Genomic DNA, 72,089 nt, shown 5'->3' with positions numbered 1-72,089 from the left:
GAAGCTTAACATAGACATTAATTGGCAAAATAGGGCTGCAGGTGCACTTTTGGTTTCTAATTTAGTATAGCAATTTCTTCTTATCTATAATAAAGTATATTTATCAAATGTTAGCCACCTGTAGGAATGTGGAAGTCACCTGGAAGACTCAAATTAAAGTGTGGCCTTTTTAAGTCTAAGAGTTTATTTGTAACCAGTTTTTAATATATTGGCAAAATGTCCAGTAACCCTGGTAACAGCCATTGGGGCAAGCATCTGCTAAGTGCTTAGTTATTCCCATTTTGTAGATGAGGTGATCAATGATCTTTTCAGCAGATTTCCTCAGTAAGAGGAAAGCTCTGTTCATGACTCACTGCCTTACATGAAATACCTCAGCTCACTAAGCCTGATGTTGGTCTTAATGAATGTGTTTTCTTGAGGATATAGATAAATAAGGAGAATGGTGATTAAAAAAATCCCTCTGGGTTATGTGAGCTATTCCTAATCATTCTCTCATCACATAAGCCTGCTGAGAACCACTACAAGGGAAACTTTATGCTACAACAGTTCGCTCCTGTGCCTAAATGACAAGGTCAATGCCTGGTCTTGTTTTCCCAGTGCCTGTGAATCTTTTACACAATTATATTTAAGGGAGTCCTCTAAAGAAAATGAAGCTCTTTAGTGTTAGTCCCACTTGTTCAATCCTGTCCACTTTGATCAAGGCAAGATATTATTCCTAAATGCCTGGATGAAAAACCAAGAGGATTTGGGTAGGCAAAAAATGAAAATAAACATTTTTAAACACTTATTTAAATCAATATTTAGTGCCTCTGTCCTGAGCTCTGTGCCAGGTGTTTTCCTGATAGCATCTCAATTAAACCTATACTGATTTCTCTAAGAATTTTCCTTATTCCTGCCTTACAATGAGGACAATCAGACCCAGAGAAGTAAATCCCTGAAAGACGGCTGAGAGATAGTAAGCAGCTGAGTCAGAATCCATGAGGAGGTGTGTCTGAAGACACAGCTCATTACAATATGTTCTTGGAGATCCCAAATTAATTCAGGGCTTGTCTGAGACTAGAACCAAGCTCCAATCTTCATGACCTACTTTCCTTGCACTAGACTATGCTGCACCATGACGTGGCCACAGATTTATCAACTAAGGGAGAGATTGTCTTCTAAACATGGGCTCTTTACTAATAAAGTATCTTAGGTGAAAGGTCCTGAGCTCTCCAATGAGAGGCTCGTCATTCAATGAGTCATCCTACTACATATTTGTGACACAGCAATCAGAGGTCTGAGTCAATCAAAATCAAATCTGCCTCCATAACTACAACCAAATGTTGCCATCCAGGAAGAAACTTGGCTTCATTGATTAACAAGTAGCCATGATAGCTGATTGAGAACTGAGCAAAGCAGTCTTGCTTACTCTATAAATGGGGCCTTTCCATTGTGGTCATAGTCTGAGAGTCTTCAGAACTTATAGTCAGGACTACTAAGCTCAACCTGCTCTGTCTTGATTCTTCAGTGCAAAATTGTTCTAAGCTATAACTACTTACAAAAACCTAGAATAGCTCTTGTCTAGCTTTCCCTTCTCTAAACAGTGCTGTTGATTCTCTACTCCATGATAACCATTGCTTTCTAGATCAGGATAGATGCCAAAGAAATCATTAAAATTCTCAAAGCCAGTTAAATACAATGAATATCAACTACCTGCTGCATGACAGGCATAGTCTAAGCGCCTAAGGAGGTTACATAAACGAATGCATAGTCCATCAAAGGAGAAAGACAAGTACACAAATAACTCTAATGTAAATTGTGCTGTGCTTGAAAATAGAGGTGCGTGATAGAGGTGGCTACCTCTTACTAGGAGAAACAGCAATATATCAAAGAAGAGGAAACACTGGATCCTGGTGTGGAAGACAAAGAGTATTTTAACAGAGAAGGTACTTGGATGACAGGGAGGAGAAAAGCAAGAACGTTACACACAGGGGAGACAGCACAAACAAAAGTACATTGGTATGAATACGTATCACTAGAATAATACAAGTAGCACCACAGTGAGAGATGAACAGGGAAGAGATGGTTGAGATTCAAGGGGCAGATCAATCTGGAAATTCTTGGGAAGCAAGCAAGATTGCTGAGCAATACCAAGAAGTTGTAATTTCATTTGGTAGGAAATAGGAAACCTTTATGAATTTATAAGTAGAGCAGAGGAAGGAATATTGCTTAGGACATATAGCAATTTTTTTTATTTTATTATACTTTAAGTTTTAGGGTACATGTGCAGGTTTGTTACATATGTATACATGTGCCATGTTGGTGTGCTGCACCCATTAACTCCTCATTTAACATTAGGTATATCTCCTAATGCTATCCCTCCCTCCTTCCCCCACCCCACAACAGGCCCCGGTGTGTGATGTTCCCCTTCCTGTGTCCACGTGTTCTCATTGTTCAATTCCCACCTATGAGTGAGAACATGCGGTGTTTGGTTTTTTGTCCTTGCGATAGTTTGCTGAGAATGATGGTTTCCAGCTTCATCCATGTCCCTACAAAGGACATGAACTCATCATTTTTTATGGCTGCATAGTATTCCATGGTGTATATGTGCCACATTTTCTTAATCCAGTTTATCGTTGTTGGACATTTGGGTTGGTTCCAAGTCTTTGCTATTGTGAATAGTGCCGCAATAAACATACGTGTGCATGTGTCTTTATAGCAGCATGATTTATAGTCCTTTGGGTATATACCCAGTAATGGGATGGCTGGGAAAAATGGCATTTCTAGTTCTAGATCCCTGAGGAATCACCACACTGACTTCCACAATGGTTGAACTAGTTTACAGTCCCAGCAACAGTGTAAAAGTGTTCCTATTTCTCCAGATCCTCCCCAGCACCTGTTGTTTCCCAACTTTTTAATGATTGCCATTCTAACTGGTGTGAGATGGTATCTCATTGTGGTTTTGATTTGCATTTCTCTGATGGCCAGTGATGATGAGCATTTTTTCATGTGTCTTTTGGCTGCATAAATGTCTTCTTTTGAGAAGTGTCTGTTCATGTCCTTTGCCCATTTTTTGATGGGGTTGTTTGTTTTTTTCCTGTAAATTTGTTTGAGTTCATTGTAGATTCTGGATATTAGCCCTTTGTCAGATGAGTAGATTGCAAAAATTTTCTCCCATTCTGTAGGTTGCCTGTTTACTCTGATGGTAGTTTCTTTGCTGTGCAGAAGCTCTTTAGTTTAATTAGATTCCATTTGTCAATTATGGCTTTTGTTGCCATTGCTTTTGGTGTTTTAGACATGAAGTACTTGCCCATGTCTATGTCCTGAATGGTATTGCCTAGGTTTTCTTCTAGGGTTTTTATGGTTTTAGGTCTAACATTTAAGTCTTTAATCCATCTTGAATTAATTTTTGTATAAGATGTAAGGAAGGGATCCATTTTCAGCTTTCTACATATGGCTAGCCAGTTTTCCCAGCACCATTTATTAAATAGGGAATCATTTCCCCATTTCTTGTTTTTGTCAGGTTTGTCAAAGATCAGATAGTTGTAGATATGTGGCATTATTTCTGAGGGCTCTGTTCTGTTCCATTGGTCTATATCTCTGTTTTGGTACCAGTACCATGCTGTTTTGGTTACTGTAGCCTTGTAGTATAGTTTGAAGTCAGGTAGCACGATGCCTCCAGTTTTGTTCTTTTGGCTTAGGATTGACTTGGCATGGGGGCTCTTTTATGGTTCCATATGAAGTTTAAAGTAGTTTTTTCCAATTCTGTGAAGAAAGTCATTGGTAGCTTGATGGGGATGGCATTGAATCTATAAATTACCTTGGGTAGTATGGCCATTTTCATGATATTGATTCTTCCTACCCATGAGCATGGAATGTTCCTCCATTTGTTTGTATCCTCTTATTTCATTGAGCAGTGGTTTGTAGTTCTCCTTGAAGAGGTCCTTCACGTCCCTGGTAAGTTGGATTCCTAGGTATTTTATTCTCTTTGAAGCAATTGTGAATGGGAGTTCACTCATGATTTGGCTGTCTGTCTGTTGTTGGTGTGTAAGAATGCTTGTGATTTTTGCACATTGATGTTGTATCCTGAGACTTTGCTGAAGTTGCTTATCAGCTTAAGGAGATTTTGGGCTGAGACAATGGGGTTTTCTAGATATACAATCATGTCATCTGCAAACACGGACAATTTGACTTCCTCTTTTCCTAATTGAATACCCTTTATTTCCTTCTCCTGCCTGATTGCCCTGGCCAGAACTTCCAACACTGTTGAATAGGAGTGGTGAAAGAGGGCATCCCTGTCTTGTGCCAGTTTTCAAAGGGAATGCTTCCAGTTTTTGCCCATTCAGTATGATATTGGCTGTGGGTTTGTCATACATAGCTCTTATTATTTTGAGATACGTCCCATCAATACCTAATTTATTGAGCGTTTTTAGCATGAAGGGTTGTTGAATTTTGTCAAAGGCCTTTTCTGCATCTATTGAGATGATCTTGTGGTTTTTGTTGTTGGTTCTGTCCATATGCTGAATTACGTTTACTGATTTGCGTATGTTGAAGCAGCCTTGCATCCCAGGGATGAAGCCCACTTGATCATGGTGGATAAGCTTTTTGATGTGCTGCTGGATTCGGTTTGCCAGTATTTTATTGAGGATTCTTGCATCGATGTTCATTAGGGATATTGGTCTAAAATTCTCTTTTTTTGTTGTGTCTCTGCCAGGCTTTGGTACCAGGATGATGCTGGCCTCATAAAATGAGTTAGGGAGGAGTCCCTCTTTTTCTATTGATTGGAATAGTTTCAGAAGGAATGGTACCGGCTCCTCCTTGTACATCTGGTAGATTTTGGCTGTGAATCCACCTGGTCCTGGACTTTTTTTGGTTGGTAAGCTATTAATTATTGCCTCAATTTCAGAGCCTGTTATTGGTCTATTCAGAGAATCAACTTCTTCCTGGTTTAGTCTTGGGAGGGTGTATGTGTCGAGGAATTTATTCATTCTAGATTTTCTAGTTTTTTTGCGTAGAGGTGTTTATAGTATTCTCTGATGGTAGTTTGTATTTCTGTGGGATCAGCAGTGATGTCCCCTTTATCATTTTTTATTGTGTCGATTTGATTCTTCTCTCTTTTCTTCTTTATTAGTCTTGCTAGCGGTCTATCACTTTTGTTGATCTTTTCAAAAAACTGGCTCCTGGATTCATTGATTTTTTGAAGGGTTTTTTGTGTCTCTATCTCCTTCAGTTCTGCTCTGATCTTAGTTATTTCTTGTCTTCTGCTAGCTTTTGAATGTGTTTGCTCTTGCTTCTCCAGTTCTTTTAATTGTGATGTTGGGATGTCAATTTTAGATATGTCCTCCTTTCTCTTGTGGGCATTTAGTGCTATAAATTTCCCTCTACACACTGCTTTAAATGTGTCCCAGAGATTCTGGTATGTTGTGTCTTTGTTCTTGTTGTTTTCAAAGAACATCTTTATTTCTGCCTTCATTTCATTATGTACCCAGCAGTCATGCAGGAGCAGGTTGTTCAGTTTCCATTTTGTTGAGCAGTTTTGAGTGAGTTTCTTAATCCTGAGTTCTAGTTTGATTGCACTGTGGTCTCAGAGACAGTTTGTTATAATTTCTGTTCTTTTACATTTGCTGGGGAGTGCTTTACTTCCAACTGTGTGGTCAGTTTTGGAATAGGTGTGGTGTGGTGCTGAGAAGAATGTATATTCTGTTGATTTGGCGTGGAGAGTTCTGTAGATGTCTATTAGGTCTGCTTGGTCCAGAGCTGAGTTCAATTCCTGGATATCCTTGTTAACTTTCTGTCTCATTGATCTGTCTAATATTGACAGTGGGGTATTAACGTCTCCCATTATTATTGTGTGGGAGTCTAAGTCTCTTTCTAGGTCACTCAGGACTTGCTTTATGAATCTGGGTGCTCCTGTATTGGGTGCATATATATTTAGGATAGTTAGCTCTTCTTGTTGAATTGATCCCTTTACCATTATGTAATGGCCTTCTTTGTCTCTTTTGATCTTTGTTGGTTTAAAGTCTGTTTTATCAGAGACTAGGATTGCAACCCCTGCCTTTTTTTGTTTTCCATTTGCTTGGTAGATCTTCCTCCATCCCTTTATTTTGAGCCTATGTGTGTCTCTGCATGTGAGATGCATTTCCTGAATACAGCACACCGATGGGTCTTGACTCTTTATCCAATTTGCCAGTCTGTGTCTTCTAATTGGAACATTTAGCCCATTTACATTTAAGGTTAATATTGTTATGTGTGAATTTGATCCTGTCATTATGTTAGCTGGTTATTTTGCTCATTAGTTGATGCAGTTTCTTCCTAGCCTCGATGGTCTTTACATTTTGGCATGTTTTTGCAGCGGCTGGTACCGGTTGTTCCTTTCCATGTTTAGTGCTTCCTTCAGGAGCTCTTGTAGGGCAGACCTGGTGGTGACAAAATCTCAGCATTTGCTTGTCTGTAGAGTATTTTATTTCTCCTTCACCTATGAAGCTTAGTTTGGCTGGATATGAAATTCTGGGTTGAAAATTCTTTTCTTTAAGAATGTTGAATATTGGCCCCCACTCTCTTCTGGCTTGTAGAGTTTCTGCCGAGAGATCAGCTGTTACCCTGATGGGCTTCCCTTTGTGGGTAACCCGACCTTTCTCTCTGGCTGCCCTTAACATTTTTTCCTTCATTTCAACTTTGGTGAATCTGCCAATTATGTGTCTTGGAGTTGCTCTTCTCAAGGAGTATCTTTATGGTGTCATTTTCAAGGTGAGAAATGCCTATGAATCAGTTAGGAAATAGAAAGCAATTCTATCCACCTCAAAGCAATACTTAAGAAGGATGTAAATAAATTTCACCTAGATTCATATGACAGCGAGTCAGTTTCAACCTTGGATGTCAGTACTCCAGCTCACGATTTGAAATATACTCCAAGCTGAAGGTTTTTGAACTACAGGCTTCTGTTATGTAGCAAATGTCTGAGAAGGTTATTATCTGAATGCTTGCTGGGTAGAATAATACAATGAAGGCACCGTTTCTCTCGCACTAATAAAGATGGTGGAATAAGCATCTCAGCCATGCTGTTTGGAAATTATGGTCTCTTAGCATGAAAGGATTTGGTTTGGGAAGCATAATTCTAAAAACAGTAAGCATCAGGTGCAATTCTTAAACTTTCATGACTTTATGAATTACCAGTGCTATTAGAGGAGAATGATACCTTAGCCTTTGCTTCCCTTACTTTATAAACTTCAAGATTCTAGAGACTCATAGGTATGTAACAAGAAGATATTAGAGAACATGAACAGAAAAGGGTGAGAAAAAAATCAGTTCAGGTCTATTATTATTGTCTTTATGAGAAAAACAAGTTGATCATCTCATTCCTTTACCCCAATAATGGCCTCTTAATTTCAATTACATATATTTCCTAATGCAAATTTTCTGAGAATGTGCTGATTTTTCTCTGTCCACTATGATGTGGAAGTGTACCCACATTATCATAGGATGTATTTCCAATCCTTGTCTCTTCTATTTGTACATAGATTAATTAATTTTAATCCTTCCTTGGTGCTTTTAATGTCTCAAATGAGACTATAATGCCAACAGGCTGATTCTCACCCTTTTATTAACAAATGTGAAACATATGTAAGTAATAATCACCTGCTTGTTCTTAGCCCAGGGCAACCAGAAAGCCTTTTCAAGATATCTACTCTTCCCTTCCTAGGCACTCACCAAAAGGGAGTACAAGACTCGGCCATTTTAACCCTGTGAATCTGGTCCAGATTTAATTATTCAGGGTTTCTATTTCCTACATTCTGTCATAAATCCAGCCTGGAATTTATCTAATAGATATTTTAAGCTAAATGTTTAAATAAAAATGACCAACACTAATGAAGACTTCCAATGAGAGAGTAATGTTAGACTGAGTCAACAACTCAGTTTCAATGTTTGTTTAGAAAGAGGCATATTATACATAGATGCTCCCTGTTTTAATGAATTTTCTGCATTAAACGCTCTTCCAAACAGCCACAAATTTCTATAGTTGTAGACACTTATGTGAGTACATTGATTACAGATATGTGAATCCAAGATGCTTTTTCAGAATAAAACTAATAGTCCCCTTATCCAGCTAAACGATAGCACTGGCAGGCAGAAAAGAACAACTTAATTAAAATTCTCACAAGTAATAATTTATTCTTAGGATCATTGGTCACAGAGAACCATGAGAAATTTCTCAGTTGCTGATTCCATATCTAAGAATGTGTTGATAGTTAATATGGGTTTTCTTATTTAAGAATAATGATTTTAATTTGATAATGAATGAAAGCAACCTCCAAATTGTACTGATTTTTTTTATTACTGGTGATTGGGGTTGCTCTTCATACAGCCACCTTCTCCTTATCATCACATTGTGACCTGCTGAGACAGGTGCCCTAAACAACACAATTTTGAGGAGCCCTGTGACACTGTTGCTATTGCAGTATCATCTTTTTTTCATAGCAGTTATCACTATCATATATTTTCTTGTTTACGTATTTATATATTAATTTACTGTCTCTCTCCACTCTAGAATGTAAGCTCCATGAAAGCAGGAACATTGCTGTCTTGTTCACCACTGTATTCCCAGTAAGTAAATCTGTCTAGAATTAGCTGGGACCTCAATTAACATCAAGGTATGATTTTGATGCACTGGGACATATTGCTTCTAAAACTTAGAGAACATTTGTTTTATTTAATGGTATTAATTATTATCTGTCTTTTAGATATAAAATTTTAAAATCCCTTGGATGCAGGCATGTTCGTGTTAAAATGTTAAGAGTAAGAAAACATCTGTGTGTCTTGTTTGCATATATATTGTAACCATATTGTCATAGACTGAATTGTGTCTCCCCCCACAAAAAAAAAATTAATTTGTTGAAGCTGTAACTGCCAATATGGTAAGTTTTGAAGAAAGGACCTTTTAGAAGGTTTTATCGTAGTCCATTTTCTGTTGCCTATAACAGAATACCTGAAACTGAATAATTTATAATGAAAAGAAATTTATTTCTTACAATCATGGAGGCTGGGAAATCTAAGGTCAAGGGGGTGCATCTACTGAGAGCATTCTTGCTGCTGGGGACTCGCTATGGTGTTCTCTGGCAGTGCAGAGTATAACATGGTGAGGGGGCTAAGAGGGCTAAAATGTTAATATACTAGATGAGGTCTCTCTTCCACTTCTATAAAGCCACCAGTTTCCTTCCCATGATAACCCATTAATTTGTTAATCCATGAATGGATTAATCCATTCATGAGGGAAGGGCCCTCATGATCTAATCACCTCTTAGAAGTTCCACTGCTCAATAGTGCCGCATTGGGGATTAAATTTCAACATGTTTTGCAGGGGACATTCAAACCATAGCAGAAGGTAATTAAGTTTAAATAAAGTCGTAGGGGTGAGACCCTAGTGTGATAGGATTACTGCTTTTTGTCCTTATAATAAGAAACACCTAAAAGCTCCCCTTCCTACCCCTTGCCATGTGAGGACACAGGAAGAAGGTAGCCATCTCAAGCCAGGAAGTTCTCACCAGAAAGTGAATCTGCCTGCACCTTGATTTTGCACTTCCAACTCTCCAGAACTGTGAGAAAATGAATTTATGTTGTTTAATCCACCTGGTTTATAGTATTTTCTTCTGGCATCCTGAGCTAATACACATACTAATCAACATACAATTTTTAAAATGACTACATTAGAAATTTCTCTATTTTTCATGCTCCATTATTCAGGCCTTTTTATGCTTATGCTATCGATAGCATTTGAAAGCTGTGGTGATGGGGATGAATGGAGAAGGGAAAACACAGTTCTGTGAGATCAGAGCTGAAATTGCCACGATGTAAAGTTTTTTCCTCTACATGCTTCATCATTTATTATGTGCTATGTTCCAAAAATAGGTGGCATTGAATGTACAAGGGAAAGCATATTGGTTGTCATTATATGATCACTGCTTCAATTTTAGATTGGTCAAGGGGATAGACTTCAGGGAGGAGCTTAATCTTCAATTGGCACTAATATTCTCTTAGATCAAGAAAATGGATGGTGCAGTGTTTCACCACTCTTTGGACCTTAGAAAATCAGGTTAACACCAAAATCATGACCACAAATAATTCCCATGTTGCTCTGTGTTAACTCCGACTAAGTGCTTACATTGTTAAATAACTTAGTAACACCTCCAAATATTTGGGAACCTAAGTTTTATTTTATTTTGTTTTCAAGAAGTGAAAGCTACAGGAATTTATGAGCATGAAAAAAAGTCATTGTTGCCAAAGGTTCACCAAAATCATGATTATTTTTAAATGATGTTGGTCATTTTAAAATGCTCCATATACTAATCATCTAAATTAATGAATTAAGCAGGTGCTTACATTGTTTTAATTAACAACACCTGCATTATAGCAACATTGTAGGAGCTTTTTGTGACATCATGTATTAAGAACATGTTGCCAATGCATTTTATAATATGCATTATAAAAAGTTATTAAAAGATGTGACTACATCTTGGAATCCTTCAATAAATATTAATAAAGAATGTATGATTAGGCATTAAAAGTTCATTATCATTCAAACAGATGTTAGACATCAAGTGTCAATGAGCCATTCGATGGCATAAATAGTTCAGTAGTAGTTAGCAGTTTCCCTGAGTGTGTGTTAAATATCCTTCCCTTTATTATTTTGGAAATAGTCTCCATCTAAATGGTAGCTCCTGAGTCTCCTTGTGTGCTACCCAAATATTCATAGGAAAATAGACCAAACAAACCAAAAAACTTTAACTGTCTCAAATCTTACCTCTGAGTTTTAAACTATAGCTACATGTAACTCATGTATTAGATACTGATGATGGTTTAATTTTTCACGCCATGTATAACTATTATAGGAAATTGATTAATTTCCTTTAAATTCTCTTGATTACATTACCAAATATATTTATTGGAACAGAATAATTCTCTGAAGTCCTAGTGGGATTCCATAGCCCATTAATTGCTTTGAAATCTCATGAATCAGCTTGCAACTTGCTTTTGGTGTAGTTAGCAGTGCTGAATGGAATGGCTAAAAATGGAGCCACTTAGTTCATTAATCACTTGTTTTACCAAATATCAGTTTACAAAATAATGCTAAGGAATCTTCTGTAGATGAAAACGGCTAAAAATAGATATAGCATTTTTGGAATTACAGATTCTTGTGCAAATCAATAAAAAGTCCTGAAATGTGTTCTTTTTACAAGGTAGGAAATTCAAAGACTTTGTAAACTACAGCTATGATGATTAATAAGCTATGAAAGCAAACAAATTACAGAATTAACATTATTTCTCTCTCTGTGATATAGAATACAAAATTATGAATAACTAAAATTTAGCTACAATTCTTTTACTTTTATTAAATGGAATCCTAGAATATGATCTCTCCCCACCCCCAGCAAGCCTATTTGCAATGAAGTTTGGACTCATAGGCCAACCAAACAAGCACTATTGATACCACCTTTCATTGTGAGTAGATAAATCTCTTAAACTTTCTGGTTTTTCTCAGTTAAACTAGATTCATTATTTCTAGCGTAAATCCCTTAGCTTTTAAACTAAGACCGAGATTTACTACAGCTCCTTTTGTTTTTTTGTTTTGTTTTGTTTTGTTTGCCAAGAAATGCTTATTAACTTCTTTTTCTCATCTTAGGCAAACAAACCCAGAGGACAACCATGTTTCCTATCAAATAGATCCTGTTCTTAAAGCCTTCTTTCATACAAAAGAAGGCTAAATCCTCAAAGAACCAAAATCTTTAAACCTGTTTGGTTTGTACCATCTCAGGCAACATTTCATGGTGAGGAATATGCCATGGCGTGAGTTGACCTTGAAATTTTCTTATTTTAAAAACAGAAGTATATATATATATTATATAATATATATACATTTGTTTTTGCCCTTTTTTCTTTCCTCCCTTCCTCTCCCCATATATAGTCATATAGATATATATAGTTATACATATAGTTATATATATATAGTTATATATATAGTTATATATATAGTTCTATATATAGTTTATACAGTTTATATATGAGATAATATATATAATATGTTATATATAATATTATATTATATATAATATAATATATATTATATTATATATAATATAATATATAATATTATATATAATATAATATATATTATATTATTATATTAATATAATATATATTATATTATATATAATATAATATATATTATATATTATATAATATATCTATTATTATATAATATAATATAATATATATAGTTTATATATATAGTTATATATATCGTTATAGATATCGTTATATATATCGTTATAGATAGTTATATATAAATTTATATATATATTTATATATGTATATATATAAATATATAGTTATATATATTTATATATAAATATATAGTTATATATATTTATATATATAGTTATATATATATAAATATATACTTATATATATTTATATATATAGTTATATATATATAAATATATAGTTATATATATTTATATATATATAGTTATATATATAAATATATAGTTATATATATTTATATATATAAATATATAGTTATATATATATATAAATATATATTTATATATTTATATATAGTTATATATAGTTATATATATTTATATATAGTTATATATAGTTATATATATTTATATATAGTTATATATAGTTATATATATTTATATATAGTTATATATAGTTATATATATTTATATATAGTTATATATAGTTATATATATTTATATATAGTTATATATAGTTATATATATTTATATATAGTTATATATAGTTATATATATTTATATATATTTATATATAGTTATATATAGTTATATATATTTATATATGTTATATATATTTATATATATATAGTTATATATATATAAATATATAGTTATATATATATAGTTATATATATATAAATATATAGTTATATATATAAATATATAGTTATATATAGTTATATATATTTATATATAAATATATAAATATATAGCTATATATATAAATATATAGATATATATTTATATATATATATAACTATATATTTATATATAAATATATAGTTATATATATTTATATATAAATATATAGTTATATATATAAATATATAGTTATATATATTTATATATAAATATATAGTTATATATTTATTTATGTATATAAATATATAGTTATATATTTATTTATGTATATAAATATATAGTTATATATTTATTTATATATAAATATATAGTTATATATTTATTTATATATAAATATATAGTTATATATTTATTTATATATAAATATATAGTTATATATTTATTTATATATAAATATATAGTTATATATTTATTTATATATAAATATATAGTTATATATTTATATATATAAATATATAGTTATATATATATAAATATATAGTTATATATATAAATACATAGTTATATATATAACTATGTAGTTATATATATAGTTATATATATAACTATCTATTATATATATAGTTATATATATAACTATATATATAATATTTATTATATATATAACTATATATATAATAGATAGTTATATATATAACTATATATATAATAGATAGTTATATATATAACTATATAGTTATATATATTTATATATGATATATATAGTTATATATTTACTTATAGTTATATATAAATATATAGTTATATATTTACATATAGTTATATATAAATATATATAGTTATATATTCATATATAGTTATATATAAATATATATAGTTATATATAAATATATAGTTATATATTTATATAGTTATATATATAAATATATAGTTATATATTTTTATATAGTTATATATATAACTATATATAGTTACATATAAATATATATAGTTATATATATAACTATATATAGATATATATAACTATATATAGTTATATATAAATATATATAGATATATATAAATATATAGATATATATAAATATATATAGTTTTATATGTATAAATATATATATAGTTATATATATATGCTGCTTAAAAATATGGATTCCTAAAACTATATTTTTTAATCCAATAAAGTTATTACATATAATTATGGTTTACAGTTTTCCAAACCCAAGTAGCATTTTGCTCTTGATGCATAGAAAACATCATAGCTTGTAAAGTATATGTACATTGTATGCTTCATATTATAGAATTATTAGCTAATGATAATTGAGCAATTGTTATATTTGGTAGTGTTTCAAGTGCTTTATATTATAAATAATTTAATCCTATCAACCTGATAAGATAGACAGCAGTGTAGTTTCCACTTAATAGTTGAGGACACTGAGACACTAACTTGTTAAGTAACTCTTAAGGCTCATAGCTAATAAGTAAAGGAATCAAAATTTGAATCCAGGGTAGAGACAAAGCCAAAGCTTACAAGATATGCAATTGTGCCCTGAATTTCCAGGCTTGAATAAGTTCAAACCCATTTCTTGAGGCTTCTATGTGAAAAAAAAAAAAAAAAAAGAAAGAAAGAAAAAAAAGACTCAACACAGTGGATCGGTTTTACTTTACAAATTTATCTCAAATTTCACATGGGTTCTCAACATGGTCCAGGAATTCTGCAATTCTTGTATAATAAACTTCATCTCCTGCTTTCTGAGATGATGATTTCATAATTTTTCCTCTCTTTAAATGTTCTACATCAGCTTTTCTTTCCCAATTAGTTTTATTATTGCCTTTTTTTTCCTAAAAAAAAAAAAAAAAAAAAGGGAGGGAGGGAAATAGTAGAGTAGCACTTTCTCATTTCCCACCAACTCTGTGAACATTTATGCCTTTCTTCTCCTAATATAATTAAGCAAAAGTTTCTCTTTATTGCAAGAAAAGTTTCTCTGTGAGGGTGCTGGATTTGAGTCCTACCCACCAGCTTCGCCTAGCCCCCTCTCAGCTGAATTGGCAATATCTTCCTCTCTAATAGACCACCCTTGGTACCTTGCAACCTACTCTGGCCTTTTCATCCTAAAGATAATACAGACTTCCACAGAACCCCTTGTCTAGTCCATCTTCCATACCATTTCTCTGCTCCTCTTCACAGCAAATTACTCCTCTTGATTTCTCTACTTCCTCATATTTATTCTCTTATCATCCTAATTCACGGTGGCTCTGTTTCCGTCATGCAACAAAAATGGCTTCCGGCCATGATGCTAAATCCTCTGGACACCTTTCTGTCCCTGTCATATTCCACCTCTCAGCGATATTCCACATGGTTATTTACTCTTTTGAAAACTCATCTCTCTAGCATTTCATAATGCCACCTTTGTCTAGTTTTCCTCCTGCCTCTCTAAAGCATTTTCTTAATCTCCTTTACAGGTTCTGCTGTCTCAACCCAACTTATTATCTAAACAATGGCATTTCCCACAGTTTTTTCTGAATCTTTTTCCTCTATTCTCTCCTTACCCTCTTCTTAAGACCTTCAGCATATTAAACTGTCTTTACATGTTTGTGGTGGACTGAATAATGGCCCCTCCAAAAGGTATCTCTATCCTAATCCATGGAATCTGTGAATGATACCTTATATGGCAAAAAGGGAAGTTTCAGCTATGACTTAATTAAGAAACTTGAGATGGTGCAATTATACTGGATTCTCCATGTGGGGCCTAAATGCAATCCCACATATCCTTATGAAAGGAAAGCAGAGGAAGATTTAGGGCATACAGAAGGAGAGAATGTGATATGAGCACAGAGGCAGAGATTGGAGTCATGCAGCCACAAGCTAAGGAATACTGTAGCCCCAGGAAACTGGAAGAGGCAAGGAGCAGATTCTGTAGCAGAGGCTCCAGAGGGAGCATGGCCTTATTGACACCTTAATTCTTCCTTGATTTCAAGCTTCTGGTCTCCAGTACAGAGAGTAATGTCTGTACTGTGGTTCTAAATCTATTGTAATTTGTTACAGCAGCCACAGTAAACTATTGCAAAGCTAAAGGTTACTAACTTAAATATATAATCCAAATTTCTTCTCTGAGCTTTAGAATCATAAAGAAGTATCTTCTGGCCTTCACCATGTGAATACCTTAGAGTTATTTCATCTGTAACATGTCCACCATGGAATTCTTGTCGCTGTATCCCTTCCCCATGCTTGCTCCTTTCCCAATCTGCCTGTGTCAATCAATGGTATTGTCATCCACCCAACATCTCAGGCTAGAAATTGCATCCATCCCTTGATTCTTGTCATCTTCTTGCCTTAGAAATGCATGGAGGGATCCCCACATCTAATCCGTCAACACACCGTGGCACCTTTTTGGAATCTCAGGTACACTGAATTGGCTTAATCATGACAGTCTCTTATCATTTGTCCATGCATGGTTTATTTTTATTTATAAGCACACTTCATTTTATTGCACTTCACTTTATTATACCTCACAAATACTGATTTTTTACAAATTGAGGGGTTATGGCAACCCCTTAGTGAGGAAGCTGGTGGGTAGGACTAGAATCCAGCACCCTCACAGCATCCTGCATACGGTAAGTCTATTGGTTCCATTTTTCTAACAGAGTGTGCCTTCTTCATGTCCCATGGTCATATGTTGGTAAGTCGCACAATATTCCATACTTTTTCATGATTATTATATTTGTTTTTGGTGATCTATTATCTGTGATCTTCGATGTTACTGTTGGCATTGTTTAGGGATGCCACGAACCACACTCATCTAAGAGGGTGAACCTCATCATAAATATGTGCGTTCTGACTGTTCCACCACCTGTTGTTTCCTCCTTTCTCCCTCTCCTTGGGCCTCCCTATACCCTAAAACACAACAGTATTGAAATTAGGCCAATATATCACCCTTGGTTGCCTTTAAGTGTTCAAGTGAAAGGAAGAGTCACACATCTCTCACTTTAAATCAAAAGCTATAAACGATTAAGCTTAGTGAGGAAGATATGTCAAAAGCCAAGATATGCTGAAAGCTAAGCCTCTGGTGCTAGTTAGCCAAGTTGCAAATACAAAGGAAAAGTTTTTGAAATAAATTAATAGTGCTACTTCAGTGTACACATGAACGATAAAAAAGCAAAACAGTCTTATTGCTGATAATGGAGAACGTTTCAGTGGTCTGGATAGAAGATCAAACCAGCCAAAACTTTCCCTTATGTCAAAGCCTGATCCAGAGCAAGACCTTAAATCTGTTCAATTCTGTGAAGGTTGAGAGAGGTGAGGAAGCTGCAGAAGAAAAGTCCGAAACTAGCAAAAGTTAGGCCATGAGGTTTAAGAAAAGATGCCATCTCCACAACATAAAAGGGCAAGGTTAAGCAGCAAGTGCTGATGTAGAAGCTGCAGCAAGCTATCCAGAAAATCTACTTAAAATAACTGATTAAGGTGGTGGCATTAAAACAACAGATTTTTCACTGTAGAAGAAACAGCTTTCTATTGAAAGAAGATGCCAGCTAAGATTTTCATAGCTAGAGAGTAGAAAGTCAATGCTTGGCATCAAAGCTTCAAAAGACAGGCTGACTTTCTTGGTAGGGATTAATGCAGCTGGTGATTTTAAGTTGAAGTCAATGCTTGTTCCTCATTGTGAAAATCCTAGGGCCCTTAAGAATTATGCTAAACCTACTCTGCTCCTTCTCTATAAATAGAACAAGAAAGCCTAGATGAGAGCACATCTGTTTAGAGCATGGTTTATTGAATATTTTAAGCCCACTGTTGAGGCCTACTGCTCAGAAAAAAAATTACTTTCAAAATATTATTGCTTATTTACAATATGCATAGTCACCCAAGAGCTCTGGTGGAGATGTACAAGGAGATGAATGTTTTTATGCCTGCTATCAAAATATCAATTTTGCAGCCAAGGGATCAAGGAGTAATTTTGACTTTCAGGTCTTATTATTTTAAAAATATGTTTTATAAGTCTGTAGCTGCTGTAAATAGGAATTCCTCTGATAGATCTTGGCAAAGTAATTTGAAAATCCTCTAAATAAATTTTTACCATTTTAGAAGCTGTTAAGAACATTTGTGATTCATGGGATGAGGTTAAAATATCAATACCAAACAAGAATTTGGAAGAAGTTGATTCCAACCCTTGTGGATGACTTTGAGGGGTTCAAGACTTCAGTGAAGGAAGTAATTTCAAATGTGGTGTAAATAACAAGAGAGCTAGAATTAAAAGTGGAGCCTGAAGATGTGATTGAATTGCTCTAATCTGTTAAATGATAAAATTTTATCAGATAAGTTGATTTTTATCAATGGTGAAGAAAGTGGTTTCTTGAGATGGAACCTAGGCTGGGTGCGGTGGCTCACACCTGTAATTCCAGCACTTTGGGAGGCCGAGGGGGGCTGAATACTTGAGGTCAGGAGTTCGAGACCAGCCTGGCCAACATGGTGAAGCCCCATCTCTACTAAAAATACAAAATTAGCCAGGCATGGTGACACACACCTGTAATTCCAGCTACTTGGGAGGCTGAGGCAGGAGAATCACTTGAACCTGGGAGGTGGAGGCTGCAGTGAACTGAGATTGCACCACGGTACTCCAGCCTGAGCAACAAGAGCAAAACTCTATCTCAAAAAACAAACAAAGAAACAAACAAACAAGGAGATGGAATCTATGGCTGGTGAAGATGCTGTGAACTTTGTTAAAATGGCAACAAAGGATTTAAAATACTGCATAAACTTAGTTGATAAAGTCGTGGCAGGGTTAGGGAGGATTAATTCCAATTTTGGAAAAAAGTTCTACTATGGATAAAATGCTATCGAACAATATTACATGCCACAGAGAAATCTTTTACGAAAAGAAAAAGTCAATCTCTGTGGCAAACTTCATTGTTGTCTTATTTTAAGAAATTGCCACAGCCACCCTAATCTGCAGCAACCACCACCCTCACCAGTCAGCAGCCATAAACATTGAGTCAAGACCCTCCACAAGAAAAAAGATAATGACTTGCCGAAGGCTCAGATGCTGGTTAGCAAGTTTTAGCAATAAAGTATTTTTAAATTAAGATATGTACATTGTTTCTTAGACATAATGCTAATATGTCTTAAAATTATTATTACTTAAAATTAAATTTCTATTAAAATAGATTACTGTATAAAATAGATTACTATTTGCTGTATAAAATAGATTACTTTTTAAAAATTAATATAATATTGCTAAAATTTAAGCATATTTGTGTTGATATAGATTGTTTTTGCTATTGTCTAACTTCCATATGCACTGAGAAATCAGAAAATTTGTGTGACTTATTGTGATATTCACTTTATTGCAGTGGTCTGGAACTGAACACACAATATACCTGAAATATAGCTGTAGTTAGTTTTCAAGTTTGTGGTAATCTAATAAGCACCTGTGAACCCAAAACAAACATCTGTGAACTCAAAATAAAACTGAAGACCAGAAAATAACCTCCATCTAATGCTTTTCTCTCTCATTCCATAAGCCTGTCTCACTCAACCTGAGCTAAACTATCATCTTGGATGCCATGTCTATCATTTTCTTGCTTTCCTTTTTAAAAACAGTTTTTTTGCCTCTGCATGTACAGTATTCCAAAATAGCATATCTCATTATTTTAGTTATTTTAATTTTATTTTTAAAGTGGTTTCATGTAGCTAGGAGTTGGACTTACTTTTTTAAAAAATTAACATTATATTGCTAAAATTTAAGCATATTTGTGTTGATATAGATTTTTGTTTTTGCTATTGTCTAACTTTTCACTATGTGAGTGACTATGCCACAGTTTATTCATCAGCTCTTTTGATGATGGGCACCTCCGTTGTTTCCATATGTTCCTTTTGTAATTAATGCTGCTATAATCATTCTTATGCATGTCTACTATTGTATAGGTGCATACCTTTGGGCATTATATATTTAGTGCCAAAATTACTGAGTCATTTTCTCATAATTTTTGTTTCCTAAGCACCCCTTCTCTCCATCTGCACCACCCATTCATCTATATCTTCTTCATCTCCACCTAGTCTCCAACAGTCTCTTCCCTGGTATATTTTCTGGTTTCTCCTGGCAATTTAGGCTTCACAATGCAGCCAATGTAATATTCTTTATGAAGAGAATGAGATTATTTTTCCTCTCAAATTAAAACTCCTCACTCATTTCTTATTATTTTTCAACAAAATCTAAACTTCTTGCAAAGGCCAAGTGGCCCTTTCCTGCCCACTGTTCCAGCCTTCCAGCATACCTTCCCTGCTCTCTTTTTACATGCCAATCACACTGACGTCCTCTCAGCTGCGCAAAGACCCCAGGCTCTTTCCCACCTCAGTTACCTCATATGTGCATTTCTTTATACCTGAAATATTTCCTCTTGCTTCTAATGTGGCCAAGCCTTCTCTTCATTCAAGTCTTATCATAAAGCTCATCTTCCAGAAAATTGTTTCCTCACCACCTGTTCATTGTTAGATCCTTGTTTATTATCTTTTGCAGAATCCTTTCATTTCCTTCATAATATGTGCCGCAAGTTGTAATACTTATTTCTGCCTCCTTTTTTGCTATACTATAAAGTCTGAAAAGGCAAGGACTGGTTTTATCTTCTTATAATGGCCTAGCAAACTGTTTGCCATACACAGATCAAACGATATGAAATGACCAGTATATACTTCTTTCTTACTATAGAAAGGCAGTATCACATGATCATCTGGTTAAAACTAAGAATAGTTGGCATTCAATGAAAAATTCTTAAAGTCCTAGCTAAATGAAGGAGTGGATGGATACACACGCTATAGGGTAAGGATAGTGGCAGCACAGCTTACATTGAGAATTCTGGAAGAAAGGCACCTCGTGAGTTAGAATGCTGTTATGTTTTGACTCCACCTTTCAACACTCCACACAAGAATAATCCAGTTTGAGACAACTTGGTAAAGTAACAACTTCCACTTTTATTACCTGCTCTAACATCCTAGCACCTGAAGACACTTAGCCCAATTAACAATGTTGATCAATCTCCTCCACACAATGGAATCCAGTTCTGTAATTTTTTAATTTATCCATTGTAGCTTTATTTACTATCTTATTTCTTTTATTAATTTTAACTACATTCTTGGGTCCCGACCTGCCTCAAACAAGTTTCAATTGCCATAGCGATTCTTTAAACATATGGTATTTTTTTGATTCAGTTTATCCTGAGTCTAATAGTCAAAGTCTGCCCCCTGTTCTTACCAGCCCATACTTTTTCCTTTGGGCTTGTGTCCAGCTGTGGCAACTAGTGTTATTCTGTTTTGTTTTCCACAATACTTCATCTATTTCTCTCTCGCTTTTTTTTTTTAAGAGACAATATCTTACTCTGTCACCCAGGCTGGAGGCTAGAGTGCAGTGACACGATTCTAGCTCACTGCAGCCTCGAACTCCTGGGCTCAAGCAATCCTCCCACTTCAGCCTCTCAAGTAGCTAGGACTACAGGTGTGTGACATCATGCATGGCTATCTTTTTTATTTTTTGTAAAAACAAGGTCTTACCACATTGCCCAGGCTGGTCTCAAACTCCTGGCCTCAAGTGATCCTCTTGCCTGAGCCTCCCAAAGTGCTGGGATTACAGGCATGAGCCACTGTGCCTAGCCCCTTTTTATATAAGAATATCTCATCCTGGACATTCATATACTGTCTTTTTTTTTTGTATTTGTAGTTACAATGGCTAGAAATATATACCTTCTTTATCTGCAGTATTTACTTACTTCAGTGCTATTGACCAATTTTTTTTAATCCACTGAGATTCATTTTTGCTCTTGGGTTGTAATATAATTTGTCGCTGTGTTCCCACCCAAATCTCATCTCAAATTGTAATCCACGTAATTCCCACATGTTGCAGGCAGAACCAGTGAGAGGTGATTGCATCATGGAGGTGGTTCCCCCATGCTGTTCTTGTGATAGTGAGTGAGTTCTCAGGAGATCTGATGGTTTTGTAAGTGTTTGATAGTTCCTCCTTCACAAGCTCTCTCTCTGGCCTGCTACCATGTTAAGATGTGCCTGCTTCCCCTTCTGCCATGATTGTAAGTGTCCTGAGGCCTCCCAGCCATGCATAACTGACTCAATTAAATCTCTTTTTTAAATAAATTACCCAGTCTCAGGGAAAACCTTTATAGCAGTGTGAAAATGGACTGATACAGGCTGTGAATCAGATCTAACTTGTAAACAGTGAAAATGTTATTCTTGACCTTTAGACTTAAAAGCTTTTGGATACTATATACTAAATTGTATATAGTATATTGTACTATTTACAGTAGTCAAGACAAAGATTTTTTGTCATTATCAGAATATATCCCCATAGATATAACAGAGTGATAAGAACTTGCTGGTTCTCAAACCCATTCTCAGTCAGATCTTGCTCTGGAACACAGGGTGATGCAAAGTTTTCATAAAGTATGTTTACGGGATATTTTTGCCTAGATAGTCTATGTTTGGGAAAGTGGCTCATTATTTGCAGCTGATTCATTTTAAAGTTTTGCCAAAATACTATACAAGTAACAAAACTATTACATTATGTGTTAATATACTAATAATTATTCATCTATATTTAATGTTTTTAAAATACCAAAATGATGGCTTGAGCTTAAAAACAAATAAGAACAAAGAAAATCTCAAATATTATGAAATTATAAAAGTGTAAAAGTATCAAAAGCTTGCTTTTTCAAGATCTCTTTAAGGGATCTTTTCTCCACTCTTTTATACTCACGTTTGAAGCTGAAGGTGGGCATCTGGAAGAAGCATCTATCATAAACCATAAGAATGATTAATCCTCCGGGTCATATATCCCCCCATCATTTGCTCATGGCCAGATTCCTCTTGAGCTTAAAACTAATTCCATTCATGCTTTGGGCCTGGAGCACTGCACTCATTTGCATAATACATTTTGCACTCACTGGATGCCAAGTGTAGATTAATAATCTGATTTGGGGAATAGTGAACAATTGTTTGGGAAAGTTCAATTGTTACTGCTTTCGGGGTGCTTGAATTACAAATCTAGTGACAAGTAGCATATTGATCCAAACATGTTTATGTCATACAAATAAAAATCATAGAAATATCAATATTTGAATTTAAAATACGGCAGTCTTGCCCGACATTCACTGCCTTTTGGCAGGCAATTCAGTGAATCTGTGAATGTATTCATGCGAATAATTGTTCATGATCACACTAAATCTTTTGACTGCTATTGTTAGCTCAAACCACACAATGCCATAGCAGGGTTTTTGGAACTATTTTTGAATTTTTCTGAATGGAATACATACCCAGGGGCCCAGAGTGGGATTTTAACTGGGTTGCATTTATTTTTGGCTATCTGTCTGTTTGCTCATACCTCACAGCATTTCAATCCAAAGCACATTTTTAAAAAATGTAGAATTACTTGGTTCAGGTAAGCGTTATTTGAATGCTGCTTCCATGGTACCAAAGAGATAGTCAGAGAGTCAATTATTTTCCTATTTTCAGAGGCCATAACAATCCCAACACCACCTCTCAGTAATATTGACCAAGTGTATGGGTCTCCTTAATAATGTTTTTCTTTGTAAATGATCTTTTGGCCAGAGCCATGAGACCACAATCAGTCACTGGAAATCCCTGAGAAAGAAAACATTTTGGTGTAAAGGGTTTATGAAAAATGACACTTTGTCGCAGTTTTTCCAAGCAAATTATAACTGCCTGTCATGCAGACAAGGGTTGCCATGGTAAGCGGTTTTTTGAATAGGTAAACCAAATAAAAGTGAGATGGAGCATGTGTAAAGCTCGTGGGAAAGGGAAGTTCAGGTTGCCTGGAGCAAGAATAACCTCAGTATTTAAAGTCACGGAAGAACCCAACACCCTTTCCCCAAATGTAGTGCAGGCAAATGTCTGTTTTCTTTCTCAGACAGTTTCTTTCTGAAATGTTTAGCATAGAAATCACTAATGGTTTGTAGGAGAAATGGCTGAATCACAGTACTATTACTATTGTGATAGGGTTAATTGTTTATTGATTCTAAAAAAAAAATGAACCTCTCTTCTCTTCAACGTACATCGTTGTCATTGTGCCACATATAGAACAGTATTTCAGATACTTAGTCTTCAAACAGTAGCCAAAAGGCAGGGTAAAAGTTTCATAATTCTAACACATAAGCTTATTAAAATTATTTAGTAGGACACTGTCACTTCTAAGTAGCCCTAATTCAAGAACTCTTATGTTTATATTATGATTTCACTTGTCAAAATGTATCAATACATACCACATTATTGAACACACAGCTTTTAATACACTTTCTAGGATGCCGGCTCTCTCATGTAAGTGTCAAAAACTCCAGTCCAGTATTCCATTCTCCCATCCTCATATTTGTACCTACATGTGCCTACAAATATCTTTATTTGCATGTCTAACAGATAAATCCCTTCTTCAATATAGTGGGCTGAGCATGAGCTAAGTTGTCCCTCTCTACATAAAGTCTGTAAGAATGACATATATTAGCAATTAAACAAATAAATAAATTATGCATAGAAACTAAAAGTTAGAAAAGGGAATATACCAGCAGAAAATTTTTAGAAGACCGGGTATGGTGGCTCAAACCTATAATCTCAGCACTTTGGGAGGCCAAGGTTGGCAGATGGCTTCAGCACAGGAGCTACAGACCAATCTGGGCAACATGGTAAAACTCTGTCTCTACAAAAAATACATGCATCTGTGGTCTCAGTTATGTGGAAGGCTGAGGTGCAAGGATCACTTGAGCTCAGGAAGTTGAGGCTGCAGTGAGCCATGATGGAACCACTGCACTCCAGCCTGGGCAACAAAGTGAAGCCCTGTCTCAAAAAATAAATAAATAGATAAATAAGAAAACTCTTAAAAATTCTGGAGGATGGCAAGCAATAAGATTGAAGCAGTAGGATTGGAGTTGTTGGATACTGAAATTAGGAGGTAGCCTAGGAGGAATCATCAGAAGGCTAGAAAGCAAAAGCAGCCAAGTGAATCAGCACTGTTATAACATGAACCAAGCTGCTATGGCAGAGACTTTTGTCTCCAAGTAGTGGCAGGGGTGTGTGAGCTTGGGTCAGAAGACAGTGCCACATCCAGATGGCTAGCAAAGGCTGGGAGAAATAGCATACATGCCCAGAGGATGAGCTACCCAGGTATAGCACCAGAAAGTATGTACCACTCTTCCTCAGAGCTCGCTGAGAAATAGCCAACATAGCTTCTCAGCAGGCTCTCCTATCTCTCCCCTTAGCAGGCCTTAGGCCCATATAAATACTATTTAACAAGAAATCACCATTTCAAGGATGGACACACAATCAAGGCTCTCCAAGCACTGAGGAAAACCAAGAGCCTAAAGGCAAGACAATAGAATCAATAAATGAATTGCTTACACTGGAACAAACAAAAATAATAAAGCAAAGAGAAAAAATGTTAAAATGAATATAACTGATACCTGTATTGAGAAAAATAAAGGAAAATAGAATACTCATGAAAAAGGAACATGTTTTGTGCAAAAGAGCCAATTCAGAATCTCAGAAATGAAAAATACAATTGATAGTTAAAGAAAACGCAATGGATTCTCCCAGAGAGCCCCTTAGAAAAGCTATGATGTGGAGGATATACACAAAAATTCTAGCGTTAATTTTGTAGTAACTTCAGGTTTAGAGAAAATAAAAAATGAAAGGCAATATTTAAACGACTAAAGATAAGAAGCCCCCAGAAATTAAAAAAAAGGTTCATCAGTATTTACACTAAAAGTACACACAAGCCAAACATAATTTAAATCTAAAAACAGTCTCTATTTATAATATGCTGGTATAAAATTTCAGAAACTGAAGATAAAGAGAAAAATTATAAACATTACTAAAGGGATACAAAAGCAGATTATTAATACTGGAACAAGATTTAGATTAATATCAGTCTTCCCTAAAGCAACCCTAGAGAAGCAAGAAGATGATGGAGCAATATCTTGGAGGCAGTGATTAGGGAAAGTAGCTTTATCCTAGGATTCTACAGGCAAGCAGACATTCAAATGCAAGGGTAAAATTGAGACATGTTTTCATAGAAATTAAGACAGAAAGGCAGCCAAGACTCTAAAAGTTTACCAGTTGATCAGTTCCACAGATGTCTGAAAGAATATAGTAAAGTAAGAGGAATGTCTACTGGCCTGTGAAATGGACTACCAGCAAAATGGAGCTCCCGATTCCCCCTCCACAATTCTGTCTCTTTCCCAATCTTCTCCATCTTGGCCAATGGCATAATTGTTGACCATGACACTTGTGATTCATCTTTCACTCTTCCTCTTCATTTTTCGTCTTCCTCTACATTTAATTCATCGTATCCTATAGGTTCTATCTTCAGAATTATCTTGAATCTATTACTTTTCTCCAACTGTACTGCCATCACCCAAGCTCAAGCCACCTTCATCTTCTTCCCATACTGCTGCAATAACCTCTTCCTGGGACTTTTCTCATTTATTTTCCTCCTCAGAGTACTTGCATTTACTGTCCCCTCCATCAGTAATATTCTTCCACCACTCTTCATCTGGATTGTTCATTTCCATTTTTAGAGTCTTAGCTCAAATGTTGCTTCTTCCACCTTTTTTTTTGGTTGACATTTGCTTTATAACACCCTGTTTGTTTTCTGCGTGATACTTATCACAGCCTATAATCACTTTTTAAACTATTTTATTGTCTATCTTTTCCACTAACATGTAAGCTGAGGATAGTGGTCCCACTTGTATTGTTTATTAAGTTTTCTTCACCTCAAAGGGGCTCATTTTGTTCTGAGCCAATAACATACTTACTGACATGGAACATTTGGAAAACAGCTACCTTCACTGATTGAATGGACCCTAGGAGGTGCATGAGAAGTATCTTGAACCATATTAGGAATTGAGTTTCATAACATTCCCCTACAGCCATTCATACAAAGACAATTGTCCAGTAGACTAGAGGCAAGAAGGTGTGCAGGTGATAACCCTAACCAGGAACACAAATGGAGATGATGTGTCCCCTGTAATAAATTTACCACAGAAATGGGAGAAGTCTGAAAGGTTAGCCAGACTGAGCCTGGGGTTTGAGGCTCTTATCACCTACCCTCCCCTTTTCTCAGCCTCTATCATACATATGTCATTTGGGAAGGAAAGGTTTTGGCAAGTCTAAACCATTCTGCTCTAGAATACTCCCCTGAAAGAGCTGAGCTTAAGAGAAGTGTTTTCTCTAAAATTCTGAGGAAGTGATGAGTAGCAGAGACTCAGGGGAGGTTGCCAGTTCTGACAAATGTTGTCCAGAGGATGTCAGAAAACAGAAAAAGTACAGAAACAGCCTGAGGCCAACACAGTACTGTGAGTGTGGAGCAGTGGTCTGTGGGGCTGTAAGCGAGGGCCTTAAATCCTGCATGAAACACCTGCCTCCTCTCCATGCAGACTTGCAACCACCCTCCCCTTGCCAGAGTCTCTCAGGGGACAGTCATCTTTTCTTAGGAACTATAACTGGTTGGGGACAAACACATAACACATTTGACTCTCCGGATTCTCAAAAACGTTTGGGGAGGACCCACTCGAAAAAATAAAGACGCTATACTAATCTCGGAATTAGAGGCTCACAGTGTTGAAATTTGGAGATTCTCGGAGTTGAGACATGGCTTAAGGGTACAAAGACAAAAATGCATAGGTTCTCTACTTATAGAGACCCAAATTAATTAGAGTAAAAATAACAGTGATGATGAAAAACAGTATTGATTCTTTTGTGTCAAGGTCTCTGCTAAACACTGTACACACTTTATCCATTTTAACTTTTCAGTAATCATATGAATCAAGTACAATTATTATCAATTTTTAGATGAAGGAAATGAAGCTTGTAATGATAATGTTACTTATCTAAACTGATAAGTTTTGGAGCTAGTAGAATCCAGACAGTCCAGAGGTCCAGACAGTGCTTCATGACTGTGCTCACTGACTTCCTAACAGTACTGAGGAAGTAAACCTATTAAACATTACAGTCACAATGCAGTTTATAGATATTCCCTAACCACAGTTAAACCTGAAGTTGCCCCTTGAATTCCTGGGGGCAGAGCATGGCTACTACACACAGAATATTTAGGCGGTATCTCTGTAGAAGGGCTTCATTAGCTAGTGGATGCTTGGCCACCCATCTCCAAGAGGCAAAAGAGGAACCAACCCTTGGAGCAGGGCTGCAGCTGATTTGGTGGGGTAGGAAATACAAGTTTCCATGGGAATGCCCATGTTTGGCTGGGGAAGTCAAGGGAAGGATTATCAGAAGCAATAATATTTGAATTGACTCTGGACTAAAAATACAACATGAGAGGACTATAGTCCCATGGCTTAGGCTGAGGACAGCACTCTATTCCATGCAAAAATAAATGTGAGGAAAGCAGAGTACCAGGGCTGGAAGACTGGACTACTACATATACTATCTAGACAGAGACTCAGAAAGATAAGATAGAGACTCAGCCAAATGAGATATTAGTGAGAAGGCAAAATTTTAATAAAACCACAGGTTAAGGTCAGAGTGGCATCAACCAGTAAGCTGGCTTGAAACTAATTCCTTGAAAATTGAACTGGAGCTTTAATTCCCCTAAAAACAGGATTGATCCCAACAAAGGAAACTGGGGAACTTTTAAAAAAAGAAGAAAAAGAAACAAACACCAATACTAGCAGAAGAAATGAGATGACTAAATTAGAAATGAACTGAATGAAACTGAGATGAAAAAATTCATACATAGGATCAACAAAGCCAACGATTGGTTCTTGGAAAGAATAGACAATATGTATAGATCTCTAGATGCATTAACAAAAGAAAAAGAGAAGACACAAATACAATAAAAAATGATGAAGATGACATTACAACTGATCCCACAGAAATACAAAAGATCCTCACAGAATACTATTAAAAACTTCGTGCACACAAATTAGAAAATATAGAGGAAATGGATACATTCCTAGAAACATATAACCTCCTATGACTGAATCAGGAAGAAAATGAAAACCTGAAAAGAACAATAACAAGTTCTGAAATTGAACCAGTTATTTAAAAAAAAAAACAAAAAAACAAAAAACCTACCAACCAAAAAAAAACCTCTGGACCAGATGAATTTAGAGCTGAATTCTACCAAATGTACAAAGGTACAAAGAATGGTACCAATCTTACTGAAACTGTTTCAGAAAAATCAAGGAAAAAGGGGAGGAGGAGCCAAGATGGCCGAATAGGAACAGCTCTGGTCTACAGCTCCCAGCGTGAGCAACGCAGAAGACGGGTGATTTCTGCATTTCCATCTGAAGTACCGTGTTCATCTCACTAGGAAGTGCCAGACAGTGGGCGCAGGTCAGTGGGTGAGTGCACCGTGCGCCAGCTGAAGCAGGGGTGAGGCATTGCCTCACTCGGGAAGCACAAGGGGTCAGGGAGTTCCCTTTCCAGGGGTGACAGACGGCACCTGGAAAATCGGACCACTCCCACCCGAATACTGTGCTTTTCCGACGGGCTTAGGAAACGGTGCCCCAGGAGATTATAGCCCGCACCTGGCTCAGAGGGTCCTACGCCCACGGAGTCTCGCTGATTGCTAGCACAGTAGTCTGAGATCAAACAGCAAGTCGGCAGTGAGGCTGGGGGAGGGGCGCCCGCCATTGCCCAGGCTCGCTTAGGTAAACAAAGCAGCCGGGAAGCTTGAACTGGGTGGAGCCCACCACAGCTCAAGGAGGCCTGCCTGCCTCTGTAGGCTCCACCTCTGGGGGCAGGGCACAGACAAACAAAAAGACAGCAGTAACCTCTGCAGACTTAAATGTCCCTGTCTGACAGCTTTGAGGAGAGCAGTGGTTCTCCCAGCACACAGCTGGAGATCTGAGAAAGGGCAGACTGCCTCCTCAAGTGGGTCCCTGACCCCTGACCCCCCAGCAGCCTAACTGGGAGGCACCCCCCAGCAGGGGCAGACTGACACCTCACACGGCTGGCCAGGTACTCCAACAGACCTGCAGCTGAGGGTCCTGTCTGTTAGAAGGAAAACTAACAGAAAGGACATCCACACCAAAAACCCATCTGTACCTCACCATCATCAAAGACCAAAAGTAGATAAAACCACAAAGATGGGGAAAAAACAGAGCAGAAAAACTGGAAACTCTAAAAAGCAGAGTACCTCTCCTCCTCCAAAGGAACGCAGTTCCTCACCAGCAACGGAACAAAGCTGGATGGAGAATGACTTTGACGAGCTGAGAGAAGAAGGCTTCAGACGATCAAATTACTCCGAGGTACGGGAGGATAGTCAAACCAAAGGCAAAGAAGTTGAAAACTTTGAAAAAAATTTAGAAGAATGTATAACTAGAATAACCAATACAGAGAAGTGCTTAAAGGAGCTGATGGAGCTGAAAACAAAGGCTCGAGAACTACATGAAGAATGCAGAAGCCTCAGGAGCCGATGCAATCAAATGGAAGAAAGGGTGTCAGCCCTGGAAGATGAAATGAATGAAATGAAGCTAGAAGGGAAGTTTAGAGAAAAAAGAATAAAAAGAAATGAGCAAAGCCTCCAAGAAATGTGGAACTATGTGAAAAGACCAAATCTACATCTGATTGGTGTACCTGAAAGTGACAGGGAGAATGGAAACAAGTTGGAAAACACTCTGCAGGATATTATCCAGGAGAACTTCCCCAATCTAGCAAGGCAGGCCAACATTCAGATTCAGGAAATACAGAGAACGCCACAAAGATACTCCTTGAGAAGAGCAACTCCAAGACACATAATTGTCAGATTGACCAAAGTTGAAATGAAGGAAAAAATGTTAAGGGCAGCCAGAGAGAAAGGTCGGGTTACCATCAAAGGGAAGCCCATCAGACTAACAGCGGATCTCTCGGCAGAAACCCTACAAGCCAGAAGAGAGTGGGGGCCAATATTCAACATTCTTAAAGAAAAGAATTTTCAATCCACAATTTCATATCCAGCCAAACTAAGCTTCATAAGTGAAGGAGAAATAAAATACTTTACAGACAAGCAAATGCTGAGAGATTTTGTCACCACCAGGCCTGCCCTAAAAGAGCTCCTGAAGGAAGCACTAAACATAGAAAGGCACAACCGGTACCAGCCACTGCAAAATCATGCCAAAACGTAAAGACCATCGAGACTAGGAAGAGACTGCATCAACTAACGAGCAAAATAACCAGCTAACATCATAATGACAGGATCAAATTCACACATAACAATATTAACTTTAAATGTAAATGGACTAAATGCTCCAATTAAAAGACACAGACTGGCAAATTGGATAAAGAGTCAAGACCCATCAGTGTGCTGTATTCAGGAAACCCATCTCACGTGCAGAGACACACATAGGCTCAAAATAAAAGGATGGAGGAAGATCTACCAAGCAAATGGAAAACAAAAAAAGGCAGGGGTTGCAATCCTAGTCTCTGATAAAACACACTTTAAACCAACAAAGATCAAAAGAGACAAAGAGGGCCATTACATAATGGTAAAGGGATTAATTCAACAAGAAGAGCTAACTATCCTAAATATATATGCACCCAATACAGGAGCACCCAGATTCATAAAGCAAGTCCTGAGTGCCCTACAAAGAGACTTAGACTCCCACACATTAATAATGGGAGACTTTAACACCCCACTGTCAACATTAGACAGATCAATGAGACAGAAAGTCAACAAGGATACCCAGGAATTGAACTCAGCTCTGCACCAAGCGGACCTAATAGACATCTACAGAACTCTCCACCCCAAATCAACAGAATATACATTTTTTTCAGCACCACACCACACCTATTCCAAAATTGACCACATACTTGGAAGTAAAGCTCTCCTCAATAAATGTAAAAGAACCGAAATTATAACAAACTATCTCTCAGATCACAGTGCAATCAAGCTAGAACTCAGGATTAAGAATCTCACTCAAAACCGCTCAACTACATGGAAACTGAACAACCTGCTCCTGAATGACTACTGGGTACATAACGAAATGAAGGCAGAAATAAAGATGTTCTTTGAAACCAACGAGAACCAAGACACAACATACCAGAATCTCTGGGATGCATTCAAAGCAGTGTGTAGAGGGAAATTTATAGCACTAAATGCCCACAAGAGAAAGCAGGAAAGATCCAAAATTGACACCCTAACATCACAATTAAAAGAACTAGAAAAGCAAGAGCAAACACATTCAAAAGCTAGCAGAAGGCAAGAAATAACTAAAATCAGAGCAGAACTGAAGGAAATAGAGACCCCAAAAAACCCTTCAAAAAATTAATGAATCCAGGAGCTGGTTTTTTGAAAGGATCAACAAAATTGATAGACTGCTAGGAAGATTAATAAAGAAAAAAAGAAGAATCAAATAGATGCAACAATAAATGATAAAGGGGATATCACCACCGATCCCACAGAAATACAAACTACCATCAGAGAATACTACGAACACCTCTATGCAAATAAACTAGAAAATCTAGAAGAAATGGATAAATTCCTCAACACATACACCCTCCCAAGACTAAACCAGGAAGAAGTTGAATCTCTGAATAGACCAATAACAGGAGCTGAAATTGTGGCAATAATCAATAGCTTACCAACCAAAAAAAGTCCAGGACCAGATGGGTTCACAGCCGAATTCTACCAGAGGTACAAGGAGGAGATGGTACCATTCCTTCTGAAACTATTCCAATCAATAGAAAAAGAGGGAATCCTCCGTAACTCATTTTATGAGGCCAGCATCATCCTGATACCAAAGCCAGGCAGAGACACAACCAAAAAAGAGAATTTTAGACCAATATCCTTGATGAACATTGATGCAAAAATCCTCAATAAAATACTGGCAAACAGAATCCAGCAGCACATCAAAAAGCTTATCCACCATGATCAAGTGGGCTTCATCCTTGGGATGCAAGGCTGGTTCAATATATGCAAATCAATAAATGTAATCCAGCATATAAACAGAACCAAAGACAAAAACCACATGATTATCTCAATAGATGCAGAAAAGGCCTTTGACAAAATTCAACAACCCTTCATGCTAAAAAATCTCAATAAATTAGGTATTGATGGGACGTATCTCAAAATAATAAGAGCTATGTATGACAAACCCACAGCCAATATCATACTGAATGGGCAAAAACTGGAAGCATTCCCTTTGAAAACTGGCACAAGACAGGGATGCCCTCTCTCACCACTTCTATTCAACATAGTGTTGGAAGTTCTGGCCAGGGCAATTAGGCAGGAGAAGGAAATAAAGGGTATTCAATTAGGAAAAGAGGAAGTCAAATTGTCCCTGTTTGCAGATGACATGATTGTATATCTAGAATACCCCACTGTCTCAGCCCAAAATCTCCTTAAGCTGATAAGCAACTTCAGCAAAGTCTCAGGATACAAAATCAATATACAAAAATCACAAGCATTCTTATACATCAATAACAGACAAACAGAGAGTCAAATCATGAGTGAACTCCCATTCATAATTGCTTCAAAGAGAATAAAATACCTAGGAATCCAACTTACAAGGGATGTGAAGGACGTCTTCAAGGAGAACTACAAACCACTGCTCAAGGAAATAAGAGAGGATACAAACAAATGGAAGAACATTCCCTGCTCATGGGTAGGAAGAATCAATATCGTGAAAATGGCCATCCTTCCCAAGGTAATTTACAGATTCAATGCCATCCCCATCAAGCTACCAATGACTTTCTTCACAGAATTGGAAAAAACTACTTTAAACTTCGTATGGAACCAAATAAGAGCCTGCATCGCCAAGTCAATCTTAAGCCAAAAGAACAAAGCTGGAGGCATCACACTACCTGACTTCAAACTATACTACAAGGCTACAGTAACCAAAACAGCATGGTACTGGTACCAAAACAGAGATATAGATCAATGGAACAGAACAGAGCCGTCAGAAATAATGCCACATATCTACAACTATCTGATCTTTGACAAACCTGACAAAAACAAGAAATGGGAAAACCATTCCCTATTTAATAAATGGTGCTGGGAAAACTGGCTAGCCATATGTAGAAAGCTGAAACTGGATCCCTTCCTTACACCTTATACAAAAATCAATTCAAGATGGATTAAAGACTTAAATGTTAGACCTAAAACCATAAAAACCCTAGAAGAAAACCTAGGCATTACCATTCAGGACATAGGCATGGGCAAGGACTTCATGTCTAAAACACCAAAAGCAATGGCAACAAAAGCCAAAATTGACAAATGGGATCTAATTAAACTAAAGAGCTTCTGCACAGCAAAAGAAACTACCATCAGAGTGAACAGGCAACCTACAAAATGGGAGAAAATTTTCGCAACCTACTCATCTGACAAAGGGCTAATATCCAGAATCTACAATGAACTCCAACAAATTTACAAGAAAAAAACAAACAACCCCATCAAAAAGTGGGCAAAGGACATGAACAGACACTTCTCAAAAGAAGACATTTATGCAGCCAAAAAACAGATGAAAAAATGCTCACCATCACTGGCCATCAGAGAAATGCTAATCAAAACCACAATGAGATACCATCTCACACCAGTTAGAATGGCAATCATTAAAAAGTCAGGAAACAACAGGTGCTGGAGAGGATGTGGAGAAATAGGAACACTTTCACACTCTTGGTGGGACTGTAAACTAGTTCAACCCTTGTGGAAGTCAGTGTGGCGATTCCTCCGGGATCTAGAACTAGAAATTCCATTCAATCCAGCCATCCCATTACTGGGTATATACCCAAAGGACTATAAATCATGCTGCTATAAAGACACATGCACACGTATGTTTATTGCGGCATTATTCACAATAGCAAAGACTTGGAACCAACCCAAATGTCCAACAATGATAGACTGGATTAAGAAAATGTGGCACATATATACCATGGAATACTATGCAGCCATAAAAAATGATGAGTTCATGTCCTTTGTAGGGACATGGATGAAATTGGAAATCATCATTCTCAGTAAACTATTGCAAGAACAAAAAAACAAACACCGCATATTCTCACTCATAGGTGGGAATTGAACAATGAGAACACATGGACACAGGAAGGGGGACATCACACTTCGCGGACTGTTGTGGGGTGAGGGGAGGGGGGAGGGATAGCATTGGGAGATATACCTAATGCTAGATGATGAGTTAGTGGGTGCAGCGCACCAGCATGGCACATGTATACATATGTAACTTACCTGCACGTTGTGCACATGTACCATAAAACCTAAAGTATAATAATAATAATAAAAATAAAAAAATAAATAAAAAAGGGAAAAAGGGGTCCTCCCTAACTCACGCTATGAAATAAACATTGGCCTAATAACAAAATCTGTCAGAGACACACTCACAAAAGAAAACTTGAGGACGATATTCCTCATAAACACAGAACTCAAAATGCTCAACAAAATACCAGCAAACTGAATCTAGAAACACATCAAAAAGCTAGTTCACTGTGATCAAATAGGATTTAAATCTGAAATTCAAGGCTTTGTATCTGGAGTACACAAATCAATAAAGGTGATTCACCACATAAACAGAATTAAAAGCAAAAGCATAGGATCATTTTAATAGATGCCAAGAAAGCTTTTGATAAAATCTAACATCCTTTCATGACAAAAATCTCAACAGACCATGTATTAAAGCAACATACCTCAAAATAATAGGAGGCATCTATGACAAACCCATAGCCAACATCAAGCTGACGCAAAAGCCGTAAACATTCCCATTCAGAACCACAACAAGACAAGGATACTCACTCTCACCACTTCTATTCAACATAGTGCTGGAAGTCCTAGCAAGAGAAATAAATAAAAGGTATCTAAATAGGAAAAGAAGACAAACAATCTCTTCATACTGATGATATGATTTTCTAGGTAACATAGAAAACCCTAAAGACTCTGCCAAAAGGCTCCTCAACCTAATAACTGACTTTAGTAAAGTTTCAGGATACAAAATCAATGTACAAAAATCAGTAGCATTTCTGTACAACAGTAACAATCAAGCTGAGATCAAATCAAGAATACAATCCCATTTATAAAAACCACCCAAAGATGAAATATCTAGGAATACATCTAACCAAGGAGGTGAAAGATCTCTGCAAGGAGAACTACAAAACACTGTTGAAAGAAATCAGAGATGACACAAATAAACGGCAATATATTCCATGCTCATGGATTGGAAGAGTCAATATCATTAAAATGACCATACTACACATAGATTTAATGCTATTCCCAACAAACTACCAATGTCATTTTTTTACAGAATTAGATAAAACTATTTTAAAATTCATATGGAACCAAAAAAAACATACTGAATGGCCAAAGCAATCCTAAGCAAAAAGAAGAAAGCTGGAGGCATCACATTACCCAACTTCAAACTATAGTACAAGGCTGCGATAACTAAAACAGCATGGTACTGGTACAAAACCAGATACTTAGACCAAAGAAACAGATTAGACACCCCGAAATAAAGCAACACATCTACAACCATGGGATCTTCAACAAAGCTGATAAAAATAAGCAATGAGAAAAAGACTCCCTATTCAATAAATGGTGCTGAGATAGTCATATGCAGAAGAATGAAACTGGACTCTTACCTTTCGACCATATAAAATATTAACTCAAGATAGAATAAAAATTTAAGTGTAGACTTCAAACTATAAAAATCCTAGAAGAAAATCTAAAAAGTATCCTTCTCAATGTTGGCCTTGGCAAAGAATTTTTGGCTAAGTCCCCAAAAGCAATTGCAAAAAAAACCTCCAAAAATTAATAAGTGGAACCTAATTAAACTAAACAGTTTCTGCTCAGCAAAAGAAACTATCAAGAGAGTAAACAGACAACCTACAGAAAAGGAGAAAATATTTGCAAACTATTCATCTGACAAAGGTCTAATACCCAGAATGTGTAAGCAACTTAAACAAATCAACAAACTAAGACAAACAGTCCAATTAGAAAATTGGCAAAGGACATGAACAGACACTCCTCAAAGGAAGACATGCAAGTGATCAACAAATAAATGAAAAAAATGCTCATCATAACTAATCATTGGAGAAATGCTAATCAAAACCACAATGATATACTATCTCAGACCAATCTGAATGGCTACTATTAAAAATTAAAATTATATCAGCCATAGGCAATGCAAAAATCCTCAATAAAATACTGGCAAATCAAATCCAGCAGCACATCAAAAAGCTTATCCACCATCATCAAGTCAGCTTCATCCTTGGGATGCAAGGCTGGTTCAACATATGCAAATCAGTAAATGTAATCCATCACATAAACAGAACCAATGACAAAAACCACATGATTATTTCAACAGATGCAGAAAAGGCCTTCGACAAAATTCAACATTCCTTCATGTTAAAAACTTTCAATAAACTAGGTATTGATGGAACATATCTCAAAATAATAACTATTTATGACAAACTCACAGCCAATATCATACTGAATGGGCAAAAGCTGGAAGCATTCCCCTTACTGGCAGAAGACAAGGATGCCCTCCCTCACCTCCTATTCAACATAGTATTCAACGTTCTGGCTAGGCCAATCAGGCAAAAAGAAAGAAATGAAGAGTATTCAAATAGGAAGAATACGCCGTCATCTCAGCCCGAAAACTTCTTAAGCTGATAAGCAACTTGAGCAAAGTCTCAGGATACAAAGTCAATGTGCAAAAATCACAAGCATTCCTATACATCAACGATAGGCAACCAGAGAGCCAAATTATGAATGAACTCCCATTCACAATTGCTACAAAGAGAATAAGATACCTAGGAATACAGCTAACAAGGGAATACAGCTAACAAGGGATGTGAAGGACTTCTTCAAGGAGAGCTACAAATCCCTGCTCAAGGAAATAAGAGGAACACAAACAAATGGAAAAACATTCCATCCTCATGGATAGGAGGAATCAATATCATAAAAAATAGCCATACTGCCCAAAGTAATGTATAGATTCAATGCTATTCCCATCAAACTCCCATTGACATTCTTCACAGACTTAGAAAAAACTACTTTAAAATTCATATGGAACCAAAAACAGCTCACATAGCTAAGACAATCCTAAGCAAAAAGAACAAATTTGGAGGCATCATGCTACCTGATTTCAAACTATACTACAAGCCTACAGTAACCAAAACAGCATGGTACTGGTGCCAAAACAGACATATAGACCAATGGAACAGAATAGAGACCACATAAATAACACCACACATCTACAACCATCTGATCTTCAACAAACCAGACAAAAACAAGCAATGGTGAAAGGATTCTCTATTTAATAAATGGTGCTGGGAAAACTGGCTAGCCATATGCAGAAAACTTAAACTGGACCTTTCCTTACACCTTATACAAAAATTAACTCAAGATGGATTAGAGACTTAAATGTAAAACCTAAAACCATAAAAATCCTAGAAGAAAACCTAGGCAGTGTGATTCAGGACATAGGCATGGGCAAAGATTTTATGATGAAATCACCAAAAACAATTGCAACAAAAGCTTAAATTGACAAATGGAATCTAATTAAACTAAACAGCTTCTGCACAGCAAAAGAAGCTATCATCAGAGATTTATGTGGCCAAAAAACATATGAAAAAAAGCTCACCATCACCAGTCATTAGAGAAATGCAAATCAGAACCACAATGAGATACCATCTTATGCCAGTCAGAATGGCGATTATTAAAAAGTCAAGAAACAACAGATCCTAGTGAGGCTTTGAAGAAATAGGAACTCTTTTAAATTGTTGGTGGGAATGTAAATTAGTTCAACCATTGTGGAAGACAGAGTGATGATTCCTCAAGGATCTAGAACCAGAGATACCATTTATTTGACCCAGCCATCCCATTTTGGGGTATATACTCAAAGGAATATAAATCCTTATGTTATAAAGATTTGTGCACATGTATGTTTATTGCAGCACTATTCACAATAGTAAAGACATGGAACAAACCCAAACGCCCATCAATGATAGAGTGGTTAAAGAAAATGTGGCGCATATGCACCATGAAATACTATGCAGCCACAAAAAGGAATGAGATCATGTCCTTTGCAGGGACATGGATGAAGCTGGAAATCATCATCCTCAGCAAACTAGCACAGAAACAGAAGACCAAACTCCGCATGTCTTCACTCATAAGTGGGAGTTTAACAATGAGAACACATGGATGCAAGGAGGGGAACACACACCAGGGACTATCAGGTGGGGGTGGGTAAGGGGAGGGAGAGCATCAAGACAAATAACTAATGCATGTGGGGCTTAAAACCTAGGTGATAGGTTGATAGGTGCAGCAAACCACCATAGTACACATATACCCAAGTAACAAACTTGCACATTCTGCACATGTATCCTGGAACTTAATAATTAAAATATTTTTTAAAATTCAAGTTTTATTTTAGATACAGGGGGTACATGTGCAGGTTTTTTTACATGGCTATACTCTGTGATGCTGAGGTTTAGGGTATGAGTCTTATCACCCAGGTAGTTAGCATGGTATCCAATAGGCAGTTTTTCAACCCATGACCCCTTTATTTTCCCTGCTCTAGTTGTCCTCAGTGTCTCCTGTTGCCATGTGTGTGTCCATAAGCACCCAACTTTTAGTTCCCACTTATAAGTGAGAATATGTGGTATTTGGTTTTCTGTTCCTGCATTAATTTGCTAGGGATCATGGCCTCTAGATCCATCCATGTTACTGTAAAAGACATAATTTCATACATTTTTATGGCTGCTTAGGATTCCACAGTGTATATGTACCGCCTTTTCTTTATTTGATCCACCATTGAGGGGCACCTGGGTTGATTCCATGCCTTTGCTGTTGTGAAGAGTGCTGTGATGAACATGTGAGTGCAGGTGTCTTTTGGTAGAATAATTTGTTTTCTTTTGGGTATATACTGCAATAATGGGATTGCTGAGTTGAATGGTAGTTGTTTTAATTTCTTTGAGAAATCTCTGAACTGCTTTCCACAGTGGCCAAACTAATTTACATTCCCACCAACAGTGTATAAGTATTCCCTATTCTCCATAGCCCTGCCTATAACTAATATTATTTTAATACTAGCCATTCAGATTGGTGTGAGATTACGTTTATTGATTTGCATATGTTGAACCAGCCTTGCATCCCAAAGATGAAGCTGACTTGATTGTGGTGGATAAGCTTTTTGATGTGCCACAGGATTTGGTTTGCCAGTATTTTATTGAGGATTTTTGCATCAATGTTCATCAAGTATATTGGCCTGAAGTTTTCTTTTCTGTTGCTGTGTCTCTGCCAGGTTTTGGTATTAGGATGATGCTGGCCTCATAAAATGAGTTAGGGAGGAGTCTCTCCTTTTCAATTGTTTGGAATAGCTTCTGAAAGAATGGTGCCAGCTCCTTTTTTGTGCCTCTGGTACAATTTGGCTGTGAATCTGCCTGGTCCTGGGCGTTTTTGGTTGATAGGCTTTTCATGACTGCCTCAATTTCAGAACTTGTTATTGGTCTATTCAGGTATTTGACTTCTTCCTGATTTAGTCTGGAGAGGGTGTATGTGTCCAGGAATTTATCCATTTCTTCTAGATTTTCTAGTTTATTTTCATGGAGGTGTTTATAGTATTCTCTGGTGGTGGTTTCTTTTTCTGTGGGGTCAGTGGTGATATCCCCTTTATCATTTTTTATTTATCTATTTGATTCTTCTCTCTTTTCTTCTTTATTATTCTAAACAGTAGTCTATCTTTGTTATGAATTTTTTTTAAAAAAAAACAGCTCCTGGATTTATTGATTTTTGAAGGATTTTTTCATGTCTCTATCTCCTTAAGTTCCACTCTGATTTTAGTTATTTCTTGTCTTCTGCCTGCTTTTGGAATTGTTTGCTCTTGCTTCTCTGGTTTTTCTTTTTTAATTGTGATGTTAGGGTGTTGATTTGTGATCTTTCTAGCTTTCTGATGTGGGCATTTAGTGCTATAAATTTCCCTCTTAACACTGCTTTGGCTGCATCCCAGAGATTCTGGTATGTTGTCTCTTTGTTCTCATTGGTTTCAGAGAACTTCTTGATTTCTGTCTTAATTTCATTATTTACCCAGGAGTCATTCAGGAGCAGGTTGTTAAATTTCCATGTAGTTGTGTGGTTTTGAGTGTTTCTTAATCCTGAGTTCTAATTTGATTGCACTGTGGTCTGAGAGACTGTTTCTTTGATTTCAGTTCTTTTGCATTTGCTGATGAGTGTTTTACTTCCAAATATGTGGTCTATATTACAGTAAGTGCCATGTGGCACTGAGAAGAGTGTATATTCTGTTGTTTTGGGGTAGAAAGTGATGTGGATATCTATTAGGTAAACTTGATCCAGAGCTGAGTTCAAGTCCTGAATATTCTTGTTAGTTTTCTGTCTCATTTATCTGTTTAATATTAACAGTAGGGTGTTAAAGTCTCCCACTATTATTGTGTGGAAGCCCAAGTCTTTTTGTAGGTCTCTATGGACTTGTTTTATGAACCCGGGTGCTCCTGTATTGGGTGCATATATATTTAGGATAGTTAGCTCTTCTTGTTGCATTGATCCCTTTACCATTATGTAATGCCCGTCTTTGTAGTATGTTTTGATCTTTGTTGGTTTAAAGTCTGTTTTGTCAGAGACTAGGATTGCAACCCCTGATTTTTTCTGCTTTCCATTTGCTTGGTAAATTTTTCTTCATCCCTTTATCTTGAGTTTATCTGTGTTTTTACACATGAGATGTGTCTCTTGAATGCAGCACACTGATGGTTCTTGACTCTTTATCCAATTGGCCAGTCTGTGTCTGTTATTGGGGGCATTTAGCCCATTTACATATATGGTTAATATTGTTATGTGTGAATTTGACCCTGACATCATGATGCTAGCTGGTTATTTTGCATACTAGTTGATCCCATTTCTTCATAGTGTCATTGGTCTTCATATTTTCCTATGTTTTGCAGTGGCTGGAACTGGTGTTTCCTTTCCATATTTAGTGCTTCCTTCAGGAGTTCTTGTAAGGCAGGACTGCTGGTGATGAATTCCCTCAGGATTTGCTTGTCTGAAAAGGATTTTATTTCTCCTTCACTTGTGAAGCTTAGTTTGGCTGGATATGAAATCCTGGGTTGAAAATTCTTTTTTTTTTTTTTAAGAATGTTGAATATTGGCCCCCATTCTCTTCTGGCTTGTAGGGTTTCTGCTGAGAAATCTGCTGTTAGTCTGATGGGCTTCCCTTTGTAGGTGACGTGGGCTTTCTCTCTGGCTGCCCTTATCATTTTTTTCTTCATTTCAACCTTGGAGAACCTGATGATTATGTTTCTTTGGGTTGGTCTTCTCATGGGGTATCTTACTGGGGTTCTCTGTATTTCCTGAATTTGAATGTTGGCCTGTCTTGCTAGGTTGGGGAAATCTCCCGGATAATACCCTGAAGTGTATTTTCCAAATTGTTCCCATTCTCTCCGTCTCTTTCAGGTACTCCAATCAGTTGTAGGTTCAGTCTTTTTACATAGTCCCATATTTCTTGGAGATTTTGTTCATACTTTTTCATTCTTTTTTCTCTAATCTTGTCTGCCTGCCTTATTTCAGCGATATAATCTTCCATCTCTGATATTTTTTCTTCTGCTTGATCGATTCAGCTACTGATATTTGTGTATGCTTCACAAAGTTCTCATGCTGCATTTTTCAGTTCCATCAGGTCATTTATGTTCCTCTCTAAACTAGTTATTTTAATTCACAGCTCCTCTAACCTTTTATCAAGGTTCTTAGCTTCTTTGCATTGGGTTAGAACATGCTCCTTTATCTCAGCACAGTTTGTTATTACTCACCTTCTGAACTGACCTTCTGTCAATTCGTCCATCTCATCCTCTGTCCAGTTCTGTGCCCTGGCTGGAGAGGTATTGTGATCATTTAGAGGAGGAGAGACACTCTGGCCTTGTGGGTTTTCAATGTTTTTTTGTGTGTGTTGTTGTTGATTCTTTCTCATCTTCATGGGTTTGTCTACTTTTGCTCTTTCAGGCTGCTGACCCTTTGACGAGGCTTTCATGGGGACTTTTTTTGTTGTTGATGCTATTGTTGTTGCTTTCTGTTTGTGTGTTTTTCTTTCAGTAGTCAGATCCCTCTTCTGTAGGGCTGCTGTGGTTTCCTGGAGGTTCTCTTCAGGCCTTACTCATCTGGAGGTGTCACTCGAGGAGGCTGGACAACAGCAAAATGGCTGCCTGCTCCTTCCCTTGGGATCTCTGGCCTCAAAGGGCACCAACATGATGCCAGTAGGAATGCCCCCGTATAGGATGTCTGACAACCCCTGTTGGTGGGTTCTCACCCAGTTGGATGGCACAGGAAGCAGGACTCATTTAATGAGGCATTTTGGCTGTCCCTTGGTGGAGGGCATGGGCTACACTGGTGGGGGAACCCACTCATCTGGGCTGCCCAGATTTCTCAGGGCAACTCCCTTGGCTGGGTGTGGGGGCTCCCCTGCCCTGTGTGGCTCTCAGGTGGGCTGCCTGCACCACATTGCTCTTCCTTCCTCTCCATGAGTCATGCCAGCCACCTAGTCAGTTCTAATGACAAAAGCTGGATATCTCAGTTGCCAGTGCAGGATTCACATGTTGTTTTGGATCTTATCAATGGGAGCCTGCAATCACCACTGCTTCTAGTTGGCCATCTTGGCTCCACTGAAATTTTTCTTTTAAGAAAAGATCATGACCTTTAAAGGAGAGATAATTTCTGTCTTATTATTTACCAATGTATTTCCAGAACTACTTTAAACTCAGAACATTGTAGACAGAGTTTTTACTTGTTGGTGCTTGACACCAACTGGATACTGAAAAATATGTTGTTACTTCTTCCTCATATTATTTTTAAATTCAATAATATTTGCCAAATTGGGAATATTATCAAGAAAACTAACCTACTTACCTGGTTATGGATTGCTTAAAAAGTTTTAAAATATGATCATATTTGTAAAATATTTTATATATAGAACCCATTTTCAAATATTTTATAGTTCCCAAATATATACTTGTTTATCTTGACATATAGAAAAAGAAATAAAGAAATACAGAAATGGTTACAATATGTAAAATTAATTGAATTATTATGGAATATAATATAAAGGACTAGATATTCAACTCTAAAACTCAGAGTTAGTCTGATTTATAGTTTTCCTTTTTAATATTTGTTTTAGAAAATTACCATTTATCTGCTTTTAATTTGGTAGTGCATTTTACAATTGACGGCATATTTGATTCAATAAATTATTAGAGAGTCAGGAGAGTTTTTTCTGAGGAGGCACATTTTCCCCAAACCTGGCCCTCAACAGCAAACTGGTTAAACTTGCAAGTGTCCTTGCATCTGGCATATAACACCTACAGCTAGGCTATCTGTGTCAGGTATCCTGGGGCCACTGACTTCTCTTCCGGAATTATATTCCTCAGAAGGATCCTGTCTCACCATCTCCACCTGGAGGAACAATAGTGGTCCTTCTTCTCAGGGAGCTACAACTTGCTGCTAATATTATAGAGCTAATATTATAGAAATTCACATACCGATGGACAGAAAGAAGTAAGAAAGAATTCCTAGGAGAGGTCTATGACTATGATTTGGTTTTTTATTGTCTACCAAAGTGTAAACTGTAGTGGCAGAGTCTGTCTTTCTCTCTGGCATATGTGTTAATGTGCCCAAAGGCTAGTAAGCATTGAGTATATTTAATATGCATGATAAATAAAGGGAGAAAGCCACCAATTTTGCCTTTTTAATGTTTATTTTTCCAAAAATACAAACTTCACTGTAAATAAAAATTGATAAAACATACTATCAATCTGAAATACTTTGAAGTAGGAAGTAATAGTAGAATAATTCTGATTCTGTACAAAAGAAGCCATGCAAATTTTTTACTGGAGAGTGGTCTACCTCTCCTTATTCCCTACCTCTTCATGCCAGAAATCAGAAGAGGAATGGATTAGGATGAGACTGAGGCTTCTGGGCACCAAGTACAGTGCAAAGCCCCCCTGCAGCTACTAAGCCTAAAATTCATGTGTTGAATGACACAAGTAAGGGAGGATGTGGCATTTAACATTCTAAATTGTGTGCCCTGTAGCTATAGCTTACTCATAGTGAAATTGGGCCCACTTTCTGTTCCAACCCATTCTTTTACATGTGTTGAGTGGAACTAAGCCAGAAATTGAACCAGAAGTACCCAGACATGTTGGTCAACTATTGCTTTAACAGATGCATTCTTTCATTCTGGCTCAATCTCAAATTCCTGTACTTCATGGATCTAAAAGAGGAAGAACATTTCACTCTGTCTTCATCATCTGGAATGCTCAAGTGTGAGTTTTATAAATTTTTAAATATACTTTATAAATATTCTTTGATATACATTCAATATTTAATAAAATTATTAAATATATATAAAATCAAGCCAGCTGTATGGCTCATATTCTGAGCTACATTGTCAGGTATTTAAGAGTCCAAAGCCACTGTATTATGGTCTGATGTCTGACAAACTGGCAAGAAGGCATGTTAACTAAACATAGGGCTACGGGGATGAAGCATTATTAGGCCCAATGTTATCTCTTTGGATTATGAAGTGTCCATTTTCTCTCTGATACTGATGGTTTTCTACTTTGGGAAATGGGTCTTTCTGTTTGTTTAGACTGACAGTGCTGATAAAGCCAGAATTGTGAGTTTAATTTTTGAAATGACAACTCAGTTTGGCACAGAGGAAGGCTCTTATGCTTAGCCCCTTCTTGTACTACTTGCTGAATGCCACCAACCTATTGTAGTGAAGGTTCAGTGCAAACATGTGGATGGAGCCCTGCAACTATCAATGTTGTGTGGAAAAACAAGTATAAGTACATGTACACACTAGTACACCTTTCAGCCGTTCATTTCTTCTTTCAGCCATTTGTTATTTCATTCAATAAGCTATAGCTGAATAGTCACAGGATACAGAATATATTAACAGCTAGTGACAAAAGACAAAGTCATCCTGTTGGATTTGAATCCAGGTATGTTAAGGCCAGTACATACTTTGAGTGTGTGGATTTTATCTAGGTTGTTTATAACTTGGCTTTGATTGGTTTTTAATTTTCTTTATTAAAGACAACATTTAAGAAGTTGTACTGAATTTGATTTATTTATTTTTATTTTATTTACTTAATATTTTTTGAGACGGAGTCTTGCTCTGTTGCCCAGGCTGGAGTGCAGTGGCGCGATCTCGACTCACTGCAAGCTCCGCCTCCTGGGTTCACGCCATTCTCCTGCCTCAGCCTCCTGAGTAGCTGGGACTACAGGTGCCTGCCACCACGCCTGGCTAATTGTTTGCATTCTTAGTAGAGACAGGGTTTCACCATGTTAGCCACTTAAAGCTATGATAAAAATAAATTTACATGAAAGGTATCAATTAGCTTTGGTAAACTTGTAGCTTACTTCCGTTTTTACAAACCTCCCACTTAGTACTTAAGGCTTTTTCTTTTTTGCATCTTTATAGAATCCAGTATGTCTGTAGGAAACCTAAATCTCTCTGCAAATGAACTCCATAATTAATTATTTGGTTCAGCTGTAAAAGTTTCTTTCATTCAGTATTATTAAGCCCTTCTAAGATTGTGCCATTTTTATATATTTTGTGTGAGGACTTCTGGTAAATTAGTAATGAAAAATGATTACTTGGAGTTCTTGCTCTTATGTTATTACCTCCTTTGGGCCAAAGATCTCAGGTTATGGAATTAAAATTGACACAGATTGCTTTATCAAATGATAGTAAGATGTGGTTTTGTTATACCATATAATGAGAAGTATATGCACGATACCTAAAAAAATGAAAAACTCTCCAAGTTCATATCCTGTAAATTCTAAAATTAAGGATACATTATTTAAATACACTGTTTTCCATAGCAGAGTCACACTCATTTTTTCCTTTATATCATTCATATTTACCAGGCCTTGCCTAAAAACTCCAGGTTTGGTTTTTGGGCTGGCAATACAGTTTTTGCTTCCTAGCTGTGATATAGGAGGATATACAGTCCAAAAATTCAACTGCAAGTGGCTGGATAATTCCTTCACTTTTCTGAGCATCTATTTTTTTGTCTTCAAAATGGAAATTTTAATGTCATTCTTATTTGTAAGGATTAAATGTTTATAATGGACATAAAGTTATCCATAAATATAAAATGGGCATAAATATAACTTCATATTAGTCTTATATTAGACTGTGGTAGAGCTATATTAGAGGTGATGATGCTTTCTCGAATTCCTTGTAAGCTTCTAGTTCACTAAAGGCAAAAATCTCTCCATTCAGTCACAAATATATTTGATGGTATTGCAGTGATATTTATGTTTCATTTGCATATGTGGAAAACTGACTAAACCTGCAGATTTTATTTTCACTTATAATCCCCATGCGTCTGATGACAAAAATTCCCCATCTGTCTTTCACAGAAGGGTAATTATTGGTGCTAAGGTGTAGAGCGTAATGTTTGGGAATCTCTTAAACAGTTTATCCTGTACTTGAATTCTAACAATGAAAATAGAAAAATGGTAGGGATTTCAAGATGGACTCTGAGGAATGATCAGACAAGCATGCTTTTATTCCATTTCCATCATTTTGAATTTTAAATCACCTTTTAAAGGGCACTAACTCATTCTTGCAAATTAATCTGCTTTCCAATTAATGTGCCCAACATGACAATAAGACCAGTTTTAGCTTGGCTAAGCAGACCAGTCAACCAGGAGTGTGTGACTTGAGGACTTGGAAAGCTTGTTGGAGTCCACATTTCCTTCCCCCTCCTTCCTCTGGGGCTCTTTTAACAGCTTAGATTTAATTAGGCCAGCTAATCCACCTAAAACCAGTGGATAGAAGAGTTTCTATAGAAACCCTCCCACTACCAAACAATATAATAATCTCCAGTATTCCCAATACTAATTACTACATGGAACAATGGCAGTACATTTATTAATCTGGATCAGTGCTTTCCAATAGAAATAGATTGTGAGCCACATATCTAATTTTTTAATTTTCTAGTAACCATGTCATGAAAAAAGTAAGAAAATTTTAAAAACACAAAAATCAAGTGAAATCAATTTAACAGCATATTTTATTTAAACATCCTATCCAAAATATTATCATTTCATCTTGTAACCAATACAAAACGTTGTTAACATGGTATTTTATCAATTTTTACATGTCTTCAAAGTCTTGTGTGTATTTTTTACTTATAGCTCATTATAATTTGAACATTTCAAGTGCTCAATAGCCACATGTTGTTAACAGCTACCATATTCTACAGGCTAGGTCTAGATTATTAGAATTCTTTCCTTGATAAGCCCATTTATGACATTTACTGATATATAGAAGTTTCCTTCTTTGTCTTTTTATTTTCCAGACCATGCACATTTTTGACATGCATTAAATTTTATAAAAGTAGACTGCAAATGGTAGTGATGAGAAATGCCAGGTTTTATTACAAGAAAGCGTTCATAAATAGAAATGACTTTGTGTTTTCAATCAAAAAGTAAATAATGCTTGCATGAAAATATGAGCATCAGATTTTCCAAAGGAAAATTGAAGAGTGGTGTGCGAGAAGAAACCATTTATATACTTTATGAATGTAGAGATGTGCTATATCCCAAGTTTCTATAGAAAAATAGTGATTTTGAACTACAAGAAATGTTAAGTCATAGTGCAAAACAGTGCTTAGTGGTATTCTGGTCTGAAACATACCTATTAAATGCTTGCCTTAGGTGGTTAGGATTAAATACCATACCAATAAAGATTGGCCCTGGCATATTGGAACTTCTAAGTTAAAATTAGTCATAGGAATGCAAACGTACAGAGATGTACTGGTTTTCTAAAATACCCTCTTCACTATCACCTTCAAAATTATTTTTTTCTCAGTTTTGGAGTGTTTGGGAGAGTGATTCTTTCCTTTCACTTTTGTTTACTCAATTTAGCATAATCTTGAGGAAATGGGAAAATGAATAGAGAGATTACATGCCCCGAAAACCACTCACATCTATGCAAGAGAACATGTATCCTTAATATTTTCCTAGCCCTTCCTTGTTCTAATATCTAATATCTTATAGCCTTAATGAATATGGCACATGGGCACAATCACAAAGATATTATGCCAGAAAAAGTGTCTTCAGCACTGTTGAATGTCTGAGGCCAGCCAGAGTCTGTGGAATTCTTTTGTGGAAGAGTGGTCTCAGAATCACCAAAGGCATCTTATTCGTTACCAACATGGTATCTTCTGACAATGCATCTGCCCATGGAAGGGGGGCATGTTGTGTTTCTATAGCTCAAGATCTCAATATATTTGAAAACTTATCATTAGATAATTAGAACTAGTAGTAGTAAGATTATTATTGAAAACGCATTTTATCCATAGATGTTATGAATAGTCAAAATAAAAGTAAATATGTGTCTACATAAAACTTGCACATGAGTGTTTATACCAGACTTATAGTTGCCAAAATTTGGAAGCAACCAAGATGTTCTTCAGTGAATGAATGGATTAACTGTGGTACATCTAGACAATGGATTTTTTTAATTATTATTTTTTAAAATTTTACTTCAGATTCAGGGGTTACATGTGCTTTTTGGTTACATGGATATATTGTCAACTGGTGGGGACAATGGACTATTATTTAGCACTAAAAGAAAGCTAACAAGCTTGAGCTATCAAGTCATGAAAAGGCATAAAGGAACCTTAAATGTATATTAGTGAGTAAAAGAAGCCAATCTGAAAAGGCTACTTACGTATGATTTGAACTACCTGACATTCTGAAAAACGCAAAACCGTGGAGACAGGAAAAAGATCAGTGGTTGCCAGTGGTGAGGGGGGAAGGAGGAATGAATAGGTAAAGCACAGAGGATTCTTAGGGTAGTGAAAATACTCTGTGTGATACTCTAATGGTAGATACATGTCACTATACATTTGCCACACCCCTGTACAACACCGAGATTAAATCCCCATATCAACTATGGACTTTGGGTGATAATGACATGTCGATGTAGGTTCATCAATTGTAATATATGTACCACTTTGGATGGGGATGTTGATAATGGAGGAGGCTATACATGTGTCAGGACAAGGGACATATGGGAAATCTCTGTGTCTTTCTCTCAGTTTTGTGGTGAACCTGAAACTGCTCTAAGAAAATAAAGTCTTCTAAGAAAAGTTACCATAGATAGGTAGGTAGGCTTAAAATAATTTACCGTCATTTGAAAATTACAGTTTATTCATTTCTTGCAAAGCATATCCAAATACTGGCCTACTGTATTTTATTCAATTTAATGTCTGTATAATTTCTCATGCCTGAGGGGCATGAGAAAAGTTGATTCCCAGAGCTTCACTTTCAGAGATTCTACTTCAGTAGCTACCATGTGGGGCCCAGAAATCTAAATGCATTCAAGCCCTCTCAGATGATTTTGAAGATCACATTGAAACAGACATGACTCTGTCAGGATTGATTGATATGAATTGGAATCATGTGTATAGGTGTAAGAATTGCTATCTTAGCAGATGGATTCATTATTGCTAGCAATGCTAATAAGCTTAAGGTCAAATCAGTTAATAAATGTTAGTTCTTTGGGCAATTTTTGATTAAGTTGTGCTTTCAACATTTTAAAATACTGTACTAAGTACAGATTTTTAAGGCATTCAGCCCCTTAAAAATCAATACATAATTTGCATTTTAGGAAGAGCAATGGAAATGTTCAATAGAAGGACATCATAGTCATTGGTCATTAAAATATTTGGCTCCATTTAAGTGCTAACTATGAAAAGTGGACATAAATATAGGTACTTTTCTAAATATAAATTAGTCCTCTCAGATGGAGGTGATTTTGTATTTGCTAAGATATCCCTTTATTTACATTATTAAAGAAATGCTTTTATTGTTTGAAATGACAAATTGCCCTTATTTAAATGCTTATTAAAAATGGCAACATCTTTTTTCTTCAGAAATATACAGAAATATTTATGTGATAGATTTTATCAGCACAGCTCCATCTCTCAACAGGTAGTTGTATTTGCTTCTCAGTAGAATTGGTGACAGATTATGACAATTTGATTTTATCCTAACAAGCAAAAAGTATTTCAGAGCCTCATGGCTGAACCTGGCTGCACCTTCACTTATTTGAAAATTAAAGTTTTATTAGCCTTTTAGTTATCATGTTTGCTGAGAAATTATATCATATATTTCATAGTGGAGACAAGAATCACAGTGATTCAATATTGATACCAAAAAGATAAATGTTTTCTTTCTATATTTTAGAAAATTCTAATTGTTATTATTCTCATAAAGAAAATAAAAATTTAGGTATATTTTTATTCAAAATATATTACATACAAAATACATGAAATATTATATCCAAAATTAAATATTTTTATTTGCTACAAGCAATTAAGGTTATTTATTTTATACTATCAAATGATGAAAATAGAAAAACCTTCTCTAATTTCTAAGTCAAAGAAATTTAAAACAAAACATTCATAAGTTTTAGCATCTAAATTTGCTCCCTGGAATGAACCATAAGCTATAACAATATCTAGCCCAAGAATTACTATGAAATGTGTTCATAAGAATTAAACTTATTTTTCCTGATGAGTACTAGGTTAATAAGAAAACAGAAATTACAACCAGATTTATTTTTTTCCTAAAGTGACCAAAAACTGAAGATGTAGAAAAACTAAACTGAAAGGCTTACAACTTTGTTTGCTAAAGAACAGGTGGTATTATGTTTCTGTTTATAAAATAATTACTTGGAGATTATTAAAAGAAACATGGAAAACCAAGAAAATTGGCAAAATTAATCAGAACCCATTATCTACAATGCAGAAATAATTACTATTTCTGTATTTCATTTCTGTATGTCTAAGAAGTATGCAAAAATATTTTTATATAATACATATTTAAACTTTCACATGCTGCTTCAATGAACTTCAACTTTAAATCATAAAGAAGTTCTTATGTCATTCATTTTCTGTATTTTCACTTTTTAGTATTATGTAATATGCCAATGAATTGTAATTTATTTGAGGACTTCTTTAATTTTTGGCCTTTAGGGTTCCAAGTTTTTACTGTTATAAATAATGCTGTGATAAACACACTTATATGTTAATCATTATCCACATTTCCATAGGACGAACCTTATAAGTATGGTAAAAGTACCAACATTTCTATGCCACTAAATATGTATTGCCACATATGTATTATTACACGGTAATATGTATTGCCACATAATACACAATATCTATTGCTTTCCACAAAGATCATGCCAATTTACACTTCCACCCCAGTGTTTTAAAGTTCTGATCTCATCACACCTCAAGAGAACAGATGAATCTCAATATGTTTTTTGTATGCGAGAGTACTGTTCCAGTGGTCTTTAAAAGCAGCAATTAAATGAGGTCAAAAGGAAGAGCCTGATTTAATCCATGAAAAATATGACTTTACTGTTAATTAACCGACCCTAAAGCTTAGTGATATTTTTCCCGATTAGCTCTTAGACCCTGAACTTTTCCTTGTGCTGATGCAAGTCAGGGTAATAGGGAACATGTGATGGCAATCATTAATTGCATTGGATACTTCATATCAGCGGTATAGTTATTGCCCATTTTCCTGTTTGTTCTTAAAACTTGTAGTTTTCTGAAGGATTGACTGTGCCTGTCATTATCTCTTTGCCCTTGTCATAGTTTATGAGAGACACGTACAGAGAGATATTTGCCAAAGATAAACTGGGTCAAGGAGATCTTTTGATTGCCAACATATGATACCGTGTCCAGTTTTGCCATTTGTTGATAACGTTGTTGTGTTATTATTTGGTGATAACCCTCTCTCTTGCTCTCATTTTTTAATACTCAACATGTAGACTTGATGCATAAATTATAAGGAAAAAACTGAATTGAGTTTTGCTCTACCCTAGGGATCTAAAATATGAGGCTTAAAGTTCTATAACATTTAGTCTGGGTAAGTCAAACTATTAATATGCCTGGTTAGCCTCCTCTACTAGCATCACCCATGATGTGTTCTTGGTCTATAGATTTGTGGGTATTTACAGTTTTGTTTCTTCTGACGTTCCCCATAGGACTTGATTTGCTATGTTTGAGGGACTTACCTAAAAGGCTTTAAGTAAAGCTGAGCAAGTAGCATTAATAGATTTATCATAGTTCTGGAAACTCTTAACAGTCACTGTGCAAGGTAACAAACTACATCTCCACTGGACTGTCTCATCTCAAGTAGCATGCATCCCTAAACCTACTTCACCTGCCACTTTATCTCTCAACTGTTGGCAGCTGTATCCTCCAAGACCTTAGTTCAATATCCCTGTAGTCATCTTCAACTATTCTCTTTCTATTATACCTAACAGCTGATGTATGAAACAATCCTATCAGTTTCGCTGTTGAAATGGTTGCAGACTCCATTATTTCTCGTCACTTCTACTTTTACCTTGATCCAAAGCACCATTATATCTTGGATGATTTATTGTCAGGTAAGACAAATCATGTCACTCCCTTCTCAGAATTCTGAAATTCATTGTTCTCCATCTCATTCAAAATTTTTAAGAGTCCCTAAGGTGGCCCCTGCTGACCCCATAACCTTCTTTCACAACTGATCCTCTTGTTCACATCACTTTGGAGTCATTGTGACCTCCCTGTTATTCCTCTGCCCCAGGACTTTTGCTCCAGCAATGTCCTCTACCTGGAATGCTTTTCCTCCAGGTAACCACTTAACTGAACTCTCACTTTCTTCAATGTTTTGCACAAACATCATCATCTTAATGATGCTTACAATGACCACCTTATTTAAATTGCAGCCCCAAGACTGAGAGGTTTTCTTAACTCTGCTGTATTTCAGATTTTTTTCTCACCTATGTGACATAGTTATTTACTATTTTTATTGTTTTGTGTTTGTCTCTTCCACTAGAAGGCAAGGTACTTGAAGGCAAGGATCTTTGCTTGCCTTACTCATTAATAAAAATTCCAAGAGTCTAGGATGGTGCTTTGCACATGAAATAAGTGGAATAGATAGTTGACAAATAAATGCCCCCAAAACAAACAAAAGAAATTAAAAATCTCGAGGTTAGGAATTAATTATTAAAATGCGAATGAGCTTTAATGAAAACTATGGAGATGCAGCTGCATAAAAATGTGCCCCCTGCTTCTAACTACTCCTCATCACCTTAGGTTTTCATCCCAATTCACACCTTTAAACCAGCTTGATCAAAACCAACAATAACTTCTACCTTGGAAAATTCTTATCTCCCTAATCTTTCAGAAGCTTTTTTTTTTTTTTTTTTTTTTTTTTTTTGAGATATATATGCCTTTATTAGCTAAGCCAGTACTTGAGGGGGATGCAGCAGGGGTGGCCCTAATGCCGGCCGGCAGTGCTTCACGGGCTTGTAGGTGATGGAGAACTCACCCATTAGTGGCCGATCATCTCCAGCTTGATCTCCACCTGGCTGAAGGTTTTGCCGTTGTAGACGCCCACCATGCTGCCCATCATCTTAGGCAAGATGATTATGTCCTGCAGGTGCGTCTTCACCACTTCCGGCTTCTCCATGGGCGGTACCTCATTCTTGGCCTTGCGCAGGCGCTTCAGCGGCGAGTGCTGTTTCCGCCCCAGGCCAGGTTCAAACGCTGCTGCCGACGCGCACTGTACGGCTGCATAAGCTGCTCGTAGGACACGTCCAGCAGCTGGTCCAGGCCCACGTCGCGGTAAGTGAACTTGCGGAAGGTCCACTTCTTCTGCTCTACGTCTGTCATCTTGCCGCAGAAGCATTTTAAACGGTCATCCACCTCCCCTCTCTTGAAACGTTATACTGTGAATTTTATGTTATGATACGCTCCCGTTTCCTAACTTGCGTCTCCTTGGTTGGCTCTTTCCCCTCCGTTCAGCCTGTGTATATTGGAAAGACCTGGGACTCTGTTCTGGGCAATCTTTTTTTTTTTTTTTTTTTTTTCCTATTGCGTGATCCTTTCTGCACTTGCAATTCCATCTGTGTGGTTATTACTGCTAAATGTGTGTTTTCAGCCTTGACCAGACTGCTATATTCATGTATACAGCTGTATTCTTGACATCAGTATTTAGGTGTCTAACAGGCAGCTTTAAGTCAACAGGGTTAAAATTAAACTCTTGATGCACTGCCCTTCTGCCCTTCCTACTTCTATCTCCCCATCTGAGTAAACACCACCAACTATTACCCAGTTGTTCAAGCAAGAAAATCTCGATGTCATCTTGATTCCTCTTTCTTTCTCATCTCTCCTTAAGTCTAAGGTATAATGAGGCCTTTAAGCTTCATCTCTAATATACCACAAATCCAAGCTCTGGTTACCAACTCTACAGCTGACATCGCTGTCCACTCACACGACTTCAGGAGTCTCCTACCCGTTGCCTTTGTTTCTGTTCTGTGTTCGTAGAATTCATTGTCTACACAGCAGACAATCAAATTAGATCATGACACCCGTGCTTAACTCTACAAAAGTGTCCTATTAGAGTTAGACTAATCCTGAAGTCTCTATTGTGTTTTCTAAGATGGACATGATACATCCCTTTGCGCCTCTAAAACCTCATCTCATACTACTGTCTATCTCATTCACTACCCTTAAACCATCTTGGTCTTATTTTTTTTTTTTTTTTTTTTAACTGAATGAGCTCTTTCCCCCTTCAGGGCTTATTGCTTGATGCTTTTCTGCCTGTACAACTCTCTGTTACTTCAGATAGACCCAAATTTTACCCTCTCAAAGAGGACTTCTTGGATCATTTACTCTAAAGAGCACCGCCACTCAGTTACTATCACAATACCCTTTTACATTTGTTTTCCCCTCAGTCCTCAAGTAGAATATAAGCTACACGAAGAGCTCAGACTTTGTGTTTCTTGTTCAGTTCTGTATCTACAGTGCTAAGTATAATTTCTGGCTTAACAAATATTTTTGAAAAGACGGGTGAATAAACAAATAAAAGAATAACTGAATAAATTAGCTACCGTTGAGTACTTTAGTGGTTGAGCATTTATTTGGTGTAAAACATTACTAAATAAGATAATTTTGGACACCTGAAAAGCCCTTTTTATACACATCTCTGAAACCTTGGCCAATGTAAATATCTCTAAGGTAATTGGATATTATGGCTGGGCTTCTTTCTTTGTTTTTATCTTTATAGATGGAGAAACTGAGATACAAATTGACTCTCCAACATTACTGGTAATCTCTGGGACCATTAAACCTTTATTCAGAATTGCTAGTGAAACTTATGGCCCATTTCCAAACATGAGACCATGCTTGGTAAATACAATTGATTTGCTTGTATAAGAGACAAAACAGTGTGCACAGGACTCCATTTATTTGGCTGCTTTCTTTTTTGCTCAAGATACCTGGCCCTTTGCTATCTTAGTATCAGAGACCTATAATGCTAATACTGAGTTTTGGGGGAGACTGCAGAATGAACATTTTAGAAAGAAAACCAAGAAGCAGGTTATAACTTAGCTAAAATTTTACTATTCTCTCTTTGGACGTAAATCTGGACAGATGTCTGCGACTTACCATGATAAAAAAACTTATTTTCTTGTTTTCAGAAAAGTAAGCCAAATAATTCCACTACTGTTTAACTAGCCCATTTTATTTAATGAGCAGGGAAACGTAAGACTATGTTTGCCCTATCAATGATGATCACTTTCCTAGCAGAATGGACCCAACAAGAGATATGACAATATCTTAACTTGAACTGTTCATTAACTATCTGTATAAGGGAAGAACAATTAAAGTAATCAAAAACAAACTTGCCAAAATACTTCAAGGATGATCAGAGAGCCTATCTTTATCAGATGAAAGAATGTAGCTACTCAGAAGTTACTGTTACCAGAAACTAAGATGAAAGGAAACATTGGTGAGACAGAAAATTTGCCACAGAATTGATTGAATAAAAACATGAAAGAAAACACATGAAGCATGCAAGTATAGACCTAATTGCAAAGAGGAGCCATTCCATGAAATGCAATTAAACTTCTAGAGAGATCAAAGCGTTCTCCCACAAGGGAGGTGTAAGGGCAAAGAAATATTTCCCTTATAATTAAGAAACATTACCAAAATTTAGAGGAAAATGCAGAATATCTCCCAAGTTTGGGGGAAAAAGTGAAATTACTATAATAGGATGAATTGTTTGTTATAATGGCATATGTATAAAAAATAAATGCCATTAGTTCAAGGTACTCCAGTAAAATAAATTACCTTGCACTGCAATCAAATGTCATCTCAAAGTATTTTTATACTAATAGTTACTTCATTTTATAATATTTTTTGAAAATTAAATATACCAACTGAGTGGAAATGATTCATAATTCTCTATTATGCTACATGTAAACATAGAAGACTGAGTTTGTAATGCTATTCTTCTGAATTGCTTAAAGTACGTGAAAGACAATGAACTTCACTACTTTAAGTAAAGTAAAATGGAGAAGCATATTTTGTACATAGAATATATGTATTAATGACTTTCTCACTGAGAGTTTTTCTGACCCCAAATCCTAGCTAATTTAGATTTGATTTTGTTTCCAGCTTTTTACTAATAGGAAAGAAAGCAGATGGCAGGTGGAAGTATAAGTTTTGTTGTTATTGTCTGTTTTCAAGGAAGCCTAGGACAGCAAAACAGAAGCCAAGAGACTTTAGAGTCAAATTCTGTTAGGGGAAAAGGTATCAGGACATGTGTGTCAGCAGGCAGTTTCATAGTGCTTTAACAAGAAGGTTCCATGCATTGTGTAAGACCACATAATCATAGATTGTATGAAGAGAGGTTGAAAAATGTCTACTCAACTATATCTTACAGGGTAAAACGTTACTCAAAGTCTCTCAAACAATTAAAGGATTCTATGTCTGAGACCAGGTAGTATCCTAAGGCAGGAGATATTAGTGTTATGTCATAAAATCAGAAATGCATGAGAAACAAAATAAAGCAAACCTCTTATATATTTTATTTCCAACAGAGCACTTTCAGGTAGTTTGTTAAAATTACAAGAAAGGCAGTTTTTGAAATGTTTATATTAAACAGATTCTAAATGAAAATGAACTGTTACAGTTAACTACTATAGCTAAGTAGAGATATATAAGGCATCATTGATATTCGTTTTATGTACTTTGCCATCTTTTCATAATATAACAATTTTAACAGATTAAACTGAGTTTTCTGACCCTAGTTTTCTAGTTCAACCAATAATTTTGTTATTAAAAGGCTAGTGAGAAACAATACTCTCCTGATCAGAAAAACAGGCTACTGTTTTATTTTTCTAAGGAAAAGAATGAACTAGTATTTCCAATGTATAACTGCCATGCATATCTAATAAAGCCAAGTATTTCATATCCCAACCACATTTCTTTTTTCATACAAAAATTCTCAACAAGTGAATTAGAACATTTATATTCTGGCAAAGTGTTTATTTCTGGGGAAAAAGTAACAAACTTAGATTTTTGAATTTTAGATTTTAATTTTCAGTAGCAATAAATGAGGGAGATTTAACTTAAAATTTCCTTGAGCCTCTTTCTACTTCATCAATACTGATGTCTAGATGAGGTTGTATTTCTGTTCTTAAATTTTGTTATATTTAAGTCATTTAAAATTTCACACATTTAATTAAAAATAATTATAACTCAAATTCTAGGAGGCACACGGTGATTGAAAGTAAAGCAAATGGAAACAGCATTTTGTGGTGTTTACCAGGAGCCATGGCACTGCACAAATAGAGATTCTGATTTTTTTTTTAAATTTAGTTTCTAAGCAAAAATGGACACTTATGTCTCCAAGATGTATTGTTAGGTGGAAAAAGCTAGGTTGGAGTTCTTTCGTATTATGTACTACCTAGTCTATTAAAGGATGAAGATTAAGAGTATATTGATACTTTCATATGCATGAAGAAACCATAGATTCCAAGAGCAAACAACATGGGCCAACAGGATGAACACAGACAGGGAGCTCAGGTACAGAGAAGCTTTCCTAAGGTTCACAGTAAAGAACATGATGGCCTTCCAAAGATATACTGGAGAAGGGCAATACCCTGCTTAGAGTGAAAGAGTAATGGTAGATGTAAAGTCTATAATCCTAGTAATAACAGGGGGGCCGCAATGCAAAAACAGCATTCCAGCACACTGGTAGGATGCAATCTACTGCAACATGTGGAGGAGTTTCAGGAAATTGTTCCTGGAGAAGGGACACCCAAATAACACTTGGTGAGGAGGGACTGGGTTGTCTGTGGAGTTGTTGATGCAAATATGCTTGAGTCTGTGCAGGATAAAGTTAGTTTTCTTTTTTGGCCTTAGGTTAAATTTTTATAAAATCTTGTGTTGGTGAATGTAAAGTAATCAGATATGTAATTTAATAGGTAAGGTATTACTATTAAAATGCAGCAGATGATTATAATCACTGCCTCCCACTCCATGGAGTGGGGATGGGGGAGACAGTGAATAGAAAGACTTTAATTTGAGACAATCCCAAGGATGACAAAGAAAGCAGCCTTCACAAGCCAGAGTAGTTTTTGTGTTTTGTGTTGTAAGTGCCCTGGTGGAAAATTGAAGAAACCAAATGCTTTTCAAAAGATGATCAGGACCCATTAACTCCAAGGACAAGAGTTTTTGGTAACCTGCCATTAACAGGCAAAATTTTTTTTTTTTTTCCTTCGACGTGAGTTTAGACTATGATCCTGAAAACAATTTTTTAAAGACTTGAAAGGTAACCTCCAATAGTTAAGCATAGGAAAAAAAATTACCAAGAACCCTCCCACACAGTTTAAAAAGATTTAAGAAATAAAACACTTTCATGAGACAAAGGGTGGTAATTGCCGTGTGGTGGGAGACTCATCATTCACAATGACAGGTGTGAAAAAGGGAGTGTCTAGAGCCCTGCATGAGAATCTGAGGGAGGTTTAGATGGGGAAAAGCATCTGGGGTACCCTTTGCTTTGTGAAAGATTATGTTTCTGGGTGACTTCTGTCATCCATGGGTGAGTTGGGTCCAATTTCTAATTATAAAATTTATTACAGCCTTGTCCTTTGTGTTTTTTGTTGTTTTGTTTTGTTTTTTATTATCTTGGAGGAGGGCACAGTAGCAAGGAAATGATGGATTCATGCCTAATGATATCAATTGACTGTGTCCCCACCCAAGTCTCATCTTGAATTCCCACATGTTGTGGGTGGGACCCGGTGGGAGTTAATTGAATCATGGGGGCAGGTCTTTCCCATGCTCTTCTCATGATAGTGAATAAGTCTCATGAGATCTGATGGTATTGAAAAACGGGAGTCTCTCTGCACAAGCTCTCTCTGCCTGCTGCCAGCCATGTAAGATGGGAGTTGCTACTCCTTGCCCTCCACCGTGATTGTGAGGCTTCTCCAGTCACATGGAACTGTAAGTCCAATTAAACCTCTTTCTTTTGTAAATTACTCAGTCTCAGGTATGTCTTTATCACCAGTGTGAAAATGGGCAAATACAGTAAATTGGTGCCAGTAGAGTGGGGTGTTGCTGAAAAGATACCTGAAAATATGGAAGTGACTTTGGAACTGGGTAAGAGTTGGAACAGTTTGGAGGACTCAGAAAAAGACAGGTAAATGTGGGAAAGAGTGGAACTTCCTAGAGACTTGTTGAATGGCTTTGACAAAAATGCTGATAGTGTTATGAACAATGAAGTCCAGGATGAGATGGTCTCAGGTGGAGATGAGGAACTTGTTGGGAACTGAAGCAAAGGTGACTCTTGTTACATTTTAGCAAAGAGACTGGTGGCATTTTGCCCATGCCCTAGAGACTTGTGAAACTTTGAACTTGAGAGAGATGATTTAGGGTATATGGCAGAAGAAATTTCTAAGCAGGAAAGCATTCAAGATATGACTTGGGTGCTGTTAAAGACATTCAGTTTTATAAGGCAAGCAGGGCATAAAAGTTTGGAAAATGTACAGCCTGACAATGCAATAGAAAGGAAAATCCTGTTTTCTGAGGAGAAATTCAAGCCAGTGCAGAAATTTGCATAAGTGATGAGGAGCAGAATGTTATTCCCCAAGAAAATGGGGAAAATGTCTCCAGGGCATGTCAGAGACCTTTGCAGCAGCCGCTCCCATCACAGAGGCCCAGAGGCATAGAAGGAAAAAGTGGTTTTGTGGTCTGGGCTCAGGGTCCCCATGCTGTCTACAGCCTAGGGACTTGGTGCCCTGTGTCCCAGCTGCTCCAGCCGTGGCTGAAAGGGGACCAATGTAGAGCTCAAGCTGTGGCTTCAGAGGGTGCAAGCCCCAAGCCTTGGCAGCTTCCATATGGTGTTGAGCCTGCTAGTGCACAGAAGTCAAGAATTGAGGTTTGGGAAGCCCCGCCTAGATTTCAGAGAATGTGTGGAAACACCTGGATGTCCAGGCAGAAGTTTGCTGCAGGGGCGGGCCTCTCATGGAGCAGTGCAGAAGGAAAATGTGGGGTCAGAGTCCCAACACAAGAGTCCCTACTGGGGCAGGGCGGGCCTCTTATGGAGCAGTGCAGAAGGAAAATGTGGGGTCAGAGTCCTGACACAAAAGTCTCTTCTGGGGCACTGCCTAGGAGCTGTGAGAAGAGGGCTGCCATCCTCCAGACCACAGAATGGTAGATCCACTGTCAGCTTGAACCATGTGCCTGGAAAAGCTGCAGACACTCAACACCAGCCCATGAAAGCAGCTGGGAGGGAGGCTGTACTCTGCAGAGCCTCAGGGGTGGGACTTCCCAATACCCAAGACCATGGAAACGCATCTCTTGCATCACCTCCATGACCGGATGTGAGAGATGGAGTCAAAGGAGATCATTTTGGAGCTTTAAGATTTGACTCCCCCACTGCATTTTGGACTTGCATGGGGCCTGTAGCCCCTTTGTTTTGGTTAATTTCTCCCATTTGAAATGGTTGTATTTACACAATGCCTGTACCCCCACTGTATCTAGGAAGTAACTAACTTGCTTTTTATCTTACAGGCTCATAGGCAGAAGGGACTTGTCTTGCCTCGAATGAGACTTTAAACTGTGGACTTTTGAGTTAATGATGAAATGAGTTAAGACTTTGGGGTACTGTTGGGAAGGCATGATTGGTTTTGAAATGTGAGGACATGAGATTTGGGAGGTACTGGGGCAGAATGATATGTTTGGCTGTGTTCCCACCCAAATTTCATCTTGAATTCCCACATGTTGTGGGAGGGACCCAGTGTGAGGTAATTGAATCATGAGGGCAGGTCTTTCTCATGCTGTTCTCATGATAGTGAGTAAGTCTCATGAGATCTGATGGTTTTGAAAAACCTGGAGTCTCCCTGCACAAGCTCTCTCTTTGCCTGCTGCCATCCATGTAAGACAGGACTTGCTCCTGCTTGCCTTCTGCCATGATTGTGAGGCTTCCCCAGCCATGTGGAACTCTAATTCCAATTAAACCTCTTGGTTTTGTAAATTGCCCAGTCTCAGGTATGTCTTTATCAGCAGTGTGAAAATGGACTAATACACCTATATTTTTCCCTCCTACACTCTAACACAGAAGGGGCATCTCATTTTCTGGTAGATTATGACTTGAATTTTCAGATGGTTATTAAGAGAAATGGAGGCAGGACTGCCACCCTAAACCCATTAGCGGTGGAAGACCCAGACTCTTGAGAAGCCTTAGATAGAAAAACAGTAGTGCCAAGAGGAAGCACCTTCTGGAGTTGGGAAAGACCTAGTGCTCCTAGATTAATAAGGAGATCAAATGACCAGTTCCCAGCATTGTCAAAACTATGAACTACACCCTTGCAGAATGTAATATTCATCTGATTTAGTTCTGTCTACATGAATTACTTGTTATAAAGAACAAAAATTATGGTATTGCTAGTGGAAGTGGCAAATAAAAAGATGTTATCAAAAAGGAAAATTTTAGAATTTGGAAAAAGCTTTTGCCAAGTAATGCTAGGATATAGCTTTATACTAGACTGCCATACTAATATAATTTCTTTAAAGTTACTTTTTCTGTTTTCTAGAAAAGAAAATATTATTCACCATGAATAAAGGGAAATATAATTTAGTTTTTCCTGGAATTATCAAAAATGGTCTCAGATATGGATTGTTTAGTAGAAGAAATGTCTAGGATAGGAGGAGAGAAAGTAGTATAACTTTAAGTGCAAGAAAGCTAGTGCATTTCTGCCATGGACTAAATTGCATTCTCTTAAAATTCATATGTTGAAGCTCTATCCTCCAATGTGACTTCATTTGGAGATAGAGCCTATAAGGAGGTAATGAATGTTAAGTGAGGTCATAAGGGTACAGCTCTAATCCAACAAGGCTCATGTTCTTATAAGAGGAAAAGATATCTGACCCTCTCTGTCTCTCCTCTCTCCATCTTCTCTCTCTCTCTCTTCTCTCCCCCTCCCTCCTTCCCTGTCTCCTCTATCTCTCCTCTCTCTCCTCTGTCCTCTACCTCCTCCCCCTCCACCATATTCTTAGAAGAAAGGATATGTGAGGTCACAGCAAGAAGATGGCTCTCTGCAAACCAAGAAGAGAACTCTCACCATGAACCAAATCACTAGGCACCTTGATCATGGATGTCTAGCCTCCAGAAGTGTGAGAAAATAAATATCAGTAATTTAAGCCCCCAGTCTGTGGCATTTTGTTATGGCAGCCTGAGCAGACTAATACAATCTCCCCTGGAGAGCCACAGCCATATATTGAAAGTTAGTATGGTGAGAAATCACACCTGGCTTTTTCTTTCCCATTCTGTATACTTTCCACTTTACTGATTACAAAAGCTTGGAATGTTGGCCTTTTTTTCAACCATTTCTCATTCCTTTTCCCCCACAAGCAGTTAGGTACCAGTGTTACTTAATATCCCTCAATAATGTCTAATTCTGGTAAAAACGATTTTAATTATAAGGAATAAAAATCTATTCTACCTGAGATAGAAATCCTTAATTTCTTTTAACTCCTGTTATACTCACTGTTATAACATTTATTACTCTTTTGGCGTGTAATTTGGCAAGTGACATCTGCTACTTGGTTTCACTCTGAGCCCCTCCAAAACATGTCTCTGTATATATTATACAATCAAAGAGAAACTCATAGAGATGAGTGAGCCCAATGTACTGAGTTTCCGTTTCTATTGAAGGTATTTGCTGAGTCTACAGCCTGATGAGGCAAAATGCTTAGAAGCTGAACAGCATGCAGCCACTAAGAGGCAGAGAAGACAGCAGAGCTTTTAGAAATCTCATAGGGCTCTGAGAGGCAAACATTGGAGTCTGGACCTCCCAAAGTAATCAGTATTTGAGAGAGCAAGATTCCAGAGGGAAAGGAAACATGGGGAAATGATTCTGACACTAGGCACTAGTTTTCTCTTTCAGGCATTTGCCAATTGTTAAACCACATAGAAAAAAACCTGAAAAGTTCAGGAGAACTTTTGGTAGTCTCATAATGACACAAAATTTGATATTGAATTTATGCATTAAGAAGGAGGTACTCTGCTAAATATCCAAGGTTCTTAAGGGGACTCCTGAAAAGCTACATCTTAGTATTGAAGGAGACCCAGAGGTAGGCAGAGCCTTACAAAGTCTTAAATTTAGCACTGAGTCAAAACCTCATTGGATTGAGGTGATGATCTGCTTCTACTGTTTTGACATGTCAGAGGATTGGTTAAATCTTCTCTTGAGGTTGAGAACATCACACAGATCCTCCGCAGTTTTTCAAACCAAATATTTGACTTTCAAATCAAAATTATTATTATTTCCATTCAAATTTATTTATATTCAAATAAAAATTCTTTATTTGAAATATAAATATTTATTTGAATATAAATATATATTTATATTCAAATAAAAATTATTATTCCCCCACAGGGAAACAGGCTGAAGGGAAAAATCAGAAAATAGAAACAGACAAATAGATGATTCTGACTTGTAGCTATCAATTACTTTAACTGTGTTAATATGCTCAAGAAAATAAATAAGATTGGAGATGTTTATTAGATAACTGGACTCTATTAAAAATATATTTTTAGAAAATAGAAAATACAATAACTAGTATTAAATATAGGGCATACATTCTTTTTGTCTGGCTTCTTTCACTCATCTATGTCATTATGTGTATATGTCATTATGTGTAACAGTAGTTTGTTACATTTTCATTACTGAGTAGGATTCCATTGTATGGATATATCACAATTTGTTTATGCATTCACTTTTTGATGGACATTTGAGTTGTTTCCAGTTAAGGCTACTACAAATAAGGCTGCTATGAGCATTCATGTATAAGCTTTATGCTATCTTCTATATAGCTTTATGGTATCTTTTCTTTGGGGTAAATGACTGGGAATAAATGGCCGGATCATTTGGTATATGAAGAGAATCAACGTTTTCACACTATTGAGTCTTCCAACCCATAGCAAGATATATTGTTCTATATATTTATGTTTTTTAAAAAAGTTTCTCTGAGCATTGATTTGTATTTTATGGTGTACAGCCTTACACAATCTTTTGTCAGATTTATTCTTAGGTATTTTATATTTTTTATGCTCTTGGCAGTATTATTTTAAAATTTTCATTTTTTTCAATTCATTGCTAATAAATAGAAGTACAACTAATTTTTGTACAATTTTTTGTCTGTCACCTTGTGAAATACATTTATTAGTTCTAGCATCTTTGTAGATTTTATCAGATTTTCTGTATAGATGTGATGACATCTGTGAATAAAAATAATACTGTTTCTTTTCAATCTGCATACTGTGATGTTTTTTCTTCCTTTATTACATTAGCTAGAAATTGCAATATAATCATGAATAGATGTAGTGACAGCAGACATCCCTGTCTTGTTTCTGAAAGCATTCAGTCTTTCACCATTAAGTCTAATGCTAACGGTAGGTTTATCAGGGATGCTTTTAATTAGGTTGAAATATTCCATTTTACTTCTAGCTTTCTGAGAGTTTTTATTGTGCATATTGGATTTTGTGACATGCTTTTCTGAGATTGAGATTATCATATGATTTTTAAAAATTTCTTAATGTGGTGAATTACATTGATTGATTTTAATTTGTTCAACCAACCTTATGTTACTAAATTAACCCCATTTGATCACTATGTGTTATTTTACATATTGCTGGATTAAATTTGCTAAAATGTTACTCAGAACTTTTGCATTTATGCAAAATGAGAGATATTGATCTGTAGTCTTTATTTCTAGTCATGTCTTTATAGTTATGGTTATCAAGATAATTGTGGCTTCATATAATTAGTTGAGAAGTATTCCCTCTCTTTTGATTTTCTAAAAAAGTTTTTTCATATAAAATTAGTATAATTTCATCCTTGAACATTTGATAAACATCAACTACGAAGACATCTGGACCTGCAACTTTTGTGGGAAGAGTTGAAGCTACAATTTTTGGTTTTTTAAATATAGTGTTTCTAATCCAGGGCAATTTTGACTCCTTGGAGAACATTTTGCAATGTCTGTGGACGTTTTTTGGTTGTCACAACAAAGAGAAGGAATTGCTGTAAGCGTCTAGTAAATAGAGACCAGGAATGTTGCTAAACGTTCTACAATGTATAAGATAGCCCTATAATAAATAATTATTTGGTGCAAATATCAATAATGCCAAGTTTGAGAAACCTTGCTTTAACAGATGTAAAGCTACTCAGTTCTTGAGTCAACTTTAGTATTTTGTGTCTTTCAAGACATTGGTTCATTTCATGTAAATTATTAAATTTAATGGCATAAAATTGTTCATGATATTTCCTAATTTTTATCTTAACATCTGTAGAGTCTGTAATGGTATTAAACCTCACTCTTGGATGGCTAACTTGTGTCTTCTCTCTCTTTTTTTCGTGGTCAGACTGGTTAGAGGTTGATCAATTATATCTATCTTTTCAAAGAGCCAAGGTTGGTTTCATTAATTTGTTCTACTTATTTTCTTTTTTTTATTATTATTTTTATTTTATTATTATAGTTTTAGGGTACATGTACACAATGTGCAGGTTAGTTACATATGTATACATGTGCCATGCTGGTGTGCTGCACCCATTAACTCGTCATTTAGCATTAGGTATATCTCCTAAAGCTGTCTTTATTTTCTATTCTATTGACTTCCACTCTGTTATTTCATTTGCTTACTTTGAGTTTAATGTGTTCTTTCCTAGTTTCTTAAGGTGAAAGTTGAGGCATTCACAGAAGACCTTCCTTCTTTGGTATTATAGGCATTTAGAGCTATAAATTTTCTTCAAGTGCTGCTTTAGAGTCATTCCACAAATCCTAATATGTTATATTTTTATTTTCATCAAATTCAAAATATTTTTAAATTTCGCTTTGCTTTTTTTCTTTATTCAGAGTGTATTTAGAAGTTATATTACTTGGTTTCCAAAAAACTGAAACCATTCTGAGTATCTTGCTGTAACTAATTTAATTCTATTGTGGCCAGAAAATATTCTTTGTACTACTCCTTTTAATATCATTCACACTCATTTTTTGGTTTATAACATGGTATGCATTGGTAAATTTAACATGTACTTGAAAATAATGTTTATTCTGATGTGATTGGTTAGAATGTCCTATAAATGTCAATTAGGTAAAAGTTGTTGATAGTCTTCAAATCTTCCGTATCATTGTTCTGTCAATTATTCTATCAGTTATTCAAATCAATTATTGAGAAACGGTAATTGAAATCTCTGACAATAATTATGGATTTGTCTATTTCTCCTTTCAGTACTATCAGTTTTTGTTTTATGTCTTTTGATACTCAGTTATACCAATTAAACATTTAAAATCAAATGTTCTTTTATAAGTTGATCCCTTTATCATTATAAAATTGGCTTTTTTATCCTTAGTAATATCCTTTGCTCTGAAATCTACTTTATCTAATATTAATATAGCCACTTCAACTTTTCTTGAATTAATTAATGTTAGCAAGGCTCATTGTTTTCCATCCTCTAATTTTACCTTATTTCCGTCTCTTTATGTAAACTGAGTTTTTTGTAAGTGGCCTATAATTGGGTCTTTTTTAGTTATCCAGTCTGACAATCTCTGCCTTATGATTGGATTTTTAGACAATTTGCATTTAATGTGATTATTGTTATGTTTAAGTATCTTTTTTGCATTTTTCTATTTGTCCTTTTACTCTGTTATTTGTTAATTGAACATGTTTTAATTTCTCAATTCTATTTCCTTTATTAATTATAAATCTTTTAGTATTTGTTTTGCAGGTAATAGTGTACTTATTTAAATCACAGTCTATCTTTAAGTGTTATTATATCACTTCACATGTAGAATAAGAACTTTACCATACTATACTTGTATTTTTTCAGCCTTTATGTTATTGTCATATATTCTACTTATTTACATATTATAACCCACCAAACACATTATGAATTTTTATTTAAGTTATTGATTTTTAAAAATATTTAAATATAAAAATATGATATATTTACCCTTATAGTTGTCATTTTAGATGTTCTTTATTTCTCGTATAGATCCATATATTCACCTTATTTCATTTTCCTCTTTCTTTCTGGAAAACTTCATTTATAAGGTGGGTCTGTTGGTGGTGATTTCTTTGATTCATGCATATCTGAAAAAGTCTTTATGTTTGTTTTGAAAAATATTTTTGCTAGTTATAGAATTCTTAAAGACTGCCTTCTCTTACATTGTTTCTTGATGAAAAATGGATATTGTCATTCTTATTTTGTTCTCTATGTGAGGTGACTTTTTTCCTTCTGGCTGGCTTAAGGTTTTCTCTTTATTGCTAGCTTTGAACAATTTTATTATGTTGTGTCTTGGTGTGGTTTTCTTTATGATTCTTGTGTTGGATATTCATTTTTGAAACTGTAGGTTTATAATTTTCTTTGTTTGGGAAATTTTCATCTGTTACTAAATTTTTTTTTTCTGTTCCTCCCTCCCCCAACACACATTACACTTCTCCTTTGGGAACTCCAATTACACGTACAGAAAGTTGTTTTAAGTTGTCTCATAGCTCATTGATATTATCCTAATTTTCAAAATCCATTCTCTTCTCTTTAATTCATTATATATCGTATGTATTGCTATGTCTTCCAGTCCACTAATCATTTTGTCTGTGATATCTAATCTGCCCTTAATTACATTTAGTATAGTTAGGTTTTTTAATATTTTCCATGTCTCTGCTTATTTTTTAAAAAACAACTTTATTAAGGTATAACTGGTACACAGTAAAATTTATCTGTTTTAAGTGTATAAGTCAATCATTTTTATTTTATTTTATTTTATTGTTATTATACTTTAAGTTTTAGGATACATGTGCACAATGTGCAGGTTAGTTACATATGTATACATGTGCCATGCTGGGTCAATCATTTTTAGTACAAGTGTTTATGTAGGCATGTTTTATTTCCCTTGGTTAGTTATCTAGGAGTGGAGTTGGGTTATAAGGTAATCCTATGCTTAACATTTTAAGAAACTCTCAAATTATTTTTCAAAATGGTTGCACTGTTCTGTCTTCCCAGGAGCAATGTACATGGCTTCTAGGTTCTCTACACACTCATCAATACTTGTTATTGCTTTTTTTTTTTGTTATAGCCATTCTTGTGAGTGTGAAGTTGTATCTCATTATGATTTTAACTTGCCTTTCCTTAATGAGTAATGATGTTGAACATTTTTATGTGCTTATTAACCTTATGTATATCTTCTTTGGTGAAATATCTATTCAAATCTTTTACTCACTTTTAATTGTCTCATTTAAATTTTTGTCATCATTGTGGGTGTTTATTTTAAATTTTATGGATGCATAGTCATTCTACTTATTTAGGGGATACATATAATATTTTGATACAGACATACAATTTGCAGTGATCAAATCTGGATAATTGTGATAGCCATTACCTCAAAGATTCATCATTTGTGCAGGGAATGTTGCAAATATTTTCTTCTAGCTATTTTGAAATATACAATATATTGTTAACTATTGTCACTCTATCGTGCTATCAACACTAGATATTATTCCTTCTATTCTCAGCCTCTGTTAACCACTAATACATTTACTACTTCTATGAGATCAATTTTTTTTTTACCTCCAACATATATGTGAGAACATGCAATATTTGTCTTTCTCTGCCTGATTTATTTAACTTAACGTCCTCCAATTCTATCCATGTTGCTGTGAAGACAGAAGTTTTCATTTTATGGTTGACTAATATTTCATTTTGTATACCACATTGTGTACCACATTTTCTTTATCCATTCATTCTTTGATGGACACTCAGGTTGATTCCATATTTTGGGTATTGTGAATCATGTGAATGATGCAATAAACATGGGAGTGCAGCTATCACTTTGATATACTGATTTCCTTTCCCTTGAATATATACCCAGCAGTGGGTTTGCTGGATCATATGATAGTTCTATTTTTAGTTTTTTGAGGAAAGTCTATACTGTTTACCACAGTCAATGTTCTATTTATATTCCCACCAGCAGTGTACAAGCATTCCCCTTTCTCTACATCCTCTCTAGCATTTATTATTTTCTATGTATTTTGTAATAGCCATTTTAACTGGGTGAGATGATATATTATTATGACTTTGATTTGCATTTTGCTGATGATTAGTAATGTTGAAAATTTTTCGCATATCTCTTGGCCATTTGTGTCTTTTGAGAAATGTTTGTTCAGATCTAGTGCCCATTTTTAAATAAATTTTTTTTTTTGCTATTGAGTTTCTTACATATTCTGATTATTAATCCCTTGTCAGATGAATAGTTTTAAACTATTTTATCCCATGCTGTAGGTTGTGCCTTCATTGATTGCTTCCTTTGTCATGCAAAAGCTTTTTAGCTTGATTTAATCCCATGTGTCCATGTTTGCTTGGGTTGCCTGTACTTTTAAGGTCTTACTCAAGAAATCTTTGCCCAGGACAATGTTCTAAAGCATTTTCCCCTTGTTTTCTTCTCATTATTTTAGTATCAGGTTTTAAATCCAAGTCGTCAATCCGTTTTTATTTGCTTTTTGTATATGGTGAGAGGTAGAGATCTCATTTCATTCTTCTGCATATGAATATCCAGTTTTCTTAGCACAATTAATGAACATTTCCTTTCCCCAATGTAAGTTGTTGGCATCTTTGTCAAACATGAGTTGCTTGTAGATGCATAGATTTATTACTAGGTTCTCTCTTCTGTTCCATTAGCTTATGTATTTTTTATGCCAATACCATACTATTTTGGTTACTGTGGCTTTGTAGTATATTTTAAAGCCAGGTAATGTGATGCCTTCAGCTTTGTTCTTTTTGCTTAAGGCTACTTTGGCTATTCTTGGCCTTTTGTGGTTCCATAAGAATCTTTTCATTATTTTAAGTTGTAAGAGATCTTTATGTATTCTGGATACGAGATTCTTATCAGATATATAAATTGAAATATTTTCGGGGCGGTTCCAAGATGGCCGAATAGGAACAGCTCCAGTCTACAGCTCCCAGCATGAGCAGCGCAGAAGACGGGTGATTTCTGCATTTCCAACTGAGGTACTGGGTTCATCTCTCTGGGGTGTGTCAGACAGTGGGCTCAGGACAGTGGGTGCAGCCCACCGAACAAGAGCCAAAGCAGGGCGAGGCATCACCTCACCTGGGAAGTGAAAGGGGTCAGGGAATTCCCTTTCCTAGCCAAGGGAAGCTGTGACAGACAGCACCTGGAAAATCAGGTCACTCCCACCCCAATACTGCGCTTTTTCAAGGGTCCTAGGAAATGGCACACCAGGAGATTATATCCCGTGCCTGGCTCAGAGGGTCCCACAGCCACGGAGCCTCGCTTATTACTAGCACAGCAGTCTGAGATCGAACTGCAAGGTGGCATTGAGGCTGGGGGAGGGGTGCCCACCATTGTTGAGGCTTGAGTAGGTAAACAAAGCGGCCAGGAAGCTCAAACTGGATGGAGCCCACCACAGCTCAAGGAGGCCTGCCTGCCTCTGTAGACTCCACCTCTGGGGCAGGGCATAGCCGAACAAAAGGCAGGAGAAACTTCTGTAGATTTAAGTGTCCCTGTCTGACAGCTTTGAAGAGAGTAGGGTTCTCCCAGCATGGAGTTTGAGATCTGAGAACACACAGACTGCCTCCTCAAGTGGGTCCCTGACACCTGAGTAGCCTAACTGGGAGGCATCCCAGAGTAGGGGCAGACTGACACGTCACATGGCTGTGTACCCCTCTGAGACGAAGCTTCCAGAGGAACGATCAGGCAGCAACATTTGCTGTTCAGCAATATTCGCTGTTGTACAGCCTCCGCTGCTGAAACCCAGACAAACAGCATCTGGAGTGGACCTCCAGCAAACTCCAACAGACCTGCAGCTAAGAGTCTTGACTGTTAGAAGGAAAACTAACAAACAG

The 72,089-nt window shown here is 36.2% G+C and overlaps 1 pseudogene; it reads right to left on the bottom strand.

The window, feature by feature from the left end:
- Positions 1–14,504: 14,504 nt before the first annotated feature.
- On the bottom strand, positions 14,505–54,552 carry LOC100449450 (small ribosomal subunit protein uS19-like; annotated as a pseudogene).
- Between the last annotated feature and the right edge of the window lie 17,537 nt (positions 54,553–72,089).

Source organism: Pongo abelii, chromosome 16, assembly GCF_028885655.2.
Source record: "Pongo abelii isolate AG06213 chromosome 16, NHGRI_mPonAbe1-v2.0_pri, whole genome shotgun sequence".
NCBI classification, from domain to species: domain Eukaryota; kingdom Metazoa; phylum Chordata; class Mammalia; order Primates; family Hominidae; genus Pongo; species Pongo abelii.
Note: the sequence above shows the minus strand (reverse complement) of the source record. Positions and strands in the feature narration are given on the sequence as shown.